Source organism: Pipistrellus hanaki (genome assembly GCF_964339955.1).
Source record: "Pipistrellus hanaki genome assembly, chromosome: 1".
In the NCBI taxonomy this organism is placed as follows: Eukaryota; Metazoa; Chordata; class Mammalia; order Chiroptera; family Vespertilionidae; genus Pipistrellus; species Pipistrellus hanaki.
In genome coordinates, this window is record NC_140503.1 from 4420882 (window position 1) to 4492970 (window position 72089).

Sequence of the window (72089 nt, forward strand, 5' to 3'; positions counted from 1 at the left end):
GGAGCTGGTAGAATTTATTTTCTGTTCTGTCCCCTAGTGGGTAGTGGATGTGTCTGAGTGAAGATGCAGGCAGCTCTAGGTTGCATTCTTGGGAGAGTGTCAGGGCCATGGGAGGGCCTGTGCTGTGAGGCGCAGTGGAGCAGCTCTGAGGAGGGTCTTGGCACCGCCTACATGCTTCTGAGAACAGAACTCACCAAAACCTGATCACTGGTCAAGCCGAGCGCTGGCTGCTGGGTGGAGAAGCAGAGAAAACCGAGCTCTATGCGGCAGGTAACATAGGGAGCTAACAGGTGTGATTGGGACTGCTCATGACCCGGAAAGCAAGCGAAGGTGGGTGGCGTTCACCCCAGGCTGGTGCGTGTAAGTGTCTTGGTCAGAGGACCCAGAGCGAGGCTGGCGTCCAGCTGGGAGGGTGTTCAGTTTGCCTTGTAGAGCGTTGTGAAGAGACAGGGTGCAGACATGAAAGACAGCAGCCGGGGAGGGCAAGGGCTGGTGATGCAGCTGAACAAGAGCCGATGGCCACAGAAGAGCCAATCAGAGCAAATCAGGGACCTCATGCCTGGATGGGGTTCTTATGAGATCAGGAATTTCTGAAGAGCAAGAAGGAGGTCGCACTGAGAGGAGAGCTTGCTTGCTCTGTGCTTGTTCATCGAATGGATGGATAAAGGCGTGGGTGGCTGAGTGACTCTGTGGACCGGTTCACAAAGTGCTTCTCCTTCCTCCCACTTACATCTCCACCAGCAGGGCTCACCTGCTCTTCCCTCTTCCACCTGACCTCCCTCACTGGCGGCCCCATCTTGTCATTTGGCTTCTGCTCAGATAGCCATCAGCTGACCTCAAGGGGCCAGCTCCTCTGCCTGTGACCCCATCGCTTGTCACTCCCCATCACACAGCCCTGACCCCTGTGTTCCAGCCACTCACCCATCGTAGGAACCCGCTGAAGCTGTGTTTGTTGGGTATCGTGTGCTCCCCAGCCTGCCCTGATTGCCAGCTGCCCCAGAGCTCAGGGTGCGGGGATCTGCTCACCTCTATTTTCCCAGAAACAGCGGCTTACCCAAGCCTGATGCTCAATGACTTTTGGTAGAATTTATCAATGACTCTGTACCCACCTTCCTGTAGCTACTGCTTGTAGAGCACAGAGGTCATCCTAGGCCCTGTTCTTCACAGCCATGACTGCAGATCTTCACGCTTCTGTGGAAATAGATTCTGTCAACCGCACTTTATAGATTGGCTTCCTCAGAATGCACATGCACTCACACAGTGGTTCTTTTAGGACGAAGCCCCTGCAGATCTCAGAAAGTAATGGGAAAGGTCCAAACTTTGTGGGCTGGGACCAGCTGGCCAAGAACCGAAGGCACAGGGGGCAAGCAGGGCAAGCATTTAAGAACACCCCCTTCCCGGGCCAGCCGGGGTTTCCCAGGGCCAGGAATGCGCACGGCATGGTGGCTGGCTCCCAGCAGATGGGGCGCCCTCCCTGCAGGGCAGGGCCGGGCTAACTGGAGGCAGATGTTGCAGCTTCAGTAGTCAGGCCGGTCCCTGTATGTTTGGGAGAACTTGAAAGAATTCTGGAAGAGCCATCAATCTTGGCCTGGAGCCTTTTATCAACCTCTAATTTATCACGGTCTCTTAATTACTTTGACTGGAGAAGTCGTAATCCATATGTATTGGAAATTTGGTCGGCACTGGCCTGCTTCTCATGACAAGGGCGGTTCTTGACACATGCGCTTTAACTTAGGGCGATTCCGCTTGGCTGCCACTTGCTTCTCAGTCCCTTTGCTGGCAGGGCTCAGCCACCCCGCCGACATTCTCTGTCCATCCCCGTGGCGCCCAGTCCCGCACTTGTCCGCAAGAGACAAGGGCGAGGAAGAGAGAATCACTCTCAAGAAACCTGATCTCCACTGGAGGAAACAGACAACTAGACACTTCTCCTCGACAGTGATAAATGACACGGGGGCCACAGGGGCTGCTCCGAAGCAGCCAAGGAAAGGCACATGGCTAAGCCAGGGTATCAGGGGCGGCTGCGTGCAGGAGGCAACACCCTATCTGAGCCGTGAAGGCCTTTGCAAACAAGGACCGTGCAAAGGCCTGGAAGAAGCAGGTGACATGGAATGCTGGAGAATTACAATTCGCCAACTGTGGCTGAAACTAGCAGGTGACTGTAGGCACTTTGATGGGGTCTGGCACATGGTAGCGCCTCCTCTCTGAGCTCCAGACAACCCAACGTGTCTACTCGGCATCTCTGGTTGGTTGGCTGTGGGGCCAATTTATTGGTCTGCAAACTCATTAGTCAACAGAGCCAAATATCAACAGTATAACAATTGAAATTACTTTTGAGAGCCAAATTTTTTAAACTTAAACTTCTTCTAATGCCACTTCTTTAAAATAGACTCACCCAGGCCGTGGTATTTTGTGGAAGAGCCACACTCAAGGGGCCAAAGAGCCTCATGTGGCTCTCGAGTCGCAGTTTGCTGATCATGGGGCCATCTCACACGTAATTTGGCAAAAATGTGGCCCTAACTCTTGCTGCCCTCCCCTCCCCTGCTCTCTGCCCCATCTGCATGCTTCCCCGTCTCAATATGTGGTGCCACCATGTAGCCATTTGGTCAGCCCTGACCTGGAAGCCAGACTTGCTTCTTCTTTTTCCTAAACTCCCTCATCCAGTCCATCCAAGAGTTCTGCTGGCTTATCTTCAAAGGGATCCGAGGCTGTTTCTCTGTCTGCCCTTGCTGTCTTTATCCCCCCCCCCCCCCCCGCTACCCCCTGCTCCAATTTCAGCCAAATTGAGGAAGTGAGCTCCTTCTCTACCCTCCTCTGCCTCCCTGGTCATGCCTTTCAAATCTTAGACCAATTGCTGGGTCTTGGCAGCCTCAGATCACTACCTCCTGGCTGTGTGACTGTGGACACGGTGCTTAGGCTCTCTGCCTCCGTGTGTAACTGTCATAGGTGTGAAGAAGTGCCCACTGGGAAAGTCTGTAAGATATTGCAGAATTCTGTGCGTAAATGCTCAAGCCAGTGGATTTCCCACTGCTCCGGCACAGTGATGAGGAGCTAAAGTGGAGCACAGCAGGGCAGATCCACCAGTGACTCCAGAATCCACTCTGAATGTCCCTGCAAAAGACACTGCAGTCTCGGAGCTGGCCTGGTCGCAGGACGAGGAAAGTGGCCCTGTGAGAAGAGTCAGGCCTCAGAGGTGTGACGATCCAGCAATCCGACTTCTTTGGGTTAACGTTTTCTCATCTAAAGAAGTGGGAATTGCCATATTCTCCCCTTGTTGAGGTATTCTGTGAGAACTTGGGCACGCACTGTGACGAATTGTCCACTTTACACCTTTACACACAGGGGAACTGAGGCAGGGTGTCCCAATGAGTAGACTAGGTCACATAGTGGCTACACTTCAGACTAACCATGTCATTCTCCAGAACCTGTGCCCTGGACCACAGGAGGGATGGGGGTGGGGTGGCCTGCAGATCCCTACAAGGCAGTAGGAAGGAACTCTGCACAGGGCACATGGTAGCCATCAGAGAACAGCTGAAGGTGCACTGTGCAATCCGAGGACTGTCCTCTTGATCCCCAGGGAACATGCGCTGAGAACCCAGTGTACACGCTCTCAGTCTTCCCGTGTCTGGGACACACAGTCCCACTGCCATGTATCCACAGGTAGGATCTGTTGAAGGGCCCAAGGGACATTCATTCCTGTGCCTCCTGGAAATACCAGCGAGAAGGCTCAAAAGATCCATCAACAGAGCCAGGAAAGCCTGGGACAGTGCTGGCCATGCTGAGTTTGCCTGTCCCAGAATAGTGCCTGGGGCAGCTTATACTCATTTCCCAGGTCACAGTCTCTCTCTCTTTTTAAAAATATATTTTATTTTATTATTTATTTATTTATTTATTTATTTATTTATTTATTTATTTTAACAGAGAAGGAAGGGAGAGGGATAGAGAGTTAGAAACATTGATCAGCTGCCTCCTGCACACCCACTACTGGGGATGTGCTCAAAACCAAGGTACATGCCCTTGACTGGTATCAAACCTGAGACCCTTGAGTCTGCAAGCCAACACTCTATCCACTGAGCCAAACCAGTTAGGGCTAGCAGTTTCTTTTTTGCACACTGGCCAAGAAGTAATGGGACCTGCCCCCATGCCCTGGGCGGGGCTGTGGGGCGTGGACATGGACCCCTTGGGGAAGCACCCTTTAGAGGTCCCCCCCCTCCCCCCCCCCCGATCCAGTTTTCCTTGTGAGCTTGTTTGTCTTTGGTGAAGGAGCAAGAGCACTGGGACAGTGCTGGGCAGATAGTTTTAGATTCTCATTAAAGTTGCCCCTGACTCCTCGCTCATTAGAGCCATCCTGCTGGCAAAGATTCGATCAGACTCTAACACATGGATTCGGATTCTGTTGCCTACGGAGAGGAGTCAGCGTGAGCTCTATAACTTCCCAGGGCAAGGGGAATTTTGGATCCAAACGGGTCCCATCTGTCTGGCCTGGCCTGTGCTTCTGCCCCCTGCCTGAGGCGACCCTCTCTCATCCTTTATCTATCTGCTACGGGACTCCATGCTCCGGCCTGGCATCAGCGTTTCTTTAGAAACCAAAGATTTCCTTCGGGTTTGGCTCAGACGTGGCCCTCCCCTTCTGTTCTGGTTTGAATAGTGTCCCCCGCATACTCGTACCAACTGGAAGCTCAGAATGCAGCCTTGTTTGGGAAGGGGGTCTTTGAGGCATGATTGAGTTACAGTAAGATCCTGCTGGTTTAAAGAGTGAGTAGGTGAAGAAAGAACTCAAGGAAAACTGTTGTGGTTTCAGTTGCATCCCCCCAGATCTGCTGAAGTCCCAACCCCTGACACCTGAAAATGTGACCTTATTTAGAAATAACTGAGATGACATCACATTCAATTATTGGGTCATAATCCAATGCGCCTGGTGCCCTTTTAAGAAGGGAAAACAGAGTCATGGGGAAAAGAATGTCATGGAGGACGGGGACACCCGGACACAGAAGGAAGGTGCCCTGTGCAGAGAGGGACAGAGACCACAGTAATGCCGCCTCAAGCCACCAAGGCCTGGGGCCACCAGAAACTGGAGGAGGCAAGAAAGGACCTTCCTCTAGAGCAGTGGTTCTCAACCTTTCTAATGCCGTGACCCTCTAATACAGTCCCTCATGTTGTGGTGACCCCCAACCATAACATTATTTTTGTTGCTACTTCATAACTGTAATTTTGCTACTGTCATGAATCGTGATGCAAATATTTGTGTTTTCCGATGATCTTAGGCTCTACAGTAGCGGTTCTCAACCTGTGGGTCACAACTATAGAGCTTAAGACCATCTGAAAACACAGATATTTACATCATGATTCATTAACAGTAGCAAAATTACAGTTATGAAGTAGCAACGAAAATAATTTTATGGTTGGGGGTCACCACAACATGAGGAACTGTATTAAAGGGTCTCGTCATCGGAAAGGTTGAGAAGCACTGCTCTAGAAGCTTTGGAGGGAGCACCACCCTGCCACCAGTCTGATTTGGACTTCTGGCCTCCGGAACTGTGAGGGAATAAATGTCTGTTTAAACAAACAAACAAACAAACAAACAAACAAACAAACAAACAAAGTTCCTACTGGCTTAGGATGGGCCCTGATCCACTGCCTGATGTCCTTATCAAAGACTAAGGGCCCTGGACACAGAGCCACGCACTGGAGGAAGCTGATGTAGAGACACACATGGAGAAGCCCGCGAGGAGACAGAGGCAGACTTTGCAGTGATACGTCTCCGAAGCAAGGACGCCAGTGCTGGTTGAAGGTGTGGGCCATATTCTTGCTCACAGCCAGAAAGAGCCAATCCTGCCAACGTCTGGATTTCAGGCTTCCAGCCTTCGGGACTGTGAGGAAATCAGTTCCTATTGTCTAAAGCCACCCAGTTCATGGTTATTTGTTCTGGCCACCCGCCGAAGGAAAGGAACACTCCATCTCATTAACTGATAGGGGCGCCCTTGTGTCGCTCTTGATCTCCCTGCTGCCCAAGTTTTCCAGGCCTGGGACACTTCCACTGCCATGTCCAGCCCTGCCCTGCAGGCCCGCACTGCACGAGGACCTGTCTCTAGTCCCCTAGATAAACTGAGGCAGGTCAGTTTCAGTCTTGATAACTTGTGTCTCTCTCCTCTCCCATGTGTCTCCTCTGCATCTGTGTCCTTCCTTTTGACTTCTGAACGTGTGATCCAGCTTTCTGTCACTTGCAACTGGAGTCTAGGGGATGCTGAGAGCCCCCAGGACACATCAAGCTCAGGGCAAGGCCTGGAGGAGGTAAAGCTGGCCTCTCAGGTTGGGCAGCACATCCCGGTTTCCTGTCTGATGGTGTCTTTCCTGAGTCAGACTCCCCCTGACTGAGAACTCCACCTGCTTTGGCCCCAGTGTCCCTTACTTCTCAGGGCTTTTGGAGGGGGTACATTGATGGGATAATGTACCTCCACTCCCAATCCATTTGGATGGCGGCCCTTTCCCTCAGAAGAGAGACCACAGCAAGAGAACCCTTGAGTGGCTCAGGTACCCTAATCAGGTGCCTGTCAGAGGAGAAGCGGGGAGGCGGGGGCAGAGGCCAGGTGCAGAGGGTAGATGCAACCACAGCTGGGGTGGTGTTCAGAGGCAGAGCCAGCTGGAGATGAGGAAGGGCTTCTGCTCTGTGGGCAGTGGTGTGTCCGTAAGAAGTGGTGACAGGTGGCACAGACCAGTGATGGGGGGATGGCCGTGGCGGGAAGATACTATCGAATAGGACTTGGTTGCTAGAGAGATCTTGGTGAGGGGAGGCCTGTGAGGGGTCATGGCTGGAGATCTGGGCGAGCATGGGGTGGGGTTGAGGTGGGGGTCTCCAGGCACATGATAGGAGGTAGAGCAGGAAATAATACAGGCAGGAGAGAGGACCCTCAGATGGGAGGATTATGCCCCTGGAAGCACAAGGCCCTACCTAAAGGCCAAAGAACCAGCCTCCCTCATGACTGTAATCACTAACATGGGGGAGCTCCTGTCCAGCACCCAGTGCCAGAGGGAGGGTACAGGACTCCAGAGTAGGACTGGAGATGGTGACACTCTGGGAAAATGCCCAATGGAGCCTCCAAAAGAGCAACAAGAGCCAGCATCCAGGTTGGCTTGGGCGTGGTTTCTGGAGACTCTACCCCGGATGCTTAGGTCATTCCAGATCAGCACCAGGGACCGCCGGGGGAGGTGACAGGGAAAAGAGCACCGTTTGGAGCGAGCAGGTGTGGATGTTCATCCAGGTAGGCCTCCAGCTTCCAGACCCCTTCCTGGGCGCCCATCCCTGGGAATACTCTCCTGTCCACAAGGCTGTCCCCCACGGTCTCAGTGACTTGTGAATGGGACATTGTGAGGAATCAAGATGGCCCAATTTTAGAAGGTGACCATGCAGTGTCCTAAACCATATGGTGTAGTGAGAGGGCTGCATCAAAAATAAACAACAAGAAGTGATGGAGGAAGTAAGTCACAATAACTTGGTCATTTCCAGGATTATATATATATATATATATATATATATATATATATATATATATATATATATATATATACACACACGCACACACACACACACACACATACAGGGAGGGGGAAATGTAAGATTATAGTTATGAATATGTGAAACAGAATTTATTCTTATATTATTATGAATTAATTATTGTATTATTTTCCATACGGGCAACAGTAAACCTACTTTTGCCCATCCCTGTATATTTCTACATGCCTCGCAGAATTTAAGATCAGCTGCAAAGGGGAGGCCATGCAGGATATTAAAAGTTTAACGAGGTGCAATTTCAGAGGTGTTAACATTTGACAACCAGAAACAGCAGTAGCTAAAAACTTATAATCTGAAACAGACGATGAATGATGGGCTTGCTGGTTGCTTGTTCAGAGCACCGTTCTGGCCTACAAGGGTGTCTGAGGAGGAAAGAAACCAACCTGAATTCTACGCTGGCATGTGAGCCAGCAGAACACTTAGCCTGGGTACCTCAACCCTAAAACAAGATAGCCTTGTGGTTTATTGGCCAGATGGAGGTAATGAATGGGAGCTTCCGGCAGAGCCCCGGGACCATGGTGGGTGCCCATAGCAATGCTGATAGTGGGCCTTGGGGCAGGCATTTGCCAGGGTTTACCAGTATTAAAGAATTTCCTACCTTGGGAAGGTACAGAGGGGCTGTCTTCCGCATCGTGCCAATAGTCCTTTGCTATCACCCAGAAAACTTTCCGTAATAACTTAATTTTGCCAAACGTTCACATCTGTTCAAACAGCTCATAGGGAAGTGAACCTGACTCAGCCAGTCCTAATGAAATAATCCATTTATTAAGAGGGTTTCGGCGGCATTACTGGAATGTGTCCAGGTGGCTGATTTCTACAGGAGAACGAAGGAAGGAAGTGGGCTCGGATGTGTCAGAAATTTAAATGAGGCTCTAAGAGAACAGTGGGAGGGGCCTAAGGAGCTCACCTTCCCAGCCAGCTTTCTAGATTCTTCTGTGACACCTTACCTGCCTGGCCTGTGTGGGCATCACCCCTGGTAACTCTTGTTTTTTATTTTTTTATTTTTAATGTGCACATTGGTGCCCCAAAGATTTCAAGGTCCTAGAAGGCAGGCTGTAGCTCTAGCATAATGCAGAATTTTCATGCATTCATTCATTCATTCATTCACTCTTTTATTCATGCTTTTGTTTATTTTTAGTTGTGAGAAACACACACTGTAGTCTTGTTCAAAGGCTGGTCTAAGCTTGAATTCCATCCGATCTCTCACTGCATATCTTAGTATTTTTTTGTTGAAAGAGAAGACATAGATTAAAGTGGCCGCATCTTTCAAGGAGCACAAGCACCAGTGAGAGGAACTGGTTTGGAAAGAACTAGGGATTGAGTATGGATTATGGGTTATTACAGCATGGTGCTAAAACTCACAAGTATATATTGGACATTTTTTCCATTGCCAGAGACTTTCCTATATGCCTCATGTGTATTCACTCATTCATTCCTCACGAAGCCCCAAGAGATCAATCTTCTTTGAAAAATCTCTAGTTGATACTTAAGTCAATGCATTCATAGAACTTTCTTATCAGTGTGTTTTGTCTGAACCCATAATAGTGCCTGATGTCTGCAAAGCCCTTTACAGTTGTCGAATTCTCCCCATTCTTATCCATCGAACCCTCACAAGAACCCTGCACCATGGGGCTGGTTATTTTTCAATACACTTTGCAGATGAACCATTGAGCCATGAGGAGCCTAGGAAACACGTTCAAGGTCACTGGGACTGGAGAAGATTTCCTTCTAAGTTTGGGGGCTTTCTTACCTCCACAGATGTCACAAGTGCACACATTGCTGGGATCTCTGTCAGCACAGGCAGCCAATTCCTCTCTTCGCAGGTACAATGAGCTACACTCTTTCCATCTCCATCGGGGCCCCTGCATTTCTTTCTGGAAACTTCCCACTGCATTGTCTGGTTGTTCCTGACCATTTCTGTCCAGCTAGGTTTGCCTGCATGTTTTTCAAGCTGCATCTCATTTCTCACTCCTCATGCCAGCTCTGATGGGTTCCTTGCCTGAGGTCTCTGCCTTTGATCCCGCTCCTGGGCTGCCGTTAGGATGCAGGATGTCTTCCGTAAACTTCGTTAGCCTGCCTTCCATTCATGAAGGACGCTGCAAAGTCAGACCAGAAACTTCCCACCTTGTACTCCACGGACTAAACCCCTGGCCCACTCGGCATCATCACTTTTATGACCTTTAATCTGTTTCTGAACCCGATGGTTCTCTTTGCTCATCTGCATGACTTTGGGGAATGCCAATTTCCAGAGATGAAAGTTCACGCGTTTTTTCTGGCGCCAAACACAGATACTTAGCCCGCTTCCTTCATCTGGTTTTACAAACCTATCAAAAAGAAAAGATTTCTCCTTCGCAGCACATGTTATTATTTATAGGTACAGACACACTATTATTTTATATTATGATTCTGAATCTTTCAAATGTTTCCTGTAGCCTTTGTTCTGTTGTTTCTCTTATTAGAAGCTGTCCTTTGATTTACTGCCTGGGATTGTTCTTTCTTTTCTTGAACATTTACTAGCTGTCAGGCATCTGGTGCAAAGCCCTGAGCCTGTAAGGACACAGACAAGGGCAAGACCCACGAGAAAGCAATTCCACCCACAAAGAAGGGGGCTGAGCAACCTTGCCTGGTCTGACTGTGTGAGCTGGCAGAGCACTGACCAACACTGCACTGAGGTTGAGTTTCTGTGTAAAGGATCACACTTTGTCTGAGTCACAGCCCAGCAGGCAGCATCTAACAGTCCTCCCCTTGAAGGGAACTGTGAAATAAACTATTGGGACCTCATCACACAGAAAGACTTTAGCATGGAGAAAGCAACAGTCAGCAAAATGAAACCACAGCCGACAGAATGGGGGGAGATATTTGTAAATCATAGACCGGTTCTTTATAATATATAAAGAACCTGCGCAGCTCAATAGCAAAAATGATGCTATTTAAAAGATGAGCAGAGGATCTGAATAGATATTTTTCTAAAGAGGATGTACAAATGGCCAGGAGGTCCATGGGAAGATGCTCACCATCACTAGTCATCGGGAAATGCAAACCAAAACCAAGGGACTTGTGGCCTCGCACCAGTTAGGGTGGCCGCCATGGGAAAGTCAAGAAACAGCAAGTGCTGGTAAGAATGTGTAGAGAAAGGGACCCTTGTGCACTTCTGGTGGGAATGCAAATTGGTGCAACCACTAGGAAAAACAGTGTGGAGATTCCTAAAACATTAAAAATAGGACTGCCTTATGATCCAGCAGTTCCAGTTCTGGATTAATGGCTGAAAAACATAAAATCACTGTCTTAAAGAGATACCTGAACTTCTATAGTCCTTGCAGAATTATTACCATAGCCAAGGCATTTTAATAATTAAAGTGTCCATCAATGAATGAATGGATAAAGAAGTATCTATATAGGACGAAATATCATTCATCCACAAGAAAGAAGGAATTCCTGCCTTTTGTGACAACATGGATGAATCCTGAAGGCACTTTGCTAAGGGAAAAAAGTCAAACAGAGAAAGAGAAAGACTGCATGATCTCACTTACACGTGGAATCTAAGAAAAAACCCATAGAAACAGAAAGTTGGATGGTGGTTACTTGGGGCTGGGGCACAGGGACTGGAGAGAAGTTGGTCACAAACTTCCGCTTATAAGACAATGGAGTTCATGGGACTAATGTACAGCATGGTGATCGGAGTTAATAAATGCTTGAAAGTTGCTCATAGACTTGATCTTAAATGTTCTCACTCCACACTGTAGCTTTTTGAAAATGCTTTTCAAGAATAATGTCTTCTTCCAAGTAAAAATACTTTTCTTCCCTCTCACTTAGGGCTAGTTTAAAAAATATTATATATTAACTCTGATGGCTTGGCTCAGGGGTTGAGCTTTGACCACGGTTCCATTCCCAGCCAGGGCACATGCTCACATTTTGAGCTTGTAGGGGATGTGCAGGAGACAGTTAATCACTGATTATCTCTCATCATTGATGTTTCCATCTCTTTCTCCCTTTCCCTTCATCTCTGAAATCAATAAAAATATAAAATACTAGGGACCAAGAAGTGGTCAGTGCGCTTCATAGTGACTGGTCCAGTAATTGTTCTGGTCATCTTGCCATTAGGGTCAATTTGCATATTACCCTTTTATTATATAGGACGTTATTATCTATTTTATCCTATTTTCCATCACAGAGCAGCTGGATTCTCAGCTGTGAGCCCAGTAGGTGGTTAGTTCCTGATCTGATCTTTGTCTACCCTGTGGGCTGCCTTCTCACACTCAGAGAGGGAGGTGACGTTGTCATTAGTTGCTGCAACAAACTCCTGGAAAACAAGAACTGTGTCCCTCTCTCCCAAGATGTATCCCCAGTGCCGAGGAGGCGGCTGGCGCCCAATAAAAACCCTGTAAATATTTGATGAGCGAGAGGGTGAGTTACTGACTCTCTAATGAAGTTCCTGGCCATTTCAATCCCTGCTGTATATTAAGCATTTACCTCTTTTAAACATTGTTTCCATTTATTCAATACGGGGCTGTTTGCCTCCCTGCATGCTCTGTGCTAAGCACTTAACAGATAAGCATGCATTTATTCTCCTGGACCGCAAATCTGTGTGTTTTATGAGCTCCACGATAGAGCCGAGAACACTGAGACTTAGGAAAGTTAATAGTTTATCTCAAGACCTTACAAGAGAGGTCTAGGCCTCAGCTACTTCCTCCTCCAATATCCAGTCTTTGTGACTTGAGATTTGTCCACATGGCTCTTAAGAACATGTCTCCTGGGAGGGTTCCCAGAGGCTGTTTGTATTAATGAGGAGTCGGTTTGCTTACTGGTTGTGGGCCGCAGTGTGCAGTCTGCATGAGTTTGCTCCAGCTGCTGTAACAAGTACTGGAAATGTCATGGCTTATAACAGGAGAAATGGTTCTCTCATGTTGTCATTTGTCACTGAGCCAATGATTCCACCCGGCAGTGCACCTCTAGCAAACAAGACCTAGGTCCCTTTCTTCTGAGATACAGTTCAGTGGCCACGTCGTCTGTCGCTGGGCTTGTGAGTCTTCATCACCCTGAACAAGGGGAGAGTGACTATCAGCCTAAACTCATCAGCGGGCTCTGATCTCATGGCTTCTTATTTTCCTAGGCCCTGAGCTTCCGCAGCACAGGGCCTGTTAGCCGCCACCCCTCACAACATCCGCTGTGACTGTCCCATCTGAGCCCACCAGGGGCGGTCAGCTCAGCGGTCCTGTCCATAGAGGCCCTGGACCCTGGCCTCCCTCCACGTTCCTGGGGGATCAGAGGGCTCCCTGCAGAGTGAGTAGGCAGAGCATCCTCTCCTTAGTGATAACTCACACCAGAACTGAGCAGGCCTGATGCTGGGGGGCATTCTGGGGCACCAGTCCCCCAGGCTACACCACTTTCCGGGGTTATCAGCATGCCTGACCTGTGTCATGGTCCCGGACACCCTCACTAGAGCTCCTGGTGGGCAAGGACTCTAGTGACCCAACCGCTCAGGGACAGGTAACCTGACGCCAGACATCGGTGACACACAAACCCTTCCTACACCAGCACACACGTCATCTCAGCCTCTGTCCCCTGGGACAGCTGGTCAGGGAAATCCTTAGGGTGAGAGGGCCTTAGGGCTTCTCCTGGAGGGCGAGGGAGGGACCAGCAGATGTGTGAGAAAGGAACACTAAGTTTATTTTTTAGATACCACTGCAGGTAAGGAAACCCAACAGACATCAAATAGCTTGGGGAGGGGCAGGGGAGGAGAAACAAGGGGGCTGGGCCATCAGGCTGGTGGGGACAGAGGAAAAGCCAGATGGGCAAGGGACCCTGGGGACCAAGCAAGAGAGACAATAAGGATAACAATAACAACTGCTATACCTCAAGGAGCACATGCCTGTCCCGGGGCTTGCCCGGTGCTGGTTTCTATCAGATCTGCTTAACTGCAGAAAGCTGATAAGAAAGCGGGGCTCTGAGTTGGTGAGCGACATGCAGGTCGCCCAGTCAGTGCTGTCAGTGGTTCTCAGACCTGGCGCTCTGACCGGGAATAGCTCACGTCACTGTGCGTGTTCGGCAAGGAGCCAGCGCCTGGCATTCAGGTCCTCGGGAAACGCTTGCTCTACTTAGTCCGAGGAAGAGAAGAACCTACTATGAAGCAACATCTAGAGTTCCCCAGGCCCTGGAGAATATTGGTGTGGATCGTGGGCCCTTTGCTGCTTAGGACTCAAACCTATTTTGCTGCTTCCTGTGACCGAGTCGAATTGATTGTCCGCCTGGCTGAAGGGACAGGTGGGCTCCCATGTCAGGCACACCTGGTGAGAATTCCAGCTTGGCCACTTCTTCACTGCAGGGGAGGCGGGCAAAGCCCCCTGACCCTGGCCCCCTCATCTGTAACACAAAGCCTGCGCCGTCTCCCTGGGGGTCGCCCTGCTGACTGCCAACGCGATGCCTGGGAAAGACCTGGCGGCCAGCGGGCCTTTGGGGACAGATGGCAGCTCCTCCTAGGAGTGCCGTGGCCTCCTGGCTGGCTGCTGTCACTTCCCGGTGCCTGAGAGCCGGCGGGAGGGCACGCATTCCCACGTGGATCAAATGACCACTTTGGTTGATTACAGGGTTGGCTGTGTGTGTTCCAAACAGCCTCTCAACACTTGCCCTCTTGGCTGTAACCGAAGTGAGTCAGAGGGGAAGGCGGAGAGGGATCAGGGAGGCCAGACACCCCGGGGGACAGGGCAGCGCCTGGGCCTGTCTCCCCACGCAGGTTCCCAGGTACAGGTGACAGCCCGGCATCTGGCGGCCAGCTGGCAGCCTGTCCTCCGGGTCCTAAGCCTAGTGAGGGAGCGGGGAGCTGGCACGGAGCCTTCGCTAGCGGAGGGTTCCTGGAACCCGAGGAGATGCACTCTGGCTTTGTCAACACCTCTCACTCCGGGCCCTGATGCTCACTAAGGCAAACAAGAAAGCCCAAGTGACAGCCAAGGTCAACAGTGAGTCACTGTGGATGCTGCCTGCTGGCTCCCGACGCCCTCTGCTCGCTCACAGGCCGCCTTCCCACGGCACCCATGTGGGGCACCCATGTGGAGCACCCACGTGGAGCACCATGTGCCACAAGGAGCTGGGCTACAAATTCCAATGATAGCAGGATTGCCTCGACATGTGCCCCTGACTGGAATTGAACTTGGGACCCTTCAGTCCGCAGGCCGATGCTCTATCCACTGAGTCAAACCGGCTAGGACCTCCAACATCAATTTAAAAAGTGGGAAACTGAGCCCCACATAGGAACCTGCCTGGGGATCCAGGGAACAACAGAAGGAGAAGGCCGTGATGTACCTCGGCTCTCGGCTGCTGTGTGATGCCTCTGCGTGCTTTTGGGTGAGGGTCCAAGGCCTGGCACCACAGGAGTGGCTGTCACTGCTGCCTGTTGGTGGGCCTCGGGTCCCCGGGCATCAGAGCCAGAGCCTCAGACTGCCCCCCTGAGAGCTAAGCTGGGCTTTACCCAGGTCTCCCTGCATCTGGAACATGGGATGAAGGCCGCTTTACTCGACATTTCTCCTGAGACTCTGTGAGAAGCACAGGCAAAGGCTCCTGGCCCAGCACAACCCCGGGGGCTACACTCCGCGTCCAGAGGGCGAGGTCCAGCCCTGTGAGTGGATGATGCCGTCGGAAAAAGCCTATGACTGAGTGAGACCTTGGGACATAAGCTACTGAGTTCCAGAAGCCCAGAGCATCTGCATGCCCAGGGCTGGGTTTCACTTGCTTGGTGAAGGGCCCCAGGGATGTGATGAATGAAGAATGAGTGAATGAATGAATGAACGAACGAATGAATGAATAAGACACTGTATCACAGGTTTAGGTCATTGAGTAAATGAGTGGCAGACCTGAGAGTCAGATGCTGTGTCTTGTAGACTGCAGAGTGCAGTCTTTCCAGGGTCCCCCAGCTTCCCCTGTGCAGACCGGCAGGCCATGGGGTCTAGGAGACACCCCGCAGCTGGGAGTGGGGCAGGACAGGCTGGGCGGGCCAGGCAGGGTGCGTGTTGGGTGTTCAGTGAATCTTCGGTTTCCATGCCCTGGTCCACTTCTCCAGATCTGGGAGGACACTCACCGAGACTCCCTCGTCCTCACAGCACTGAGCTCCCAGCTCCCACCCCCTCCCGGGATTACTCAGCAATGGCATTGGACTAGCTTAAGCTCCATCTTTGGAGCAAGGTGAACAGAGGACTATTGCATCATCACCTTCTTCGTAGTGTTTCCCAGAATCACAGACAGTCTTGGAGCTCCGAGCCCCACCCAGGAAGACCACCCAACCCGCTTTCCAGAAAGCAAACCCAGCTTTCTTCTCGGGCCCAAACGCCTGTCTCTTTGCTGCCACCTCTCGCATTTCCTGGGAGCTCGTGACTTCCGAAGCGGGGCGAGCCACGTGGCCCTCGCCTCTCGGCTTCCACCTCGGACGTTCAGCATCGTTTCTTGGAAAGGTGATTAGCGCAGAGATGCTATGAAAAGTGGCATCCGAGGAGGGCGGCTCATTATGCGAAGTGCCCATAGATTCAGTTCCAAGCACCTCGTGCTGCCACCGGTGCCATTATCTCCCCGCATCTCTTCGGCGGGGCTTATTACTTAAATAAAAAATGTTAATTGTTTCTGAGAAGTGTGCCGTGAGGAATGGGGCTGCCAGCGCCAGGAGCCAGGGCTGAGTCCCCAGGCTGCGGCTCCCTTCCTTGCCTAATGCCGGGAGCGCTCGGTCGGCCAAGCATCCATTTGCACGGTCTAAGTCACAAGTGACGTCCCACGCCGTGTTCACGCGGGGTGTTATTTATGGAGCCCGTACCCCTGTGAGGAGGGCGCAGCTCTGGAGTCATTAGAATCCTGTCCTCACTGGGGAGCAACCGTGCCTCCTGCTCTCCCCGCCTTGTAATGCGTTTGCCATGGCGCTCTCTCTGCCTCCATAAATAACGCGCTCCATGTAAATAAGGAGTCATTAAAAATGGGGCCGCGCCAGCATATCACTTCATAAATGTGAGGGAGGCACCGAGGAAGAGGCTCATCAATAAACAGGCCTTTTGTAACTTAATTCATCCCATTAATACCCACTCGGTGCCCAAGGGTGTGGGGATAGGCAGGGTGGTCTGAGCCTGGCCTCAGGGGACAGGTGGCCTGGGTGCAGAGACCCCCAGTGATTTGAAGGATTCGTGAAATCTTGGACAATTTCACAAGTCTTGATCTTCTCCTCCAGACCGTGGAGACAGCAAAGGCTACCTGATTAGTACACCACCATGCATGAATGAGTTGGCTTAAGGTGGGTATGTGCAGAAAGAAACTATTCTCTCACCTCATTCCCTTGCCTTTGTGTTCCATTCCTGCCTTTGCATTGCCAAATGGCTAGCCCAGGCTACTGACATTTCTCGCCTCACTTAACGCTTTGTCCCATCCCTAGCCTGGGCCAGATGGGCTCATGGTGGGCAGTGGAGAAGAATGATTTTTTTTCTTTCAAACCTTCCTCTCCTCCCCATCCTCCCTCTCCTTGGGATGCTGGACTCTTCCAGGGGTGGGCCATGTTAGGAGGTGGGTCCAGGGGGGATGGTGGTGCCTTTTGGGCTTAATTCAGTTGCAGGCATTTGGATCCAAAAGTGATTCTTTCTTCCCAGATGTTTTTGTGGGTTCCTCAAAGGTACCCTCACTGGGAAATCCCTTGGAAGTTCCCTGGTGAGGATGATGCCCCTTTTAGTGGGTCATTTATGAGTTCTCTTAAGGCTGAGATCCTCCTACTCTTAAAAACATTCTTTGGGGCTGAATCTTCTATCAGCACCCCTGGCTGATACCAAGAATTGCTGGAAGCAAAGCTCACCCTGGGGGGTACTCCCTGGCTTTGTTTTGTCACCCAAAGCTAATCCAGGCTTCCACCATAGACTCTTCTAGGTGAGACATACCGCGAGCTATGGCCCCCAATCCAGGGACTGCATGTCAAATTCCCCTACAGGCTCTCTTGACGCTTTCTTCAGTTGCCAAAGGGGATGGAAAAGCCAGCATTCCAGCCACTTGAATCTTCAGAGGCTTTCACTCTCTCATCTCCTTCCCAATGACTTCTCTGCCCGTGGAAGAGGCTGATGGGCTGCTAGAGGCAGAACCAGGCTTCGGACACTTAAGAATGTGAAGACATGTGCCATTGTGTTTCTTGGCCTTTGAGCTCAACTCAACAACAGCCAACAGGAAATGTCCCATATTCTATGGACTGGGATGAGGATCAAATGTGAATAGGTTTTAACTGTTTGGCAATGAATGGCCCATACTAAGATGTCAGCAAGGTTTCCCTCTCAGTGTTGGACATAGTTGAGTACCAGATGAAAAACACAAACACATCACACGTATTGTGGGTAGGTGTGATTCTCAATGCAAGGAGGCATGTTCTACAGCCTATGGGAAAGGTCCTAGCAGTATCCCCCGGACACAGATGAGGATCTGAGGTGTGGAGGGCCTCACAGCCAGTAAGTGGACCTGTGAATGCAACCCCAGAACACAGGCTCTTCTGCACCTTCCTATAGGCCCCAAGAGACGAGTGGGAGGGAATCTTTCATCTCCCAAAAAGGTGGTTTTTCAGGCAAAATTCATTCCTAGGAATTCGTCAGGACTCCATCTAAATCCAAACCCTTTCCTCTGCCCACTTTCTATTGGCAGTAGGCTTCTGCTTCAGAGTTTTACCTACTGTTCTGCTGTGGTCAGACCCACATTCATGTAACTCAGCATCTGAGTTCCCCGGATCAATGTCAAACGGCTCCTTTTCTTGAACTCACACCATCCTGGCACTGACACTCAGCTGATGTTCGTGCATTTTCAGCTGAGTTGTCTGGTCCATCTGGTCTACCGGCTCATCGCACCTCTGAGTTGCCATCTCCTCCTGGTTTCCCTCCTTGTGTTGGTTCTAACATGGCATTGGCACCTCTGACATAGCATTGGGGTCATCTCTTGTCCTGGTGAATAGGCCAAGGAATTCTTTGGGCCTTTCTTGACTGGCCTCAGCTTTGGCCTACACTTCCCTTCCCTTTCCACACAGCAGGTTTGCTCACCACATTGCACTCTCTCATTTGATTTATAACTGCTGCCTCTCCATGAGATCATCTTGTCATTTATCTCCTTCATTCTTTTCGCGACATATGTGGTAAGGTGACTGGAAGCTAGTCCAAAACCACAGGTCCCTGCCCTCAGTTATCTTACAGTCTAAGAAAAGAGCACAAAGGTCGAGGGCGGCACCTTTGCATCTGGCCGATACCAAGTTTGCATCTGCTCGCTGTGTAAGCTGCCCGGGGCGCGGCTCCTTGCTGAGCCTCATGGTTTCCCCCTCTCCCAGGAGAGGCCGGACCAGATGATTAAAGGGGCCATTCCCACTTTAAAGAACTCTGACTCTGGAACTGTGGCTTCCCTTCATTTTCCTGGAAGAGGAGACAAGTCCAATTGGAAATACTTGAGTCTGATTAATGCGGGAACGGTTAGCATTGGGATGAAGGCATTGCCCATCCCCTTCTTCCCTTTCGTCTCCAGGCAGCTTTTATGTTTCTGGGCTTTGATCCCATGATCCCAGCCTGACTTTATTAGTACCACCTGGAGAGAAGCCCGTTCCCCACCAGACACTGGAGGTAATGCGAGAGGCAGCTCCCACTTTCTGTTTGCCTCAGCTCTGCTCACACACGGTCTGGACCATGCTCTGCCCTCCCCCCTGTTTGTTTGGGGAAGACGTGTCTGCCACCAGCCTGGGTCTGAGGGGACAGAATGCTTGAGTGCTTGCTGACACCACATGAAAACGGAACCCAGCTTCTGGGATTGTCCTCGCCCAGTTAGAACCAGGTTAGTTTTCATAATGACTAGTTTATCCAAGGAACACAAACACACAAAATCAATCAATCAAACAAACAAACAAACAAACAGGTCACATGGAAAGGCTGGGGAGGTCTGCTAGTCCTGGTGACGGATCACAGCTTGTTGATGCCCGCTGAGGCCTCCCCATGCCCAGCCACCCCTCTTCTCTCTTCCATTGGACAGGAACCTGGATGCCTTCCTGTCTTCACATATGCTGTTCCTCTTTCTCTCCAGGGTCTTCATACACATCCTCTTTACCTGGAAAACCCTTGGCCAACCATTCCGGTACCAAGTGCAATTCATCCTCTGAAGTCCCATTCTCCAGGCCATTGCTCCTGACCTCTCAAGCTTTGCTGAGGGGTCCAGCTCTGCATTCCTACCTCATTCCATAGTCAAGCTGGATGCTGGGCCCACAGCCATGAAAATCAGCTCTGCATCCCTTACCTTCATAGCCAGTCCTACTCTCTGTGTACAGGGGAAGACATGACAAGGAAGCAGGCAGGTAAAATACAGGGTGTCAAGTGCCATTCTAGATGACACCCAGGGAGTGATGGACACTGAGAGCAAGGGTGCCTTAGCCAGGGACAGGCAAGGGGAAAGGCTGCCCAGAGAAACGCTCTGCAAGCTGGGGAGAGAGGAACTGGAGGGAATATTCTAAGAAAAGTGAGGAGCATGTGCAAAGGCGCTGCAGTGAGAAATGGCCTAAAGTAAGACTGAGAGGAGAGAGACCCTGTCAGTTAGCTTTTGCCGAGTAACAAACCACCCCAACACTTAACAGCTAAGCAAAAACAAACAACCCCCCCCCAAACAAACAAACAAAAAACTATAACAACAAAACACAACAAAAACAAAAAATGCAAATGAACAAACAAGCCAAATTTCTTTGGCTCACAGTATTGGAAGGAGCCATCTGGGATAGACTCAGATGGCCAGTTCTGTGGATTTGAGTGGGGTTCACCTAATCTTGGGGGATCCTCACTCCTAAGTGAAGGCCTCGGTGGGCCATTTGGAGGCTAGCTGCCATAGCTGGGTGTCTTTTATCTTCTCAGATTATGCCAGAATTGTTTTCCTAGTTTTCCAGAATTCAAAAGAGAGATCAGAAGCCCAAAGACTTTCACAGGCCTGGCCTCCGAACCTGCTCAACAATAAGGAAAGCCAGTAGCCCAGACTTCAGTGGGGCATAGACACAGCATCCTGAGGGGAGGGGACCTCAGAGAATTGTGACCCTTTTTTGCCAACTTTGTTTGCATGTAAGCCTGAAGGGATCCAGGGTCACATTATAAAAGGACATTGAAGTTTAGGTTTTTAAGAAGGGGAAGGAGAAAGATACTAACAATTTCTAAGGATAAGGAAGAGACCTTGGTATGGGCTCAGTTGAGAGGGTGTCTCCTGGGGACCCTCTTTGGTGTGGAAGAGACTGCTATTTGGCGAACTGGACTCTGTAGGTACATCTGCCTCCAGACTGCCAGGGCTGCAGCTTGCTTTGTTCTAAAACAGTGACTAAGTGCAGCGGTTCATGGAATAAAATGTGAGCCCAGAAAGAAACCCTTACATTTATGGTCCCTTGATTTTTGATAAGGGCCCCAAGACCCCCTAGGGGGAACTGGATTTTTTGCCCAATAGTGTCAGGCATATCCAGCCACTGGATCTCCGCATGCAGAGAATGAATTTGACACCTACTTTACGCCCTGCACAATATTAATCTAACATGAAGAATAACCGTAAATCTGAGAAGATAAAAGCAGCAAGGAACCCGCCAGATTAGCCAGGCAACTTGCCATCATGACTGCAGTGCCATGGGGCATGTGCTCTGCCCTTGCTCCGTCCCCAGTCCAGCTCCAGGGGCGGATCACACACCACAATGGCTGTTAGACACACACACTCCCTTTAAAATGAGCCACTTCCTCTGCTCTTGATAGAAGTGCACTCACTGCAGGACCAAGACCCGAGCGCAGTTAACCCTGGCACCAGGCCCAACTGTTAATGGGAGGCCAGCTCCATCCTTCCTCCTCCTGTCTGATCCCGCCACCATGAGGCTGACCCGAAACCAAGGGCAGGAGCCTGCTGTGTGACCTCCCACACCCCAACCGCAAGATCAAGTGCTGTGGAGAGAGCGGTAAGCCGTGACTCTTCATCACAGCAAATGCCGCCAGCTCAAGTAAAGCTTAAGTATTTTTGTCTTAATAAATATATATATGCATATATACAATCACTAACTCACATTTTTTGGCACGCCTACTATATTTTGGGCTACGCGTGTGTATGTGTTTACATGTGTGTGCACAGGACCTCTCCGGGACTCATTCCTCACCACCCCTTTAGTACCTGCCCACCTTGGCTCCCCAAACTTTTATGGTGCTACTGGGCCCACTGCCCCATTAAACCAATAAACATACAAACTATCATAGTCCTGGTGTTCACACATGAAAACTTGTCTTGCCCAGCATCGACCTATGAACCGGGAGGTCATGGTTTGATTCCCAGCCAGGGTATACGCCCAGGTTGCAGGCTCAATCCCCAGGGTGGGGTGTGCAGGAGGCAGCCCATCAATGATTCTCTCTCATCATTGATGTTTCTAGCTCTCATTCCCTCTCCCTTCCTCTCTGAAATCAATAAACATGTATTTAAAAAAAGAAAACTTGTCTTCTGCGATGACAGCTTAGAGACTAGGACAAACTCCACAGCTACTCTGACGGAGAGAAGCCGGGCTCCGCAGCCTGACAGACGGATGTTCAGAATCCACCACTTTCTAGCTGGAAGCCTCGGGTGGCCGCTTGGCCTCTCTGGGCATTGATGTTCTTGTCTATAAAATGTGGGGAAGGTGGCACACTGGCAAACATTACATGTTTTTCTGTTGCCCATGTGTCCCCAAACCCAAATCCATGTGATGCTCATCCCACATATGTGATATTTGCAGGTTCAAATCCTATCTCTCCTGTAGATTGAAATCCCCATGAGGGCCATAGGATGTCCTTTTGTCATTATGCCTTTAGGGTCTAGACTATGGCTGTCTGTCGCCTAACAGACACCCAGTAAACAGTCATTGAACAAATGAATGAGTGTCCTTTAACACGAAACCATGGGAAATGTGGCAGCCAGTTAGCCTTCTAGGAAAACCATGTGATCTCCATTTTGTATGCCCAACAATCCACTTCTCCACGTGACAGAATGAATGTGACTGCGGCATATTTTCCAACGACATGTAATTGTATTTACGGAAATTGTAATGTATCTTCGGCAAAGCAAACTTGAGTAATTGTCCACAACTCCAGAGAACAACAGATTTTCTCAGTGGCACCCCACCCCCAGTACTTTGCTACCAAATCAAAAAATGGGGAAAAGAGAAAGTAAGGTTTTCAACAAGGCATGTGGGTGGTCAAGGGTGTTTACCTACCGTGGATTTGTGGCTGAAGAAGAGTCCTATTCCCCAGCGATGCACACTGATGCTGATCACAGACATGGGGTGTCCTGCTTGATGTAAGAAAAGAAGGGACCTTCCTAATGTTCCTGCACCTACAGTGGGGGCAGGGGAGACTGTGTCCCCCTGAGCACATTCTGCGGGAGCAGGAGGCGGGTCAGTGTTGAAGTTGCAGATGCTGGACATTGGTTTGCTTCCTGCCAAGGAAAGCAGGGCTGCTCACTTTTCTTTTCTCTAAGTGGACTCCCAGTGTAGACAGGGCCATGAAATGTGGCTCTTTGGGGACCCCAAGGCCCACTGCCTCTCCTCCCCACCCCCTGCTTGAGGAGGAGGAGGCCGCCCAGTGATGGTCAGAGCCTTCTTCTTCATCGTTTGTGCCACAAAGTTTGAGTCTTGAGGCAAAACCAACATAATCACATTCCCCTCCTGGGAAATGATTAGATCCCTAACGCTGCCTTAGATCAGAAACCCTTTACATAGGAGCAGGGTCATCAGTCTGTTCATCGCATCCCATCAGAGTCTGTGACACATGCTGGGAACACGGGTGTTCCCAACCTGGGCACCCACATGGGGTGTTGCTGGGATTTCTGGAATGGGCTCGGAGGACAGGCAGGGCAGAGTCCGGCAGGCGCTGGCAGGAGGGCTGGGTGTGTCCCCTCCTGGCCAGCTTGTCCTGCATCTTCCTCGCCAGGAACCTCTGTATCCCTGTTGGCAAGAGTCAAGCATATCCATTGAGAGGACTCAGTGTGATTGCACTGGACTGAGAGGGCACTTTTTCAACTGCAAAACTCCAGCCCAAGGAATCCGCAGGGATTGTGGGTAAACGATGATACCACCGAGCTGTGGACCAAGGGGACAGCTGTTTGACAACTGCCAATCAAGGGCTGGCCTGTTTGTAAACTTGGCTTTACTAGTCTGAGGGCCTTGAGGCACATCAGAGAACCTTTCCAATTTAAACTTCTTCATGTCTCAGTCCTTCATTTCCTCATCTCTCCACCATGCTACTTCAAAGGACGTATGTGAGCTCTCCACGCTCAGTGCTTGGGGCACCGCAAGTGCTGGCAAAACAGCCAGGGACCTCAGTCTGAATGTTGGCTCATCTGACAGCTCCTTTCCTGGTGTAAGGTGCCGAGGGTAGACGCAGGCCGGGGCAGGACAGGAGGATGACCGAGGTCTCTCCCGATGACTGCCTTTTAATGAGGCCTTGCCTTTCCACACATTCGCTTAATGAGTCCTCCCCAGTGCCCAGCAAGGGAGGTTGTACAGCTCCACTAATGAGGACACAAAAGAAGAGAAGTTAGAAACCTGACCAAGGCCACCGGCAGGGTGCAGCTGGGCTCGGAGCTCACACTGCTCTCACTGCAAAGCCTGCCCTGGCTACCCAGAGAGCGAATAAGGCAAGCCTGGGTGTCATCTTTACCTCCCCCGCCACCCTGGGACCCAGCGCGCACAGAGTGAGAGTGAGTCAGCCTCCAGGCTGCAGTCTTAGCGTCTGCGTTGACTCCCAGTGACTCAGTTCTTATTTCTAGAGTGGGGATAATAGCACCGTTATGTTTCCTGCCTATTCTGCGGTAGATGCTGCTCTAAGTCAAGTATTGACTCTTTGAATTCGCACAGAGCTCTGGGAGGGAAGGACTGTTAGTATTCCCGGTGCTTGGACAAGGACGCTGAGTCACAGAAGGCCAGCTAGACAGTTGTCTTGGGATCCAATTGTCAGTAGCAGGACTTGATAAACATCCAGGCTCTGACTCCATGTCCAACCTCAACCTCAGGCCAGCTGCCCCCGGAGACTGTCATCACTGTGGCCAGGCTAAAATGGTATGATATTCGCCATTCCATAGAGCAAATGCCTGGCCCTAGAGTCCTTCAATAAACATGAGCAACTACTTATAGTTTTAAATATGTTTTTATTGATTTCATAGAGGAAGGGAAAGAGAGAGAGAGAGAGAGAGAGAGAGAGAGAGAGAGAGAGAGATCAATGATGAGGGAGAATCATTGATCAGCTGTCTCTTGCATGCTCCACACTGGAGATGGAGCCCATAGTCCAGGCATATGCCCTGACCGGGAATCAAACTGTGGCCTCCTGGTTCACAGGTCAATGCTCAACCACTGAGCAACACTGGCTGGGCATATAGCAATTATTTAATACTAGAGGCCCAGTGAACAAAATGCATGCATGGGTGGTGTGTGTGCCCCTCAGCTCAGATTGCACCCTTTCCAATCTGGTACCCCTCGAGGGATGTCTGACTGCCCATTTAGGCCTGATCCCACCAGGACTTCTGGCTCCCAACTGCTTGCCTGCTTGCCTGCCTGATTGCCCCTAACTGCTATTGCCTGCCAGCCTGATCACACCCTAACCACTCCCCTGCCAGCTTGATAGACACCTAACTGCTCCCCTGTTGTCCCAATTGCCCCTAACTGCCCTCCCCTGTCTGCTTGGTGACCCCTAACTGCCCTCCCCTGATGACCTGGTTGTCCCAACTGCCCTCCTCTGCAGGCCTGGTTCCTCCTAATGGCCCTCCTCTGCTGGCCCACTCACCCCTAACTCTTCTCCCTTGCAGGTTTTGTCGCTCCCAACTGCCCTCCCCTGCTGGCCATTTTGTGGCAGCCATCTTGTGTCCACATGGGGGCGGCCAACTTTGACCACATGGGGCAGCTATCTTGTGTGTTGGAGTGAAGGTCAATTTGAATATTACCCCTTTATTATATAGGATTGTTCTTACTATTATGGTTGCTAGGTATGCAATGGCTAACCCTCATGAAGCTCAGAATAACTAACAAAAAAGGAGTTCAAGAAAGCTGGCCCCTGGGATGCTGACTTTCAGCAAAAGAAGGGAGTGTGGGGACCATGGCAACAATAGGGATGCATCCAGGGGTGAGGGGAAGATTCTTTTTCTGAATCTTTAATAGAAGCATTTCAAACATTTCTGGAAAAGGATGTTCATAATTTCACTCAGCCCTTAAGCAGAAGGGAGTGAGGAAAGCAGCTGTGGTTCTAAAAAAAAAAAGAAAAGAAATCTGACTACATAATCCCAGATAATCCCAACAAAAATAAAATGGATCAGTATTTAAGGAAACAAAGGAGCTGCCAAGGCCTCTCTCTTGGAAACTCAGCTATTTATAATAAAATCAAATTAGTCTTTACATCTGCTTATAAAGGCAAAGAATACACAAATTTATGATGAAAAGCAAGAGTCTCCCTGAGCCCTATCCACACGGTCAGCCTAATCCCCCAAGGACATAATTTTTACTTTTTTATTATTAAATCTTGGAAACCATATAGTTGTATACTCTTTCTTCTCATTTTTCTAAGCTCAGATTTCACTTACTGATTCCCTACTCTGATCAAACACAGTTTCATTCACCTGGATTCATTGATATCACTCTACACTAAATTTTTCCTTAATCTAGTTTATTTCATCATTAATTTTAGCTTTCTATTTTTGGCTCATCTAGTGGTTAGCTGTGGGATTTCAATGATATATGATTCCCCTATTCCTTTCTCCATACATTTGGAGATATGTGAGAGTGTGTCTTCCCCTGCCAGCCCTCCTCCTCACCCCCCTTCCATTATGTGCACACCCCCACCTTGACCAGGTGGGATCCCTGGCCTCTGCTCTGCCCCTTCACTTACCTCCTCCACATTTTCTCTTTGGTTGAACTTATAAGTGAAAAAACCAATAAATCACTCTTCCAGTGTCATAAAGCATCTTCAGTGCGGCATTATGGAGGCCCTCCGAACACTCTGGAATTTATCCAGGAGGGCTGCAGTAAGCCTCATCCTAGCTTTCCTTTTCCTTCCACAAACCCATGGGGTGTATCCCTTACTCTCCCCACATCGTCCTCTTTGTTTATGGCCCACTTATTTACCTGGAATCATTGTCCAGAAATTTCTTAGATGTGTGGATTTGGAAGGGGAAAATTTGAGTCTTTGAAAGGAAACTCATCATCAATAACAAAAAATAAAATAAAAAAGACATAGAAGCATGGAACAGACTGCCAAACTTCAAAAGTAAGGCAGAGGAGGGGAGGTGGGAAGAGTTCAACCAATGAACTTGATGCATATATGCATAACCCATGGACACAGACAATTGTGTGGTGAAGGCCTGGGGCTGGGGCAGGCTGGAAGAGGTCAATGAGGAGGAAAGGAGACATAGGTAATACTTTAAACAATAAAAATTTAAAAAGAAAATAAAATAAAACTTTTATTTTATCTTCTCATTTGATTTTTAATTTGGTTAAATATAATATTCTGGTTATAAAATTCATTTTCCCCCAATCTTTGTAAGATCTTGTTTCACTGTCTCCTAGAGTCTATTTGTGATCATCAAAGACTGAAGATATTCAAATCTTGGTTTTGGCAAATTTCCCCCCTGTGTTATATTATAGAATCTTTTCTTTGTCATAGGAGTTGTGAAATTTACAAATTCAGAGAGGTGGACTTGGGGCAGATTGCATTTACACACCCAAGGAATAAGGACTCAAAGAAATATCAACGGAGGCAGACTGCCCTCTTTCATTTTACACCTCCACTTAAATTGGGAGATCTGAGTAAAGACATAAAACTATGAAGACCAAATTTCAGATGCCTAAAGAAAGCATCTGAATGATCACATTGCAGTTCAAAGTATTAAGACAGGTTTGAGTACATTGACTTATCACCAACTAGGGCCGGTGTGAGAAGAAACAGAAATTTGCAAAGCAATTACATCTATGATTTTGTTTTGTTTTTAATAGCCTACCCACACCCATCTCTAAATTTATAACTTCTCATTCTAACGCCTATGAAAATATTCAAGCATGGGCAGGGAGTGTCCTCCATTCCTTTGTTTCATGGCATTTTCTCTTTGATATTTTTTCTCTCCTTCATTGTTAGCAGATTTTGAGCCCCAGTTTCTCCTCTGGTCCTTCCTTCCACCCAGGCACTTCTTGTGGATGAAGAGTGAGCACAACTCATGCCTTCCCCAAGCTCAGAGTTTAACAGGGGATGTAAGTAGGAGAGCCACAGTGGGATTGGGAAGTCTAAGGTACTGGGAGGACATATGCCAGTGCCACCTTCTTTGTGCATGGTGGAATGTGGGCTAGTCTGCCGCTTTGAGTCTGTGAATTTGAATGGAGACAGGACCTGCAAGTTGGATTCACTTATCTTCTCAGACGTTTCCCTGCAGCACTTCCTCCTGTTTAATTTGGAGGGCATCAAAGTTAACATTTCACTACGAAAAATCCCAATTCTCAGAAAAGGCTATCTTAGTGTCAAAAATCCCAGGAACTAGCTTAAGGGCTAGCTCAGGAAATTGTGGTGAATTCTTACATAAAGGTAGCACAAGGTGATGAACATTTATCCCCTATCTAATCCCAAATCCACCTCTCAGAATCCTAGTCTACTGGAGAGTTAACTGAGGCTTAAAATAATCAAGTAGGTCAGGTCACAGCGTGCTTGTCAGTTCCTTTCTCACCACTGTTCCTTCATCTAAGTCCTGAGAGTTATTTTACGTGTCTCACCGCATGCTTGTTTCCATTCCAGGGGTTACTGGACTAACTGAGTTAAATAGATTCAGTACCTGCCATCCTCAAGCTTATAGGCAAGTGTGTAGATAAAACAGAGCTGACGTAGCTCAGTGGTGGTGTGTCAACCTTTGAACCAGGAGGTCAAGGCTCCATTCCTAGTAAAGGCACATACCTGGGTCGTGGGCTCAATCCTTAGTGTGGAGTGTGCAGGTGGCAGCCTATGATTCTCTCTCATCATTTATGTTTCTAATAACATAAATGAGAGAGAATCGTATCTTTCCCTCTCTCCCTCTCCTTTCCTCTTTGGATCAATAAAAATACATTTACTGCCCCCATCCCCCAAAAAAGAAAAACAAACAAACAAACAAAAAAACAAAAAACCTACCCGGTTACTGTGAATGCCAATATAAAGGAGTACCTCCTTTTTAGGAGTTTCTGATAATTACATGAGATTACCCATGGCACATGATAAGCATTGCAATAATGATGGCTGGTTATTATTATTATTAGTGATAGCAATTTTGGTATTTGTTGCATATAAGAGATGTTCTAACTCAATGGTCTGCAAACTCATTAGTCAACAGAGCCTAATATCAATAGTACAAAGACTGAAATTTCTTTTGAGAGCTGAAAACCAACTTCTGCGCATGGGCCACGAAGTTTCAATTGCACTTACGTGCGTGCCTGCAAGTGGTATTTTGTGGAAGAGCCACACTCAAGGGGCCAAAGAGCCGCATTTGGCTAGTGAGCTGGGGTTTGCTGACCACTGTTCTAACTGATGTGGAGAAACAAGGAATGAAGAAGTTGCGTTGAGCCAAAAGGATCAGCTAGGTTGTGAATGAAATAGATGTATAAGGCCTCTCCCTGCAAGACAAAGGCTGATGCTCTAACGAAATACCCTGCTCAGAAGAACAGGGAGCTAGGATCTTTGAAAAAAGCAAACACAGCACCTGACATTTAAAAAACGCCATGACTTGGAAATTTACAACCTCCATGGTGTAATAAGAAAGTGGTTAAGTCAATGATGACACAGCTCTCCAGTGGAATATTATGCAGTCTCTGAAGACTATATTAATTTTAAAATAGGTAATAAGAGCAGATGAATAAAAACATGAAAATTGTGTATGAAAAAAGATTATAACAATGAGCAAAAATAACTAAAGACAAAACACTTGGAAATAGCTATATTAAAACATGGTCTCCTTTAAAATATGACAACAGAAGACATTGTTTTATTTCATTCTTTCTATTTTGCATGTATTTTCTAATTTTACTTAATGAACACATATTGCTTTATAATGGGAAAAATAAGAATATAATTTCAAATATTATTAACAGTGTAGTGCCTGATTAAACTAAACATATCATTGCACCGTGGACTCCCTTACCAGATGAGGTGTTACCTTAAATTTATTTGGGGTGTGTCCCATCCAATTCAACTGACATCCTCCTGAACCCTCACCAAGCTATGTCTCCCATGGAGGAACCTGTGAAACACCTGTTGAGTGAAGCCTGTGAGGGAATGACTGATGGGGTAAAGAAGGAACAAGCACCGTACAACCAGTTGAAGGCATGCCTCCACCTCTAGGTTAGTGGGTGGCAGAGTGTCTGGCAGAATAATCACTAGAGGTTACAAAGAGATGCTGTTTACATGGTTTTGCTTAAAATTCTGGAATGACAGCCTCCGGAAATTCCCTATCCCTCCACCATGCATGAGACTAGATCATCCTGAACTTTATAAGATTGGGAAGAAAACCTCATTAGTGAATAAATGGCCTCAGTAAGAAATAGCGGGGTTGTAACTACAAGGGTTAGATAGAGGGAGATAGTGACGGTGTGAGGAGGAGACAGGGGGACTGGAGTTGAGGAACCACCACAATGTGTAGTGAGTTCCTCTTGAAATGAGTGAAGACTGAAGGAAGTTGCTGGTTCCCTGACTGGGTGTAACCCTAGTGATTTACAGAGAAGCAATTCTTTTATTATTATTTTTCAATTGATTTCAGAAAGGAAGAGAGAGAAACATCAATGCTGAGAGAGAATCATTGACCGGCTGCCTCCTGCATGCCCCTAACTGGAAATCAAGTCCACAAACTGGGCATATGTCATTGACTGGAATCAGACCTGGGACCCTTCAGTCCACAGGCCCATGATCTCTCTATCCACTGACCCAAACCAGCTAGGGCCTAAAAGCATTTCTTGATTGTGCAAGGAGGAGTTGAAGTTTAGAGGTTTAGAATTCACAGTGTTACACATGATTCTTATGTGAAGCCAGGAGAATAGGCTGGAGGAGAGGAACCCTGAGTGCAGAATGTGGGGGTGGGTGGGGTGGAGTGAAGGGTGATCCTGGCCAAACAGCAGACCCCTCATGCCCTGTTCACACATGGGAGCTGATGCTCTTGTCTTAGAAGTCACCCAGAGTGAGATGTCCCGGACTTGAAGGTCTCTTTCTGTTTTGTTTTCTCTCACAAAGCAATGGAAGTTCCAGGTAGCAAGGGGGTTCTGAAGCAGGAAAGGCTGCTCAAAGCTGGACACAGAGCTGAGGGTCTCGTCAGTATGCAGAGTGAACGAAGCCGAGGGCTGGGATGAGATGGTCCAGAAGCTGTAGGTGAGAGATGCATGCTCTGTGGCTGGGACTGAGGCTCTTGGGCCCAAGGCTGGAGCTGAGTTCAGGGGATCCAGCTACATCTGCGTGGCTCCAAGTTAGTTAGGTCAGAGGGGGTGGGGCACCACGGGCCACACCACAGACAGGGTTAAAAGCGAGAGTGTGTTCCAGATGTCAACAGTCTGTTGTAGGCAATTAGGAGGTGGCCTTTTTTCTCTCTCCCAGGACCCCTCACACAAACTGTCTGAACCACAACAGTGGAGTCTGAGCGTATCAAGTAAGGAAAGCAAAGAGCGACCCCACAGAATAACTGTGGTTAGTGGCTTGTGGGGCTGCGGATGGTGTGTGTGTGTGGTGGGGGGAGGGAGGGGTTGCCCAAGAGAGAAATTTGCTTCTAATCAATGAGCTAATCTAGGACAGAAGGTCTCCTTTCTCTCTCGCCCTCATTTAATTTCCCGGGGTTCAGTCCTCGCCTCCCTCACTCTGCCCCCTCCCCATACCAGCTGAATGAAAAGTTGGTCCAGTTTTTTTTTTTTTTTTAATATAGATACATTAAAAAACAGACACTGTTCTTCAAAGAAGCCTGCAATTTCGCTGGCGACGGGATGTTTATAGCCACGATTTGTTTGGTTCTGATAAAAGGCACATGCCCTCTGATTCCATTTGATTTTGTTTCCCAGGCCAGGCTTTCTTCACACACGGGCCTGCAGTCTTTTGGGGCAACAAGGAAGAAAGGAGAGAGAGAGAGAGAGAGAGAGAGAGAGAGAGAGAGAGAGAGAGAGCGAGCGAGCGATCCGGAGAGCTGGAGCTGTAAGTATGTCTGTGTGTGTGTGTGTGTGTGTGTGTGTGTGTGTGTTCCGGCCACAAAGCCACGCTGCTCAGGGGCCAGGATGACTGGCGGGGGAGACATTCCAGGTGCTCCCTTATGTCCTATCAAGACAAGCACCACTCTTTGCAGGTCCAGGGAAAGCTGGGATGTACCCGCCCCAATTTTTCTCAGGAGCTTGTGTGAGGGAGGTAGGCGAGCCTCAGAGGCAGAAAGACGTGGGTTTAAATGTCAGCTTAGTCACTCTCCTGCTGTACGGCCTGGAACAGAGCTCTCTCTGAATCGGTTTCGCCTGTAGGACCGGAACCTCTCCCCTGCAGGACTGCTAGGAGGATGGGGGATTATAGCCAGGCCAAGGAGGCAGAGGGGCAGGGAAGGCCCCGAAAGTGGGGGTTTGTCGGAGGGGCAAGGAGGAGGGCAGCAGCACCCACACAGCATGAGCCAGCAGCATTGCCTGTAGGAAAAGGCGAAGTTTGGGGTGACTGGGTGTGCAGAACAAGGATAGAGCAATAGGCAAGGAGGCAGGCAGATCCAGGGGTCTGGTTGCAAGCCGCGTGGAGGAGGAACCTGAGCTTCTCTCTGCAGGCCGGGGGAGGGCCTCAGGGAGTCTAAGCAGAGGAACGTGTGGGATTAGAGTATGTTCTAGAAAACTGACCATTTGCAGCATGGCGGGGTGAGAGCAATGAGGGAAGGACTCAGGGGAGTTAAAGCAGGATGTTCCTTAGTGCTCCCCAAGTGTTCATGCTGCTTGAGCTCCAGCAAGGGCCCGCCTCCAGCTGATTGAGTGACAGCTCTGCCTTCCAGTGATTGCATGGCAGCTCCGCCTTCCAGGGGTTGAGTGATAGCTCTGCTGTGCTGGGCTGTGAAACCAGGCCGGAGCCTCAGTGGCCCTGTCTGTGAGATGGGGGTGGTAATGCACATCCCTCCCACGGCTATCCTGAGGCCTAAATGAATTTTGAATGCACAGAACATCAAGGAAGCACTTCAAAGAGTGAACATGACATGCCTTTGCTAAATATTGCGACTAGAGAAAATTTCCAATCGGCGCTCCAACTCAGCACTGTGTCTGTCTCATACCAATTCAACTTTACGTTTACCCTGCAAGGCAGTTACTGTTTTTCTTCATTTCCTTTTTCTTTAGGAAAATGAAGGCTCCGAGAAGTGGAGTGATTAGCTGCTCCATGGAAGAGCTGGAGAATAACTCAGGGTCTACTTCCACAACCAGCCCTACACCTTCCCTCCTGAACAGGAGGCCAGGGCTGGCCCGCTGGGAGGAGAGAAAGAGTCCCTGGGGATACCGCTTATAAAAACCTGGCTTTGGGACTTATTTATTTTATTTTTAAAAAATATATATTTTATTGATTTTTTACAGAGAGAAAGGGAGAGAGATAGAGAGCTAGAAACGTCGATGAGAGAGAAACATCGACCAGCTGCCTTCTGCACACTTCCCACAAGAATGTGCCTGCAACCAACGTACATGCCCTTGACTGGAATCGAACCTGGGACCCTTCAGTCCACAGACTGAGCCAAACCAGTTTCGGCGGGACTTTTTAAAGACCTCCCTCTTCTCCACCCCATCCGTGGTGTGTGTGTGTGTGTGTGTGTGTGTGTGTGTGAGGGGGTGGTGGTGGAGAGTGGGGTTGATTGACCAGGGGGCTCTGGCCAGAACTAAGCCCTCCTGGCCCCTGTAAACTGTAAAGGAAGCTTTGCTTTTGGACCTTCCATCCACCAAAGAGCAGATTTCTACACGTTTGCTCTTGGCAAAGGTCTCCGTCTTCTCTTCCTCCCTCCCCTCAGCTATATTTGGTGAGAGTTTAAATCCGATAAAGAGGAGCTCTATTTAAAACCAGTCAGGCTCTATTTCAAAAGATCTGTGCGATTTCATCTGAAAAGTCAATTTGTAATTATAATGTCAAGTTCCTCTGCAAGTGAGGCCCTGGCACCCAGTCCCTGTGCCCAGGGAAGAGGCTTTAGGCTGATGGAACTTTGGGGCTGGAAGAGGCTAGAGACCCAGCACCCGCAGGCCTGAGGGCCCGGCCCATCCCCCGTCCACCTCTGACCATTCCAACACATAGAGCTCTCTGCTCTCCGGACTCTTTCCTCTCCCCCTCCTCCCGGCCCCCAACGTCCCAGCTGTAGGAAGGTTGTTGATAAATGTCATTCTCTAGTGCCCCACTGACCCTCATGGGTCCCCAGAGCGCTGCTCTGTCCCTCGTCCCGGGCGCTCCCTGGAACTGTAGACATCGCCTGGTGCTCTGAGTCTCTTCTTCCTCAGGTTGACATTCTGGGCTCGTTGAGTCATTCCCTAAAAGGGCACCATTTCCATATCCCATTGGGTGACGCTGTGCTCCACAGCCAAGCCAGGTCCCCGCAGATGGCACTTCTGCAATGCAATCGTGAACCGGATCTCGTTCTCAGATGGTTTCCACTATCCTCAGTGCTCTCCGGGGACTTGTGGGAGAGCCGATGCATCACTGACCTCAGTGACCCTCTAACAGGCAGCCATTCATTCAAACTCCTTCTCTTCCCACAGAGCTAGATGGATCAGAGCCCCCACCCTGGCTCCCAGCTCACCTGGCAGGACTGTCCCCTTCCCTGTCTCCCAGCCACACTGGCCTTTGCTTTGCTCCTTGAGGATAACAAGCTTACCCCTTAGGGTCAAGTACTGTTCCCTTCACTAGAAACTCTTACCCCGCACCTGTGCAGGGCGGGCTCCTACTGGTCTTCAGGGATCAGCTCTTTTCTTGACCTTTCTCTCTCCTGTGCTCCCTCCTGCCGCCCTGTCCCCCTCCCCCCACTGTCCAGCCCACCATCTCATTTCATTTCTGCATTTCTGCAAGCCCTTACCAAGATGAAAGCCGCCTTAATTAGTCACTTGTTTTCTCATTGAGTCCACTTTCCCCGAAGATCCTACAGGAGCCAGGAGTGGGGGTGATAGGCTTGTCTTGTTGGCATTTGTGCCCTGTTGACTAGAATCGTGTCTGGCATGTGTCGTCATCCAAGGGGACATTGGCTCAATGAATGCTCCTGTGAGTGAATGAATGTGCTGAGTGTGAGGAGGACGCAGAGTAAGTATGTGGAGTGGTGGCATCATAGACATTGTAAAATATTTCAGAGACTGGTTTTAATCCTCAATGCTTACCCTTCAGATAATGGGTTTTTGACCTGGGAGGGCAGCTGACATCCAATAATTACACTGCAAGTTCTGCAAAAACTGGAACAAGGATTTAGCAACCTAATAGGAATGGCACTTTTTTTTTTTTTTTTTTTTTTTTTTTTTAATGAAAAGCAAGATGCACCAGCACACATTAAACATTAAAAGTTTGAAGTTATAGGGCACCTAGAAGAGAAGACAAGCTCCTCAGAGCAGCTTTCCGAGGGTCCTTGGCTGCAGGGAAGAGCTGCACAGACAGCAGAGAGGCGGAGCACGTGCAGAGACCTGCCTGACCGGGAGCCCAGGCAGCTGAGCAGATGTGGTGCAGGGAGAAGTAGAGAACAGGACCAGACTGGCAGGGAAGCACGGGGCCTTCTGGGAGAGGAGGGCAGGGGAGCTAAGTAGGGGGCTGGCCTTAACTTTAGCTCCTGCATGTGGGTGCTCCTTGAACGGTGAGTGAGATGGAGGGAATTCACATGGCAGGGGTAGACCACACCAACGGGACAAGGAACGGAGCCAATGGACGGAGCCTGACCGGAGGCCTGGCCGTGGTCGCTGTCATTCTATGACAGGAGGTAGAGGAGAGAGGTGAGGCAGTGGGTACATTGATGGGACTGCTCCCCAGCTTCCTGCAGGGTGAGGGTCCAGGGTTCGAGCCATCCCTACTGCTCACCAGCTCTATCCTCAATAATGCTCCCAATGAGCTGAGGAGCCCTGGCCACCTTAGTGGCTACACTCCCCAACAGCACCCTCTACCCCTTGGGGGCCCAGGTTTCCTCCCTGGGCCGGTGACCTCCAGTCCATGAGCCGGTTTTCCAGGCTGCAGTTTCGAGATAGTGGATGCTTTTGTATTCTTCAGCATCCCGGTTTCTCATCTGTGGGAAGGAACCAAAGACGCCTGCCGCGTAGAACTGCTGGAAAGATGAATGGGGGTTGTGTTCGCCCATCCCCGGGTCAGGACGGGTTCAGCCATGTTGCTCCCCGGTGTTCTGCCTGTGCAGGGACCCAGCCTTTCTCTGGACTCCCACTTTTGCATTTATTTAATTGATTAATTTGAGAAGAAATTGATTAATTTTCCCAGCAAAGAGGTTTGAAAGTCCTAGCTTCATAGAATGCGATCACTGGACAGGAATGTAAGTTCATTTAATCTAAAACTTAAAGATGTGTGGCTTATAGATACTTTTATTTTGGGGGGCAGGAGTCAGATTGTAATATGGCTTAAATGTTTGAATCGCTTACCATTTAAAACTTGAAGATGTTGCCGAAACCGGTTTGGCTCAATGGATAGAGCGTCGGCTTGGGGATTGAAAGGTCCCAGGTTCGATTCCTGTCAAGGACATGTATCTTGGTTGCGGGCATATCCCCAGTAGGGGGTGCGCAAGAGGCAGCTGATCGAAGACTCTCTCTCATCGATGTTTCTAACTCTCTATCTCTCTCCCTTCCTCTCTCTCCCTTCCTCTCTGTACAAAATCAATAAAATATATTAAAAATAAATAAAACTCGAAGATGTCACACGTTGGGAGATTCCACACTTGGGGAGAGGTCACATGTTAGAACTCGAGCCTCTCCTGACAAGTGTGGAGGCCCAGGCCAGGGCTGCCCAGGTTGGCCAGAGCCTGAGTCTACGCGGTCCAGCAGTGGTGGTTTCCCAGGGCAGCTGCAACACAGTGCAGCCAGGGTGGGGAGAGATCTGCTGTCTTCCTGCTCTGGAGGCTGGGCGTCTGAGTCTGGTGCGGACAGGGGGGTTCCCCCTGAGGCTGAGGGAGCCTGTCCCAGCCCCGCCCCGAGCTGCTGGGAAGTGTGGGCAGCTCCCCTGTTCCAGGTGTTCCAGCGCGTGTAGGCCCGCACTCTGACCTCTGCCTTTGTCTACACATAGTTCTTGAGTGTTTGTTTCCAGGTCACATCTCCCTGTTTGCTAGGACACCATTCTTGTTGGATTAGGGACAGCTCTGCGGACCTTATCTTGTCAAATGATATGGGCAATGACTCTTTCTCAATAAAGTCACATTCTGAGGTCCTGGGGCTAGGATTTCAACAGAGGAATTTTAAAAAAAACTATATTTTTATGGATTTCAGAGGGGGAAGGAAAAGGAGAGAGAGATTAAACACATCAATGATAAGAGAGAATCATGGATCGGCTGCCTCTTGCACGCCCCACCCTGGGGATCAGACCTGCAATCCGGGCAGGTGCCCTGACCTGGAATCAAACCGTGACCTCCAGTTCCTAGGTCAATACTCAGCCACTGAGCCATGCGGGCTGGATAGGCATTTTTAGAGGCGCAACCTAACCCATGACACCAGCTTACATCACCTCTACCAGCAGGGTCGCTGTACCCATTAGCAAAGTCCGCCTGTGTCATTTCAGTGGGCAGTCATAGTCTCATGGCTAAATGTCCTCTCTCTCCATGAGGACCTGCGGCCAGGCTGCCGGGTGTGAAGGGGATGGTGGGTGGAAATTCACGTGATGTGGCTCTCCCGAGGTGACAGGATGGTGACAGGCAGAGAGAGGATGTGGCCTTTCTTTTAGTCATTCATCCCAGCGTCTCCCCCTCACAGAGCCGTAGGAAATTCTGTTTCAAGCTCAGTGCCTTGCAGATGGGGAGGAGTCAAGAAGTCCAGAGGAGGCATTGGTTAGGTGAGGGGCAGGTGACAAGTAGGGGCTGCGACTGGTGAAGCCCACGTGACATCCTAAGAGAAATACCCAGGAGGCAGTGGGACACGCGGGCTTGAGGTGATGGGATCTGCCCTCTGAACCAGTGCAGTCAGAACCTCTCCCCCTTGGCGAGGCTCTTGTCTGCACAGGCATTGGTTAGAGACCCAGGTGTATTTGTAACTGTCCCCCGAATGTAGGCTGACAGTTAGGACCCATGCCACATAGTCACAGAATAAAGATTTTGAGCTCAAACTCGGTTTCTTTGCGTTTTCTTGTAGATGAAAAAATGTTGCCTTGTGTGTTACTTTTATGAGCAGCAAGTCGGTGTGTTTTTTTTAACCTACCACATTGCCAGATAGATTATATTTTGATAATTCTCTCAATGTGTCAGCTGCCAACAGCACTTTCAATAATAAGAATCCTATCCCTCCTAAATAAGGCCGTGATTCCGTTAAGAAGAGCTGCCGGCCCAGGCTCAGGGGCTAAAGAATTGAAGCACAGGCTTGCTGTGAGGTTTACACAGCCCTGCAAACCCGAGCACAGACTGCTTCCGCTTCACTGGGGACCTGCCACTTCTCCCCGTTCCTCTCACCCCCCACGATCCCAGTGAGGGAGGGACAAAGGCTCGTAGGAGATTGTGAGGAACCGTACATGACTCCTCCTGTTTGGGAATCTCCAGACTCCTGTGTCCAGGTGGGAATGATTGTCTTCACTTATAGAAGCGGAAATGGAGGCTCAGAGAAGAGACTTCACCTGTCACTGCTGCTGCCGCTGCCTCCTCTCTGTAGACTTGCTGATGCTCCAGAGATCTCCAGCTGCAAAGGCCAACCATGAACCCTGCGTCTGGCACCTGTGGGTCAGCTGAGCAGCACTGCCACTGTGGGAGCACACAGACCATCACGGGGCAGCTCCTGCATTGAGCGTCTGCCCTGTGATGGCCAGTGTACATTATAGCAATCGATTGACTGGTTGTTTGGTCCGTCGATCAGTCACTTAGGCTTTTATATATATATAGATTCCCCATGTCTTTGTCTATAACAATTTGTACAATGTTTGTACAATTGCAATTATAGTATACATATATATATATATATATATATATATATATATATATGATTTCAGAGAGGAAGAGAGAGGGAGAGAGGGATAGAAATATTAATGATGAGAGATTTGACCTGCTGCCTCCTACATGTCCCCAACTGGGGATCAAGTACAAAACCCAGGCATGTGCCCTGGACCGAAATCAAACCTGGGACCCTTCAGGCTGCAGGCCAAAGCTCTGTCCATATATATATATATATATATATATATATATATATATAAACTAGAGGCCCAATGCACAAAATTCATGCAATGCAATGCAAGAATAGGCCTTCGCAGTCCTGACTTGGTCTCGAAGGTCATCTGGAAGTAATATGCAAATGGACTGAATGTTTGACCATTCAGTCAATTTGCATATTATGCTTTTATTATTATAAATGATTCCATTTTTTTTAATCTCTGTTTTAAACTCTAAGTGAATTCTCTAATTTCAACCAAACACATTGCAGTACAGGTTAGACTCTAGTTTCCTCCTTTCCACATTTGTCACTCATAACAGTGAGAAATCTGCATCCCATTATCCTTAATAAATTTACTCATCTGGCCTTATCTAGAATACACAGAAAGTAATTTTGGAATTGCTAAACCATCCACTGTGAAAAGCAGACCTAACTAAAGTTCAAAATTTATTTACAACTTTTTACATCCAACTGACATACTTTGAAACAGACAAGTCTTAAGCGCAGTTGGAAGCATTTTGACAAATGAATGCCTCTCTGTAAACCATACCGCTACCACGACACAGAAAATTTCCATTTTCCCAGAAAGATTCTGTGATTCTTCCTTATCAGTTTCCCCTCAGAGGTCACTCATTCTGACTTTTCACTGTGAGCTTGTGTCAGAGCAGCACAGAGCACAGCTGCTCTGAGTTCGGATATTCTTCTGAATTCTGCTAGACTATACCAAGTGTCAGGGCAGGCTCCTTCTCCTTCTTCTTCTTCTTCTTCTTCTTCTTCTTCTTCTTCTTCTTCTTCTTCTTCTTTAATAATTATTACCATTTATAAGTTATGTAACCTTTTTAAAAATACATATTTTATTGATTTTTACAGAGCGGAAGAGAGAGGGATAGAGAGTTAGAAACATTGAGAGAGAAACATCAATCAGCTGCCTCCTGCATACCCCCTACCAGGGATATGCCCCCAACCAAAGTGCATGCCCTTGACTGGAATCGAACCTGGGACTCTTGAGTCCTCAGGCCAATGCTCTATCCACTGAGCCAAACCAGTTATGGCTGGGGAAGGTTCCTTCTTGAACTCTGCTCGCTACACTGACTGTTGGGTCTGAGCCCCTTTGCCAGGAGCTGGACCATCTTGGAGGCTGGGTCCTAGGGGAGAAGCCACTAGACGTTGTGGGTATATAAGAATGAGTCTATTGTAGCAGCCAGTGGCCATATAGCCATCAGTCCTATACAGAGGCCATATAGACAACACAGTTCTTCACAGCAAAGTTCTATACAGGCAGCCACACACGGGCTGGTGAACAGGCTTATCTCTCCCACAAAAGCAGCATTAGCCTCTGCACCCACAGGCAGTTTCTGAGCAGCTGCAAGCTGCCCTGGGCTCACTGCCTCACACAGTAATGGCACCTGGGTGCTCTGCCCTCGTAGCTTCTCTGCCCTCTCCAGCTTTCCCGCACACGCAGTAGCTACAGCCTCTGCGCTTCCCTTTTCTCCCCAGCACACTGGCTGGCGAACATGTATTATGCTCTTAGGTAAAAGAGGCTTCTTTGCAAGCAGTGACCTTGTTGTGCACCTGCACTTGGTCCTTGGGCATTCTGATTAAGATCCCCATGTTCAGCGTGGCCTTGGCCATCTGGCATCCTATCAACAAGTCCTTCACATTCTGAGTTGCCTTGACTATCCAGCAGCTCTGGCATGGTTCCCACCTGTCCGTTTTGCCTGTCCTGGAATTTTATATGAATTAAATACTGGTTTATGATTTACTTGTAACGTTGTTGTCAAGTTTAGGGTTTTGATGACTCATAATACAATTTGAAAACTATTCATATTCATATTTTTAATTGTGTATTATGTCAATTTTGGTAAAGACACCGTCCATTTAATCTAAATTGATCATAGTATTTTCTTAATATTATTTTAAAGGCTGTAGGATCACTCATAATATCCCCCTGACTCATTTTTTTTTTTTAATATTGATATTTTGTTTTTTTCTTCCTTTTATTTTATGGATAGTTTTGTTATGAGTATTGATTACATTAAGTAATTTTGACAAAACAGCTTTGTCTTTTTATATTAATTTTCTAATTAATTAATTAATTAAATAATTCCTGTTTTTATCTATTTTATTTCTTATTTATTTTAAGAAATAAGTTTAATTTGTTCTATTTAAAAAAAATATTTTATTGATTTTTTTTTTACAGAGAGGAGGAGAGAGGGATAGAGAGCTAGAAACATCAATGAGAGAGAAACATCGACCAGCTGCCTCTTGCACACCCCCTACTGGGGATGTGCCTGCAACCAAAGTACATGCCCTTGACCGGAATCCAACCTGGGACCTTTCAGTCCACAGACCGACGCTCTACCACTGAGCCAAACCGGCTTCGGCTAATTTGTTCTTTTTTAACCCTTCTGATGGAGACCTTTTTCATAAATTTAAGACCTTACTTATATAATACAATATAGTATATGTACTACACTGTATAGGGAGGCGACTGGCAGTGGCTGCCAGAGGGCAGAACCGGCTGGTGAGCAGGTGGCACCAGACCAGCCAAGGTGGGTGCCAGTCAGGCCTAGGGATCCTACCCGTGATGAATTTCGTGCACCGGGCCTCTAGTTTAGAACATAAATTCAAAACTAGAGTGTGCACTATAGCAGCGTTTTTCAACCGCTGTTCCGCGGCACACTAGTGTGCCGCGAGATGTTGCCTGGTGTGCCGTAGGTGCAGACAAGACAAGAATTTTATAATTTTTCACTATTTTGTTTACTTAATATTTCATAATAAAGTAATTATAAAATACTTTCTTTGTGTTTATTTGATTCCTATTCAAGAGAATTACTTTATATATAGTCAATATAGGCACAGAGTTAAATTTTTTAACATTTTCTAATGGTGGTGTGCCTCGTGATTTTTTTCATGAAACAAGTGTGCCTTTGCCCAAAAAAGGTTGAAAAACACTGCACTATAGGACCCTGAGAGTGCACCGATATTTAAAGCACTTGCTAGTTAATTCATGTCAGAGATGGTTTATACCAGTGGTCGGCAAACTGCAGCTCGCAAGCTGTGGTTTGCCGCTCTGCTGACTAATGAGTTTGCTGAACAGTGGTTTATACTCACTTCCCTTTGCTGACTGGGGTCCCATTCTCCTGTTGCCCATCTAGTGCTCTTTCACTGCGCCTCAGATACTGTAAGGGATACATTGTCGAGACACTGGATTTAGTGATGTTCCTCTGCGGACCGCTACTTCCTTCTCCGGCAGGCTGCTAACTTGGCTGGAATAGAAGTCCCTGTTCTGTCTCCCCTGTGGTGGGCAGCATCTCAGATGCCCCTTCAGTTCTCCTTGGCTTTTAGCTACAGTTTGACCCAGACCCCATGGTATCTCCCAATTGTGCACAGCTCAGCAGGCAGCTAAGGATTTAGTCAGGTGCACTGATGATGCATAGCTCCCACCTCCTGCTTTTCAGTATCTTTCCCCTTATGATCAGCCATGCTGGCAGTGCCAAAGTCCTCCCTCTTCAGCGTGAAGCCAGGAGGACAAGGGTTTTGTCCTGGCCATGCTGCCCGGGCTGCAGAGTGCTCTCAGGAAAAAAAGTCACAAGCCCAGAAATCTCACCCAGTCTCCTTTGTGTCCTTCAACAGTGGACTTCCTTTCAGTTTTTGCTGCTTTTATTTGCTCTCCAGTAGCTACAGGTGGTTGATTTTAAAACATTTTATTTTCATTTTTCAGGTCTGATAATTGTTACTGTGAGACAGTTAGTTTAATCAAACTATTCTACTGTTAATAAAAGCCAAAATGCAACATTCAGGTTTTCGTTTCCACAACTAGAATTTTTACTTATACAAGTCCTATAGGGTAACTTTCCTAATCTTACCATTCTTTAATCACACATCTTATTTCTTGTTACAGTTTTATTCTCATGATTGTACCTTTAATTCTTTTAAATAAACATGTCATAAAGGATTGTTTTTTGGGGGAATTTTCCTCTAAAGCTTATCATCTGATCCCTTGCCCGGATAAGGGCATTACGTTTTTAGCCATTAAAACCTACATGCACATCCCACCCCTGTAGACCACCAAAATGTTCTCTTTTTTTATTTCTAAATTCTTGGAAGTTCTCTTTTCTAGAATTCATATGTGCATATTTATCTTTTATTTGTTACTAGAGGCCCAGTGCACAAAACTCATGCACGGGTAGGGTCCCTAGGCCTGGCTGGCGATCAGGGCCAATCTGTGGGGCAACCAGTGAGGTGATCAGGGGCCCCCACTGGCACCCATCTTGGCCAGCCTGGTGCTGCTGACCCCACCCCCTGTTGCTGCCAGTGGTTACCTCCCTCTGTGGAGCGACCGGCAGGGCAATCAGGAGCTCCCCTGGCACCCACCTGTGCTGGCCTGGGCCCTGCGGGCTGGGGGCAGCTCCTGCATTGAGCATCTGCCCCCTGATGGTCAGTGCGCATCATAGCAACCGGTTGTTCTGCTTGTCATTCTGTGGGTCAGTCAATTTGCATACTAAGCTTTTCTTATATAGGATAGGTGGTCTTATGGTTTTGTTTTCTTGTTAGTAGGATAATGATGGCTCCTCCTATCTTGGAGATAAGTTTTTCCATGTGTGTACTTCTGAGCACAAAACAGAAATTAAATATAATGATCAACTACCATATACTCACACCATCACATTTCAGGGAATTTGTAACATAGTAAGTTACAAAGGCCGACTCTTAAAAGGCAAACAGTGTCCACTTTGTTTGTCCCACAAAACTCTCCATCTGCGGTATTATAGCCATGCATGGATTTCCCTAGCTGCGGGTGTGTCTGCAGCGGAAACCCAGTGAGTGTCATAGACCCCACTGCCTGGGACTCCCGCGGCCCAGGGTGACAAAGCGTCTGCGGTCCGTTCTGTAAGTGACTTCCCCGATGTCCTGTGGCAGCCACCGTGGGAATGACAGTTACGCCAGGTCCAGTCCCAGCGCTTCGGGGAATCTTCACCAGCGCCCTCCCGACATTCCAGTCCTCTGCGATTCCATGTTTTCAATTTCTCTGATTTCCTTGGACGACTGGGCTAGCGGAATGTTGAAGTTTCCAGTAACCCAAAACCTCCACAGCCTGTCGCACTTCAAACCCGGAGCTGTGCATCCAACCGAGAATCCAAAACGCTCTTTTCACACTTCACTTCTGACCAAAGGAAATGTGGTATGCTGGCTTCAGCTTTGAATTTCAATCGATATAATTCAAAATATATGAAATCAAAGCTTGTTTCCAGACCCTCTGACAGAGTCACCGAGGGCCCGGCTTCTGCTCCCCTGGGCTGGCCAAGCTGGTTCTTATTTCGCGTGTTTTAAGTCCCCGTTTGAAGTGCATCCATCCGTGGGGCTCGCGTTGTGGCTCGACTTTCATGCCATGCCACGTTTTTACACTCGCTTTTCATTTCACATGAAAACCAGGGCCAGGAGGGGAGATGGGGACTGTGGTGAAATCAAAGGCAGAGTGTTCGCTTCATGCCTCCACCCGCGCCGCCCCCCCACCCAAAAAGAAAAAGATATTGATTGGCAGAAACATCATTAATTGAGCATCTACTGTGTGATCCCTATGAGGGCCTCCCGTCAGAGGAAAAATAAATTACAGGTTCTGTGTCTGAGCAAGAGCCAGCCAAGTAACCAGTCGTTGGGATAAAATGTGCTGAATCAGGAATTTTGGGAGGATAGCCACGCAGAGGGCCAGGGAGGAGGACGCGAGGAAAGGCCAGGCACTTTAATTGGATTCTGAATCGCGAGCGAGATGTTTCCTGGTGAGGTAAACAGCGAGGCCAAAGGTCTCAGGGTGATGACGTGGACTGGGCCCCCCAGTCTGACCACAGCTGGCCTCCATTTCCCTCTTCTCTTCTATTTGTCTCCAGCGGTAGAAAACCCTACCGGGGCTGGTCTGTTCCCTTGAGGGTCGGTTCTCAGATTGTGTCCTTTCTGATCCTGAGAACCAAGTGCCATGACCTGTGAGGGTTCGAGGTGCGGAGCTCAGCGGCACAGAGGGCTGTGACTAAGCACCTACTGTGTGACGGGCTCCTAGAGACACCTGCTCCCAGTCACCAGCGGAGTGACCTCTGACCCGGTATTATCAGCCTAGTCTTCCGGGAGAGGAAACAGAGAGCAAACATAATCAATAGGCCCAGCATCAAAGTGCTGCGGCGCCGTGCTCCCTCTTCCTAGAATCCAGTCTTACTCAGAAATGGACCTTCCTCCGTGTGCTTCTGATGGGTCTTCCTTCACCCCTCACCGCTGCAGCCACCACTGCCACCTTCATCTCCTCCGTCACCACCACACACTGGCTGCTCGGCCAACCTTTCCACACGCAGGTCTCCTTGCTCCTCACCCCTGATTCCCTAGCATGCCCATATTACAGAGCAGCAAACGGAGGTGAGGAGAGGGGACTGGAGAAGCTGGTCATGTGTCAGCCATGCGAAGCTCAGCGGTCCAGTCCAGTGGCCATTCCAAGTCATTCTGAGTGGGTCTGTGTGACATCCTTTCTTCTGCTGTTTTGGGTCATGCTGTTTGAAAACAGCAATGCCTCACACTATAAAGTTTCCATTAAAAATGTGCCCAGTGAGAATGATGCTTCTACCAGTTCCTCAGCGTCCCCGCCCGGGGAAGCAGGAGAGCCAGTTTCTTTATAACCTTCAGGAGGTGTCTAATGCCAAGGCAGCTGGGAAATGTAGTCCTCTCGTTGGCCCAGGGGAGGAAGCTAAGGCATAGCTTTAGCTCCATCACATTCCCCACCGCAGAGGGGCTAACGGAGGGTTTTTAGGGGAAGACCTATGTGCCCATGCCTTCCCGGGCTCCTGGGAGCCCCCAAAGGTGCCTTCTCAGCAGACGGTGTTCTTGGGCAATGCCACCTTTCACGTGAGCTCGCCTTCTGATCCCGCTGATGGTTATGGATGAGGGAGATTGCCCAGGGAACCCAAGCAGCTCTTTTGATGAATGTGGCCAGTTAGGCTGAACAAAGAGATGGGCCACTGTGGGGTAAAATCAGTCACTCCAGAAGCCCCAGAGGGACCAGTTCCTGGGCGCACGGCAACTTCTGTCCAAATCACTTCCTGTGGTTGGAGGGGCTGGACAGAGAAACACGTGACCTGCCCTCTGCTGTGGGAGTACATGTATGGATCTCATCCTGGGAAGGGAAATTGGCAAGGTTTACCATGAACACTAATCACGTCTCCCTACCGTCTGCATCAAGACCCCGCCTCTCTTCCGAGCCCTTCCCTAGGCTTCCTGCCAACAGGGGAGGAGAATAGGGATGCGTGGACAGAGCCCTCACACCTGCACGGAGGTAGGGAGAGGGAGAGGTGAGGACCCCAGAGCTGCACCCAGGAGGTGCTGAGTTGAATACATTGCAGGTCAGGCAAGTCATGGAAGACTATTCGAAAACATTTTTACAAAGATCTTGTATTACCAAGATGTTCCAGTGATAATGAGAAATGCTCTTGATATAATAATGAGTGAAAAACTATACTTACAATGTATTTACAGAGTATGGTGACAGTCGTGCCATATGTAACACTGTAGAAATGAGAATATCACAATAGTGGTAACACTCCCTGAACATATGTCTTCCAGGACTTCATCTCACCCAGACCTAGGAAGTAGGTGGCAATACCCCTCCTTTGATGGCCGAGAGAATGGAGGCTCAGACAGGGATGGCCATTGCTCTGGTCCCCCAGCTGTTGAACTGAGATTGACATTTAGGTCTGCCCCAAAACCCACCTCCAAGGGAACCGGTTCATCTATGCAAATGCATTAATATTAAACAATACAAAGGGCAAGGATGCGTATCAGAACATTAACATAATTAACATCGGTGGTTAACTGGATGATAGAAATGGCAACAGTTTGGGAGTTTTCTTCATTATACTCTTCCTTATTTTCTCCAATTTCCTCATCAGTCAATATATGTATTGATTTTACAATGGCACCTTACCGTTTACACAAATGAGCTCATTCACCATCGTAAACCGGTGACCCCAGGCAGGAGGGAAAGGCTGGGCCAGGGCATTCACGGAGGGAAAGTGTCATTGGGTCATGAGGCCTGTTTGTTTTTTCCTCTGCTTATTCATGTTCCGTATTTCCTTGCATGCAACTTATAAAATAGGAACAAAAAGGCAGAGCAGAGCAGGCATGTTGGCAGGCCTATTTTAGTTGATCTATTTTTTAAATAGATTTTTATTGATTTCAGAGCGAGAAAGGGAGAGGGAGAGGGAGATAGAAACATCATTGATAAGAGAGAATCATTGATCAGCTGCCTACTGCACGCCCCCTATTGGGGATGGAGCCCACAACCTGGGCATGTGCCCTGACCAGGAATAGAACCATGACCTCCTGGTTCATAGGTCTCCACTCAACTACTCATAGCCCGGCCCACTTTATTTTTAGTTCTCCAGATGACAAACACTTCTCTCTACATGGGACAGGCAAACGCTGAGCCGGGCCATGCCACTAAACGAAAGAATTTCTTGACTCACTGGGAAGGTGCCATCCACTGTGACATTGATCGCTTGAGTCCTGGGGCTACGGTGAGGTTTGTGTGTCTGGACAGTAGCCAGTAACACACCGTGTCCTGCTGCTGTGAGGGCAATGTCAGAGCTAGTGTCAGGCCACTGCGGATATAGACGGGGACTGATGGGTCGAAGGAATGGGACTCCTGGAAATTGTGCCCTGCAGTGTCTTGTACCACCATAATCAGGTCTCCGCTTGCTAGGGAGTTTTAGGAAACAGAGAGAACATCAAAGAGGCTGAGGGATATGACAAGATTATAATGAACGTGCCGGGTTGAGCCTGCTGCCGCATCTTCTCTTCAGGAGAATGTCTACTTGGGCTCATTAGGATGAAAAGTCAGGACACATGGGCTGAGCAGACAATGTTGTCTGCACTGGGGCTCCTGGGCTGCTGGAGTGGGACTATGGGGACATTGGTCTCTGCCCAGGTTCCTGTTGTGTCCTAATACCACTGGGGGATGGGACCTGGTTCATCTTTCTTTACTTGTTATTTATGTTTTATTTTTTGAACACGATTTTTAGAGTAGGTAGAAGAGGATAAATAGCCACTCTCACTGGCCTCCCTCTTTTAGTTTATAAATCATACACCTCATGGCGAGGCTGGTTTTGCCAGTTATCTCTGCTCAGCATGCCCAGAGTCTTGTCTTACGCCCCCCCTTGTTTCAGACTGAGCCAAGCATCCGGGGAAGCTGGAACCCCTAAGGGGGTGCCCTCAGGGAACCCGCGGCCTAGATCTAGGGGAGACACTGCAAGGGGCACAGGTGGCAGCCAGTTCTTCCTTGGGGGTCCCCCTGGAGAGCAGGGGCTCAAGGTTCAGATACTTCATTGTTCTATCCCCTTGTCCAGATGCCACCAGTGTGGCAGGAGGTGGCCTCTTCCTAACATCCTGTGGCGAGTTGCTTCCACTCAGAGGCGAGGCCCAGCCCCTCTCGGCCGATGACTTTGGGTCAGTCACGCAGCCGACTCACTGATGAAGCGGAGGCTGAGTGGCAGGACGTTTTTGAGGGGTCCTAAAGCAGAGAGGGTTAGCGCCCCTCCTTCCCTGCCTCCGGCTTAGAGTTCTCAGTGCCTGGAATCCGGTGAAGTTCCCCTGGAGAGAATCTTTGTGGTCTCCCTCTTAACTTAGGTGGCACTAAAGTGAGTCTAGCTGGTCCAATTTCCCGCATCCTTCCTCTCATCTCTATCCAACAAAGCTCATTTGGTGATTACAGAGGCTGTGGTGAAATGCTTTTATGCCCGGGAGTGAGAATGTGGTGGAGAGAGAAGACACCTGACCTGAGGGGGAAAGCCTTGGTTTCTTGGACGTGATGCCCCCGGATAAATTCGTGCCCCCTCTGGGTCTCAGTGTCTGTGTCTAGATTCTAGACTCTAGAAAGTGGGGGGAGGGTATCTCGAATGATAAAACAAAGTCCTGTGTGTGAGTGCACTTGGCAATCTGTAGAATGTTCTAATCTGTATGTTTGGGAGTCTTTTAGGATAATGATTGCTATGTCTTAGCAATTTTTAAAGGAAAAAGCATTGACTGTTTTCCTTCACTCCATTTTCTGGATATTGTCTCAAATAACTGAAGTGCTTTGCCGGAGCTTCTGGGCCACTTCTCTTTGTGGGGCTTTGAGGCCAGCTGCTGCCCTCTCCACGGCCCCCTCTCTCTATCCATAGCACCGGGACCAAATCCTGACCACGTCACAGACGTTTCTAGGGTGCCCCTGGAGGACTCACGTAGGACGTCTGACCAACCCCGAAGCTCGCAGCAATGAGTAGGCAATGAGTGTGGAATGCTGTGCTTGGGAGGACACGGGTTTGACGCGCAGGGAATTCCCATGAGCATCTACGGGGTTTCTGCCTGGAACTCAGGGGCTCTGTGAACAGGTGGGGGCAGGGAAGAGCTCTCCTAGTGCCAGCACGTGGCAGGCTTTCAAGCAGTCGGCATTTGTAAAATGTACGCTTGGAATGGGACTTACCTGGCAGCCTGATGCGCTAGTCCTTCTAACTGGTCATGTTTGATGTCAGCTTTCACAGTGGGCCTTGCTCTCACGCGAACATAACAAGTCAGCCCCAGTCTTTTATGTACCTCCAGGCAGCTTGGCCACCACCCGCTGAGGTTTTCATCTCGCTTGAAGCTATTTCCCAGTGTGTGTGAAGAATAGAGATGTGACTCCTGACCCGCTAAGCAACGGGGTTCCTTCCCCCCGGGCCAGGGCCAGGCACTGTCAACTCCAGATGCTGAGAGGTGTGGGGCTCAGTCTAGAGCTGAAGAGTTACCTGTACAGGTGCCGCCTCCACCACCACTTCCCTTGTTTTATCTCTAGCTTTTAGTCCCAAGATCATTCCCAGAATTTGTCTTGGTAAAAAATATGTACATAATAAACACGCTAGTTCCCGTTTCATGACTATTTGAGAAAAATCCCCAAGTGGACAGTGACATAAACCAGATGTGGGGTGTGTGTGTGTGTGTGTGTATGTGTGCATACACACATATGTGTACAAAGGACATCACTCTCCAGTAGGCCTCACAGCAGGAACCAGCTTCTGGTGGTTTTTAATCTCCCTGTGCCCATGCCCTGGTCCTACTGGTGACTGGCTGCATGATTTAGACATTTTACCATAGCTTATCTATTCTAAGGCAATATTTTAAGAAATATTTTAACCCTCGACATGGAGCATACCTTACAACTGATGGCATCGACAATTAAAATTGTCAGCACAGTTCTCGCTCACCTCACTCCTGAAGTGATGATGTGTTCTACAATGGGGCGGCCCTGAAATTCAGCGACACCTAGGCCTTCCCTTCCCAAGGTTTGATTCCAGCCTCAGCCACATTGCTGGTGCGGCGGCATCTGAAACCCTCAGTGGACTCGGTCCACCTCCCCGCCTGGGCACTCAGGAGAAGACACTGTCATCACTGCCACACTAACTCACTACAAACGGCTTCCCAGCCAGCTGGCCATGCCTGCGCCCAGTGCACAGATGAGAAAACCGAGGCTCCGAAGAGCGGGGTTACTTACCTGGGGCCCGGGCTCCGTGCCAGCAGAGCGTCTGTCTGCCTCCTGCATTTGTGCCCACCTCCACTCAGGTGCCTCCTTGGCTATAAACACCCTTTCCTGTCCTAGGTTCTCCACCCACAAAGTGGAACCCATTGTTTTCAAAGCACAGATCTGTCTGCTTCTGGGCACGAGAGGGAGGCAGGGAGGTCAGAGACAGCAGAGATGGGAGGACAAAGCAGAGGGTGAAATGCAGAGCCCCCGATACTCCAAGGATGCCGCCTGCCTGCCTTCCCAGCGACTCGGCACCGTCCAGAGTGCGGCTGTGTATTTCCAGGTGCCTCCAATGCCGTGATGATTTAATCACCTCTGATTCCTCCGTAATCACTCCAGGTTGCTCTGTGCAAGTCAGCGAATTCCGTTCCTTTAATATACATGAGGAAGAGGGAGGGATATTTCTCACTGAAGGTTTTATGGAAAAGTCTGCATTTATTGATTTTCTTCCTTAAATCTTATTCTTGAAATCCTCCCTCTGCCCCTACACACACACACACACACACACACACACACACACACACACGCACACACACGTGATAAAAATGATGGCCGTGGCCATGTTTGCTCAGACTCACAAACCTACCGCACATGCCAACATTATCTGTCACACCCACATTGCACCTGGAGAAGGAAACGGTTTGATCTCCAAAGGCTGTGGACGATGATGATGATGCCTGTTCACAAGAATGTATGTTATCCACCTTGCAGGGGGCTGTAAGGGTTCCTGCAACTCGGAAAGCAATAGGTGAAACTCACCCTGACATTTGCTTACACAGGCATCAGCTCTCCTGCATGTCCCTGATCCCTTACATGTTCCGTGGTCAGCACACATCCACGGGCCTGCTGCGCTGGCAATGCCTTAGGAGGTCGGCACGTTCCCAGGGAGAAAGCCAAAGGTCCGATCATGCGGGGCTGCTTGTAGGGTCACGGTTGCCTTCCCTACAAGACAAGACTAGAGCACACTGCATCCGCTTTGTGGTTCTCAGCCTAAATTCAGGTCCCCTGAGGGCTGGGGCAACCCTGGAGGAAACACTTGGTCTCTAGGCGTCTGCTTCCTCTCCTAGACAATGGGGACAGCAGCACTTGCCGCACCCGGTCACGGCAAGGACTCCAGGAGCTAACCCCCTGTGCACGCGATCAAAGAGCTGGGCATGGTCCAGCCACCTGTCTGCTCCGTGTCAACATCTTCGTTTCCTGAGTCCCCAGCTGCAGGAATGGTAGCAAAGATGAGGTGCTGTTAGGTGTCAGGTTGCTTCATGAACCATGAAATCCCAGGCTGCCTTTCCCGGCTCTTTTTCATTCCACAGGATTCCCAGGTGGCCGTCCAGGGACATCTCATCTTCAGCAAGCATGGAAGCCAAAGGCTGAACCTGCTCAGCCCATTGGGACGCGGCGGACTATGGTATATCCCTGAGAAGGTGGCCCCATCCTCATCTCCAGGCCCCGAGGCTGCCCCCTGACATGGGAAGGGGACTGTGCAGATGTGACCAGTGAAGGGGCTCCCGGTGGTCCTGGTGAGGACTGGCTGAAATCATGCCCTTGTGAGGAGGAGGCAGGGAGGTCAGAGACAGCAGAGATGGGAGGACAAAGCAGAGGGTGAAATGCTTTTTAAGAAAATGGAAGCTGGGGCCGCAAACCCAGGAGCACCTGCCGCCACTGGGAGCTAGCAAAGGCCATCACCGAGGTCTCCCCTACAGACTCCGAAGGACCCCCAGCCCTCGCCCACCTTGATGGGGACCTCGAGCCGCCAGGATTCTAGGACATGCCCCTCTGTTGTCGGAAGGCACCAAGATTGTGGTCATTTGGGACAGCAGCCACAGGGCGTCTAGAGGAAGGACAGCGTCCAGCAAAGTCCTGTCCCCTCTGGTCGTGCTGCTCCTGGGACGTGCCATTTACTTGGGGCCAGGCAGGTCCTGAACCTGGGCTCAGAGCAGGAGGGGCGCCCTCAGAGCCCAGCCAGCCTTGGGCGGTGGGGAGGGAGGCACAGCTGTGGGCATCTGTGCCAGAGCTGTTTCCATCCACTGTGGACAGACAGCCCACCCATACAGCATGACCTTCTTGTCTATGAGGCTCAGAGAGGTGAAGCAAGAAGCCCGGAGTCACACAGCAAGCCAGGAGTCTGGAGAGGGGGGTCTAGGTCCAGACCCTGAGCCCTTGTCCCAGCAGCACCCCAATAAGACACCCCTTCTCCCAAGCCCGTTTTAGCTGCCAACTCCCCACCGAGTGTGTCTGATTCCTCTGGGCCTGCAGCGTCCACAGCCCTTGTATAAGGATGGCTGCCACGGGAACAGAATGAGCCCCCGACCTGGCTCCAGGAGCAGCGCCCCCATGCGTTTCCACGCCTCGAGAACCTCACGCAGGACGGAGCTTGGGGCCTTGGCCTTCAGGAAGAATGCTTTTTGATGTAGCCTTGACCCCGTGCCCAGGAGCCAGGCAGCTGGTCCAGCTGCCAGACTCGGCTTTTCCTCCCCGAATAAAGGGGTCATTGTTCCCCGGCCGCCGACCAGAAAGGCCACCCTGGACGTGTGCTGAGCCTCAGCTGCTAATCAGAACCAGCCTGGCCAGGCAGGAGGGGGTGACACGGCTGCTCTGACTTAGAGAAGCATTTTAACTGCACATTTGCCATGTTAGAGAGAAGGGCTCAGGCGCTGGTCCCCAAGACCCTCCTGCCAAGCCCGCCCGCCCGTCACTGTCTTCAATCCAGTTTTTATTGGGAATGTCCAGGGAACCCGACCCGGGCCACCTGCTGAGTGCCATTGGCTTCAGGCTCAACCCACAGAGCACTTGGCTGCTCGGGAGAAATGCTGGCTTCAGAGGCGGGTGGCTGAGGTTGTCTGCATCCCCACGGGCTGGCCACGGGCAGCTCAGCCCCTGCTGGGCCCAGTCCCGCTGACTCACCTCCTTCCCATGGGGAGACCAGTGCTTCCATGTGGGTCTGGAGAGAAGACAGGAGAGAGCGGGAATATGGCAAAGCTGGCGGACCTGTCATTGCCTCCCGCCTCCCGCCTCCCCAGCTTTCACGGTGCTCTGAGCTTTCTTTCCTCTTTGCCCGGTAGCTCTCCTGAGTCCTCCTGGCTCAGCATAGATATCACTGCTGATGCTTGGAGTTGTGGACCCACTGTGTGAAAGCTGCTCCGGATCCAGGTTCTTGGAGCCCTTCCCACTGACACCTGACGGGCCATGTGTCTGGCTTTGGTGGATGGAATGATCCTATGTATGATGCAAACTGAGACCCGATTATAAGACCAGAGTGCTTGGCGTTCAGGCTTCGCCCTTGGAAACTGACCAGCATGCAAACAGGCGTGGACTGACCTGCTGGAGGAGAAGAAATACAACACGGAGAGAGGCTCCTGCCACCCAAACAAGGTCATCATAAGCCAACCATGGCCCCAAACCCATGAGTAGGTAAGCCGGCCCAGGCTGGGAGAAGTGCCAGTTATGCCAGCCCAAACTGCCAACCTCAAGTCCTGTGGGCCAGGTGGCTATCATTTCAGGTCCAGCATTCGGGGTTGGATTGTTACACAGCAAGTCTAACCGATACACTTAGTCTAGGGAGCGTACAAGGACTTGGCAGGACGTTCATGCTCCCCATCTCTGTACACAGGTGTGTGTGTACACTTCTTCACACTCCTATTTGCCTCTCCAACTAAACTGCAAGATCCACCAAAACATGCATCATGCATGCTCTGGTGACAGCTGAAGCTCCGTGGTCTCCCATAGGGCATGGCACTCAGTAGACGTTTGGTAAACAGTGGTAAAGTCAATCAATGAAGAAATAAGGGAATCAGACACATCTGCTTCCGAGGTTTGACTCTGGCAGTGTTGCTTTCTAACCTTGATTCCTGCTACTTCATTGTTCTGGGCCTCGATTTACCTGTCTATGAAACAGAACTGAAAACAGCTGTGTTGTTATTGGGAGGGCTGAGTGGATGTGTGTGTAGCTGACCTAGGACCCCCAAGGTCAGTACTCAACAATGGCATTGAACTTGTCTATCCAATGACAAGCCTGCTGATGTGATACAATTCTCACCTCAGCGGGCTGCGGCCACACTCCTTCCCAGCGATGGTGTGTTCCACGTGGGAAGTTTGACACCGAGATGGACCCTGTGTGTGAGGTGCCTTTTGCTCTTCTTTGGCCTTAAACCTCAGAAGCCCACAGGCAAACACATGGTCTATGCTGCTTTTTGATATTCCCTGTACAGAGAAAAGCATCAAATCGGTAAGAGAAAAGAATGAGGAGGAAATTATCTTCAAGCACATGTTTGCTTCTTCTTTTTTCCAGAAAGAGGTCCTGGGCACACAAAGACCACAAAGCGGGAGGAGCCCGCCTTAGAAAGAGGCAGAAATCAACCTGAAATGGATCTTCAACACCCTCTGGGATCTGAAGCCAGAGGACCCGGCAGGGGACAGACCTCTCAGGCTTGTTAGGTCATTTAAATGCTTCTTCCTTTCCCCATAGAGCGGTGGAAAAGATACTAACAGGTGGTAGAAAGATCTGTTTTAGTCCATGGTTACGTATTGGCTGGTCACAGAGCCAGTGGCCAGGACTGCTAAGGAAGCTGCCCTGAAGTCTCGGGTGACTGAGGTGTCCCCACTTGCTGGAGGCTGCTGGCCACTTGTACCATCTTCTGTTGTTTGCAGACTACATGCTCCTCAGTGACTCATTGGAACCTCAACTACTGTCTGTCGTGTAGGGATGTGAATGATAGAGTCAGCTCTACAGCCAGGACCCGCCCTGTGAGTGTGAGATCACTCCTTTAAGGGTTTGTCAGTATCACCCCTGAATCCATCTGGCAGACCCTCAGAGCGTCTGCACGTGTGCTGAGCTCTGTTCCCACAGAGGCAGGCCTAAGAACTCCTTTACTTTCAATGCAACCCAGGGAGTTATTCACATTGAACATCCTCATTCCATGGATTTAGGGTCGCACATTGCAATGCTGAGGTCTGGCTCTGAGTGTTGTGCCTCAGAAGGCTGTGTCAGGGTTCCCAGGAGCAGCTGAGTAGGAGGTAACGCGTCCACTCCCAGGCGCATAGACGGTCACGTGAGGTGCAAACACAGGCCCCACAGTGGTGCCTGCTGGTGCTGAAGTTTGAGCCCAGGGAGGTTGAAACTATTGGTCACCCCCATACACACTGCGTTCCTCATCAGCATTCACACAGACATACAGAGGGAGGAAGTGTCCAAGAAGTCTGAGTACGCAGTGGGCGTTAGATGATGTCCCCCTGGGGCCTTCCTGGGGACTCAATAGTGGGAACCTCATCACTAGTTGGCTGCAATGAGCCGCCACTGATACTGGGGCCTGAGCGGAAGGTGCCACTATTTGGTGCTCCTTCCAAATCCCAGCCTGAGAGGATCCAGAGTGGGCACGCAGCTCCATTCCAAGGGCCCACCCCTCAGTTTCTTGTGGAGGGAGGCAAAGAGAAATGGTGCTTTGCAGGTTGGAGTTTTCATAGCTGGAGTAAACACTCTGGAATGATCTACAGATCAGGGCAGCAGGAAGACGAGGCGAGATGGTTAGGCCATGGTGGGTGGGTGTGTTCAGGTGCAGCTCCCTGGCTTTCTCAGGAGGCCCCCAGCTGACCTTGGGGGAGCTGGAGTTCTATAGGATTTTGCAGGTTAACCCTGGATCGTTGAGGGGGTCTTCACTGGACTCCAAACCAGGCAGGACCCAAGGATGGAAGCACAGAATGAACCACGCGTGGCTCCTGTCTCTAGCAATGTAGGCAGAACCGGGGAGACTGGCATGGAGGGAGGAGAGGGCCGCACCCCCACCTGCCCCAGCACCTGGGGGCAACCTGGAGCCAGGGGTGAGCGTTTGAGGATCAAGCACCCAGAGCCACACACGTATCCCTGGGGGTCATGGGAAGGCCTTGCTGGTCTCCGTCCCACAGAGGGCAGCGGGGACTGGCCTCGGGATCCAGAGAGGCCTCACAGGCTATCATCTTGGGGGGTGGGGGACTACAAAGCTGCCATTTGGGAACCGGCTTCTCGCTCTGCAGGGGCCCTGGCTGTGGGATGGACAGGGCCTCGCTCTGCAGACAGGGCCGCCAGGTGGAAGGAGCAGAGGAGGAGTCCTCCTGGAAACCCGGAGAGAGGACAGTGTGATCTCCATCCCATCCTGTCGGTCCCCGGGAGAGGCCTCCACATAGAAGTGGGGTGTCACTGGCCTGAGTGGTACAGAACCTCTCTCCCTCCCCCCTCCCCCAGGAAAGGGCTCAGCAGGCTCCAGGAGCACCACATCCCCCACCCCCGCCCCAGAGTGTGGTCCTTTGTGTGTGCAGCCCCTTCTCTCCGCCATGCTCTGCACCCGGACCCCACCAGGGCACAGGTGCCCGCAGCCGGGGCTTCCTGCGTGGGCCTGGGCTGCCTGGCTCAGCAGAACCACCCCTTCCTGCCCCGCTGGTTTCTGGGTCTCTCCCCAGCACGGCCAGCGCAGTCTGGCCTACTTTGGAGGTGAGCAGCCCCACAGCCCCGAGATGGGAGGAAGTGATAACCAGCTGCGTCCCCAGCCCCTGGCTCCCTCCTCCGCAGACACACAGTTCTCACGGTGCCTCCAAGGCCAGCAGCCCGCTGGAGTTCTGCCCTGACAGTTAGTCACCAACGGGTGGGGTCCCTCTCCCCGGGAGCTCTAGAGGAGGCGCAGATACAATGGAAGGCAGCGGAGGACCAAGGATGGGCTGCTGGGCTGGCTTCCTACAGGGCCCTGTGTGGCCAGGATGCAGGGATGGGCTGGAACGGCCACATCCACAGAAATTGTCCTTCCAGATTTCTAACAACTATGGCGGCTCTCCATCCAGTCTGCCTGCTTTCCACCTGGGAGGGCAGAGCCTGCACATCAGACTCCCCCTTGGTGGGATGTGGACAGAGATGATGCTGCCCAGGGGAATACAGGCCCAGATTGTTCTAGTGCTTTCTCCAGAATTTTCAAGTGTGAATCCAAAATATGTTCCACACCATACATACCGGACTCAGCCACTACTTAGGAATGAGCTATGAGCCTTAGGGCAGGTACCATATGTCATTAAATGCTTCATGTATGTTCTTAAAATAAGGGCATGAAGGATTTTTTTAATGAGGGCTAGGCAGACAGGGAGCTTCTTTATCCCTTCTTCTTTTCTTTTCTCCTCCTCCTTCTCCTCCTCTTCCTCCTCCTCCTCCTCCTCCTTCTTCTTCTTTCTTCTTTATTTTTTCTTCTTCTTCTTCCTCTTCTCCTCCACCTACCCTCTCACCCATCCCTCCACCTCCTTTTCCTTCACTCCTCCTCCTCCTCCTTTTTCCTGTTTATTTCTTTAATATTCATTTACTTCTTTTGTGTCATCCAATCAGAAACACAAGAATAAAAGCTGCTGTTTATATCAGCAACCAGTCCTGCCCGCTGCCCTTGAATGCCTGAGCACTGACAGGTCACTAGCATATTATAGAATGCATTTGAGTCATTCAGTATTATGCCTCTTCTACCTGGTAATAAAAGTGTGTTTCTGTATCTTTAAATACTTCTTGAAGGCATAATTTTGATATCTGTATATCAGTTATTCTACATCTGTTTCTCTATCACAATGCATTTCCTCAAATTTCCTTTTGTTGATCATCTACATTATTCTCATTTTTAAATTTGTATTTATTGACTAGAGGCCAGGCGCACGAAATTCATGCACTGGGGATGGGGAGGTGCCTCAGCCAGGCCTGTGCCCTCTTACAGTCCTCCTGCTGGCAGGTGGACATCCTTCCCACAGTCCAAGACCCCTCACTCCTTACTGTCTGCCTGCTTGCTGCTTCCTACCACTGGGCTCCTTGCTCCTTAATGCTGCCACAGATGCTCCTGCCACCACCGCTGCACTCACCGGCCATGAGCCCAGCTTCTGGCTGAGTGGCGCTCCCCTTGTGGGAGCACACTGACCACTGAGGGCAGCTCCTGCATTGAGCGCCTGCCCCCTGGTGGTCAGTTCATAGGGACCAGTCATTCCATCATTTGGTTGATTTGCATATTAAGGTTTTATTGTATAGGAATGATTTAAGAGAGAGAAGAAGGAAGAGAGAGGGAGGGTGAGATAGACAGAGAGAAACATTGACTTGTTGTTCCACTCATTCATTGCTTGACTTGTATGTGCCCTGAATGATTATGGAACTTGCAACCTTGAGAACAATACTCCTGCCAACTTATTGGCAGGGCAATACACCCAGCCAGAGCTATTGCTCCCATATTAGGAAGGAGATGTGGAGGATGAAGCAGAAGGAAGCATCCTTGAAGCATATCTAACTACTCTTTCCTCAGGAAGCATTTCTAGAGGTGAAATTATCAGGAGAACATCCGGCCTTGGTGGCATCCAGTGTCATGGTGATTACAAATTGCTTCCTATAAAAAGAACACACACATTTAGAAGCTCTCCCCTCAGTGTGAGGGTCTGAGTCACCATCCTCAGTCACCCTGATTAATATAATTCAAAACTGACTATTTCATCACTAAAAATAGAACTTTGATTTTGTTCAAACCTCCTCAGTTGGATTTTCAGTGGAGATAAATATTCTCACGTGTGTATTAGTTACTGTTCGCACACCTTGATGCTTGTGCAGGTTTGTGTGAGTGGAGCGTGCGAGACCTCTTTATATATCGCAGATATTATTATCTTGTCTTTACGGGACACGCATGACTTCCCAGTTTGTTTATACCTTTTCATGTTTGTGTGCTTTAGACAATGTTTATTGTTTCTTTTCACTCTGACATTTAAGAGAAAAATATACTCCTGGGGAGACTTTATAAAAACCAAGATTGAAATGTAATCTGTAAAACAAAATGCGTTATGAGTTCTACCAGAAATAATCACCATTATACGTTTGGTGCTGCTCCAGCTACTGACCAGGTACAACTTTCTAAAAATCTTTATTGCAAAACTGTAATGAAATAGACTACATCCTACCATAATCTGCTTTCCTGGGCATGTTCTTTGTTTGCTCAATAGTCCTATAAGGTGTGATACTTAACACCTACAAACTCTCGCAGCATAGGATGAAATATATAATTTTAAACAGTTACCAGTTGTTGAGCATTCTAAAACATGTTTTTCCCCCATTGATCTCAAGGAAGAGGGAGAGATAAAAACCCTCATGATGAGAGAGAATTATTGATCGCCTGCCTCCTGCATACCCGCTACTGGGGGTGGAGCCTATAACCCAGGCATGTACACTGACTGGGAACTGAACCGTGACCTCCTGGTTCATAGGTAGATATTCAACCACTGAGCCACGCTGGCCAGGCAGAGCTTTCTAGATACTTCCAAATGTTACCCAGAATGAACACTGGCCCTGACCCAAGATAAGTTTCTTTATTCTTTCAACAAATATTTATGGAGCACGTGATATAGCTGTGATATAAGCCACCATTTCTTGAGCATCTACTTTGTTCCAAGCACCCTGGCAACAACCACGAGGTGTGTGCTTCTTTTTTTCCCTTTTTTTTTCTTTTACATTTTTTATTAAATTATTATCTGTGTACATATTTTAACATTGCCCCCCCCCCATACATACCCTCCCTCCCCAGAGTTTTGTGTCCATTGGTTGTACTTATATGCATGTATACAAGTCCTTCGGTTGGAGGTGTGTGCTTTTTACCTCTGTTCTCTGGCTGAAGAAATTAAAACACAAAGCAGCTGTAACAGGTTTGGTTCAGGGGATAGAGCATAAGCCTGCACAATGAAAGGTCCCAGGTTCGATTCTGGTCAAGGGCATGTACCTTGGTTGCAGGCCCATCCCCAGTAGGAGGTGTGCAGGAGGCAGCTGATCAATGTTTTTCTCTCATTGATGTTTCTAACTCTCTATCCCTCTCCATTCCTCTCTGGAAAAAAATAAATAAAATATATTTTTAAAAAATAAAATAAAATAAAACACAAAGCAGTTAAGCGGCTGGTCCAAGTCACGTGGCCCTGGCTGTTTGGCGCGATGGGTGTTTGGGGCTGGATTTGAATCCAGGTGGTCTAGCTGCCGGGTGGAGGTCCCCTGGACACAACTTTCACTGCTGGTCCTGTGACAGGCAGGGCTCCAGGGCCCACAAACAGGCAGAGCTGTAGCCACAGCCAGGACTGGCCTAGGGGGAGAGACACATGGGAAACACCAACACAGGATAAAAACAGCGGTGTATAGATTGCAAGCGGACGGCATATGCACCTCACTTTCCTCACCTGGAAAGGGGATGTGAAGAGCTCATGCGGAGCCTGGTGTGGCCTAGAAGGACAATCTGGGAGATGCATGTGGAGTGGGACCAGCGACTGGTGAGCCCGCAACCCATATCTCCTCCTCTCAGGCCCGGAAGTGTTTGCCTGGATGGATCTGAAGCTCGAAGAATACAGAGCATTCATCGCAAGTGACCTTGGCATGTCCCATTTAAGGATGGGGTTAGCCTGGTTGGTGTGGCTCAGTGGTCGAGTATTGACCTATGAACCAGGAGGTCATGGCTCCATTCCTGGTCAGGGGGTCAGGGCATGTGCCTGGGTTGCAGGCTCGATTCCCAGTAGGAGCTGTGCAGGAGGCTGCTGATCAATGATTCTCTCCCATCATTGATGTTTCTATCTCTCTCTCCTCTCTGAAATCAATAAAAATGTATATTAACAAAACGAATGGATTTGAACATTCCTGCCCTTGTGAAGCCTCCAGAAGATGCCATGTTTTCTGGAGAGCAAGGGCACAGGTCCCCAAGCCTCCTGGCTCTCTCTCAGCCTCTGGGATAGCTACCGGGGGCAGGGTGGCCGGCCCATCCCTGTTCCACAAGCCTGTGCCACACAGTCACTGTGGCTGGAAAGGTGCTGACCTCATCATGTGTGTGATCCAGTCAGGGGGTGGGATCCTCCATCAGAGGTGGTCGTTTGGGTACCAGCTGCTCCATAGCAAATATATCTCTAATGCAATCAAAGTCCCGGGGATTCATTGATGGAGAACAATTGCTTTTAAATACAGTCTAGTAGCTGGGACCATTAACATTCTTTCTCGTTCAATTAGTTAAGTTGGTTTGAATTAGAGACACTTGGCTATTAGCTAAGAAAAACAAATGCTGTTGTCATTCAGCATCAAAATCCCCCGCCTCCTTCCCCAAAGATAATGCTGGGCAGAGCCCAGCAACAGGAGGTTCTGGGGGACCCCAAAGGTCTGCGGGGAAGGGAGTCCTGCAGGAAAGCAAAGTCCAGCAGCTCCACCTTGGAAGCACAGCTCAACCACAGCCTTCAGTAAGGGGCAGGGGAGGGAGACTCATCCGATTTTCTCTCTAAGAGTCCTGGCGCCCCAGGCTGGATGGCGCTTCCAAACCCAGAGTTCACTGCGGGGTCGCAGGCCTTGGGCAAAAAGGGACAGCAGAGCTGCCCAGAGAGGGGGAAAGAGAGAGAGAGAGAGAGAGAGAGAGAGAGAGAGAGAGAGAGAGAGAGAGAGAATTTTGTTTTTCTCCTCATTTATGCATTCATTGGTTAACTTGTATGTGCTCTGAATGGTTATGGAGCCCCCAACCTTGGTGATCTATCACACAGGGTCTCAGTTACACAGGGTCTCAGTCACACAAGCGCCACCCAGGCTGGAGCCCAAACCTGTGGCTCTCCTGGGAGACAGAAACACACACAGGGAACTCCTTCTCTTCAATTCCTGCTCCGAAGTTCTTCAAAGCTTGTCACAGACTCACCTCCATGAATTGGGATTGGTGAGGAAGCTCTCCCTTCGAATTAAAGGGAGGTCTAGGCACAGGCGGCCTCCGGGTTGGCGCAGTGCATTCAGCTGTCAACACCCAGACCAACTGCTCAGCCCCGCCCCACCAAGCAGAGCTCCGCCCCCCGCAACCTCTCCCACTGTTGCACCTGAGCCACGCTACCCCTCTCCCCTCCCTTCCCCTAGTGCCACCTGCTGTCCCACTGCCAGGCCAGGAGGGGCCCCCAGCTCTGAGCTGTGTCTTCCACGGGCTGTTTTCTCTTTGTTTGGTTGCAAACCTCCTTCTTTGTCCTGTCTTCCTGGGCCTCTCCCCACCCTTTCTCACAGCTGGGCCCCTGCAGCATTTTCTCTGGGGGCCCAAGCTGACCCTTTGAGGCCAGCCCTGCTCAGCCTCATCACTCCCAGCCCTGCCCTGCCCCCCAGCCCCAGTTCTGCTCTGCTCCTTAGGCCCCAGTTCTATTCCTATTCCCCCCAACCCCCTCCTTATGCCCCAGCCCTGCCCTGCCTCCCAGCCAATGTCCAGGCTGCTGCTGCCTGCCCCTGGAATCCATTTCCCTTCAGCCTGTCCACCTGCTTCAAAAACCCACACCCCTCCAAACCTTAGAGACCTCCCAATATTGATCCTTCTTTAAGAGCCTCCAGGGCTCCCGGGCAGAAGGAATATTTGCCCTCTGTGCACATAGGTGTTTGCCCCCTGATTCCACAGACCACACCCCTCTCATCCTGTCTCTTCTTTTCTGGGTGTGAAACCCCATCTCCCAGCAGAATAGGAATTCCCCAAACACAGGGACCCTTTCTTAAAATATTTTATTGATTTCAGAGAAGAAGGGTGGGAGAAAGAGATAGAAACATCAGTCATGAGAGAGAATCATGGATCAGCTGCCTCCTGCACACCCCATACTTGGCATTGAGCCTGCAACCAGGGCATGTGCCCTGACCAGAAATTGAACCTAACCGTGACCTCCTGGCTCCTAGATCCATGCTCAGCCACTGAGCCACGCCAGCCAGGCACTTAGGAACCCCTTTTTATTGTCACGTATCCTCCCAGCCCTTCACCCCAGGCTCTGTGGGGCCCCTATGTGGGTTCTGGCATTCCTTTCCCAGGCCACCCCAGGTCCAGAGAAGAGCTACCTGCTGGCCCGGTGGGTCCTGCCACTCAGTCGTGGGTGACCTCAGCAGATCATGTATTTACTTACGCTCTCGAAAGCGCCCTCTGTATCTGCTATGAAGCCTCACCATGCACATTCCGTGTGTTTTTGTGTGGAATCTGTGATGCCACATTACAAACATCACGTACATGAGCAAGTGACCAGCCTGGGGGGGCTTTCAGAGGGGTGGTCCCTCTCGCAAGGCCACACCCATCCTAGTGACCTGGCCCTGGGCTTCTCTGGTCTCTCACCCAAGCCATTGTCTAATCATTTTAGCCGGTGAGCTTTTGATAACAATTTTTGGGGCCTCTTTTTGTTTGCCTTTCCTGTTCTATGTCACCTAGACTTGAACATGTTCTTTGGGAGAATATATTAGGAGAAAACAACAACAACAACAATGGTTAATGGTCTGAGATGCCTTTTAAATTGTTTTTAATTGTGGTAAAATACACATCACTTAAAACTTAGTGTCCTAACCGTGGTAAGCGGCATGAAGCATATTCACTCACACGATTGCCGTCTTCCCCGCCACTGGTCTCCCGCCCTCTTAGCATCTTGCAGAACATTCAGCCGCATTGAACACTATCCGCCCCCACCTCTGTACTGCCCCCAGACCTTGGCAGCCCCCATTCTACTTCCTGTCTGTAGAAACTCGTCTGTTCCATGTTCCTGTCTAAGTAGATTCATACAATACTTGTCCTTTGGTCACTGGCTTATTTCACTCAGCATCTCGTCCTCAAGGCTCACCCTTGTTGGCACATGTGTGAGGGTTTTAGTTGCTTTTAAGGGGAATGGTGTTCCCTAATATGTGTGTGCACTGCATGGTGTTCTCCCGCACCTGTCCACAAGCACGGCTCACTCCCCGGGAAATGACTGCTCTTGGTGGACACAGACTCCGGGAAGTCAGTTTCAGGACTCCCCTCCCTCCTCCTTGTTAAGAAAGCCATCAGATTGACCTTGGCGTGGCCTTCATACCCTGTCTTTGTGAGAACCGTGTCTGGCTTTGGGTGACAGGGTCTCACCACTCTGAATCTCAGCCCTGTCCTTTCTGTCTGGGGTGATAACACCTCCTGACCACGTGGCTGCTGGAGATGGGAAGTTGCCCCATGGCTGTGGCCCCAGCACCCTAAGTAGGAGGTGTCTGCTGACCTCAGTTTATGGTGACCGTGGCTTCACTAGATGCCCAGTGCTCCCGACTCTCCAGAGCAGCCATCTGTCCTCCATCCTCCCTGAGGTCTGCAGGCCCTTTGGACCATGTGCTCTGGGAGGCATGTGAGTTAGGGACTTCCTTCCGTGGCTCCACACTGTTTTCTGCGCTTCAAAATGGAAACTGAAAGCGTTTTGAGACATGCGTGACGAGACTGTCTTCTCCCCTATTTTCACTCTGAGATGTCTCCTGGCCCCTCAGTGCCTCTGAACTGAGCCAGTCCTCCCTGAGCCTGTGCTCCATTAGATGGGGTGCTCCTGGGGGCAGGGACTTGGCCCGTCCATCACCCGTCATCATCCACATTCAGTATCGCCTGTTGGATTTTCTGAACATTGACAACTGGCCCCCTTGATGCAAGACATCATTTCTGTGAGTGTATGTGTTACGAGTCCCACCAGAAGAGTGAGCCTTTTTGCCTTTTCCAGTGGAACCATTTCCAGATGGTGGGACGGGCTCTCGGGGATGCCGGGTGCCGTATGGAGGCAGCTCTGACTGGGTCCCAGGCCTCCTGACTTCAGATCTGGGACTGGCCTGCTGGGCATGGGGGTGTGGAGAGACCTGCCTTCCTGGTCTGCACTGCAGCTAGGAAGAGCTCCCAGGCAAAGGCTCCTGAGGAAGAACCTGGATTCGTGCTCAGACACTGTGGCGTGGTCCGGCATTGGTAGGTTTTCCCCAGTGACCACCTGGTGGTCTATGTCTAAGGTCTCATAAACACCCTTCTGGATAGCTCAGTCAGTTAGAACATCATTCCAATACACCAAGGTTGCAGGTTCACTCCCCGGTCAGGGCACATATGAGAATCTTCCTCTCCCTTCCTCTCTCTCTAAAATCACTTAAAAAAAAAATAAAAAATCGCCGGGACCAGTTTGGCTCAATGAATAGAGCGTCGGCTTGGGGACTGAGGGGTCCCAGGTTCGATTCCAGTCAAGGGCATGTACCTTGGTTGCGGGCATATCCCCAGTAGGGGGTGTGCAAAAGGCAGCTGATCGATGACTCTCTCTCATCAATGTTTCTAACTCTCTATCTCTCTCCCTTTCTCTCTGTATAAAAATCAATAAAAATATATTTTAAAATCACTTAAAAAATCAAATTCTTATAAATGAATTTTCCTTTTGACTTAGAAATGTTAATTATGAATGTTTCTTAAAAATTAATCATACATAGGCAAAGATCTATATACAAGCCACTCCCTTATCTGATTTCTGCTGCTAGGATTCTGGAAACATTAACTACCCACCAGTAACGAAGTAGTTAACCAGTCTATGAAGCAGCCAACAAACGGCATGCTAAGCAGCAATTAACAATCATGTTTTAGAAGGCTACTTAATGACACTTAACATGTTCATAGCACTTCCAAAGAGGAAAAGCAGAATTAAAGTAAAATTACACAAATGTGCTTATTGAAAAAATAAGACCCGAATCAAATACACGAATAAAATAAAATACATGAGAAAGTTTATATCTCTACAAGGTAAAAGGACTGTGGACAATTTTATTTTATTTCTGGCTTGTTGCTTTTCTAGTTATTACATATACAGGTGTATGTGTGTGTGCGTGTATTTACATATATATCTATATACACACATATAAACACACATAAAAACAAACACATGCACACACACATATATGATGGTTTTTCTATTGTATATCAGATCTACTCACATAATGACTTTGTTTCCCCACACACAGTGGACCCCATGGCTATTTGCCTTTTCCCATGTAACCTCTACGCAAAAACAACATCGGGTGGAGCCAGTGGTGGGTGGGAGCTCTGGACATCAGATGTATACCAGAGTTACCGCCATGCCTGGCTCAGGGTAGGCACTTGACAAATAATGTGCTGCATGACCTTATGGATGAATGGATGCCCATCCCTGTGCTCAGTGCTAGGTATGCAGTTCCTGCCCCTGGCACCAGTGCAGGAACTTCCAAACCTGTGGACCTGAAAAGAGGCCACCTGATCTTCTCTCCAGCACTCCTAGGCCAGGGGATTCCATCAGCAGGCGGGGACTCTCACTTCTGCACCACTCAGGTTGCCTGGAGCATCCACTGAGCCAAACTCCATGGTTTCTGCCTCTTGGGGCCACAGCATTAGGCTCCTGTATAAATGACAGCCTTTCCAATGTGGGAAGACAGACCACGTGTCTCCTGAGCCATCCCTTCCCCAGACAGCTGTGTAAAAAAAGAGTGTATGTGTGTGGGGGGGAGAGAAGAGGGGCTTTAGTCACTATCGGCTAGCAGCAAGGGCCTCTGGCACAACTCACCTGTGAGGGGGTTTCCTCCTGGGGAGCCCCCCCCCCCACCAGTGCACATTGTACAGTAGGCCTCTAGTACTTAATATTATCCTTCGCTATGAAAATGCAAATCAAAACCACAGTGAGTAGCACTTCACACCCAGTAGGATGGAGAATAGCAAGGGCTGGGGATGATGTGGAATAACTGGGGCCCTCTGGCACTGCTGGTGGGAATGTAAAATGACACAGCTACTTGGAAAAACAGTGAGGCAGTCCCTTAAACACGTAAGCATAGGCTTACCGTGTGACCCAGAGATTTCACTCTGAGCTATATACTCAAGGAGAATAGAAACGTATCCACATAAAAATATTGCGCCTGAATGTTCACAGCGGAATTATTTGTAATAGCCCCAAAGTGGAAGCAACTCAATATCTATCAACAGATGAATGGGCAAATACATTGTATGGTCTACCCATACAATGAAATGTTATTCAACCATAAAAATAAATACTATGTGTGGTACAATGCAGTTGAACCCTTGATTATATTAATGCTGCATGAAAGAAGCCAGCCACAAAGGCAACAGATTTTAAGGATCTGTTTATATAAGATGCCCAGAATTGGCAAACCCATAGAGACAAAAAGTAGATTACTTGTTGCCAGAGACACACAGGGTGGGGAATGGGGCGTGATTACTAATGAGTACAGAGCTCCTTTTTGGAGTGATGAGAATATTCTGGAATTAGATATCGGTGATGGTTGCACAACCTTATGAATATACTAAAAACCAGTGAATGGTATACTTCAAAAGGGTGGGTTTTATGGTGTGTGAATCATATGTCAATAAGCTTTTATTAAATAAAGAATACAAAGACGTGTGAAAAGAGTAGTTACTACTTAGGAAAGAGAGCCAAAAGCTCTTTCTAAACCTGTTGGCCAAACCAGTGGTCGGCAAACTCATTAGTCAACAGAGCCAAATATCAATAGTATAATGATTGAAATTTCTTTTGAGAGCCAAATTTTTTTAAACTTAAACCTCTTCTAACACCACTTCTTCAAAATTGACTCGCCCAGGCCATGGTATTTTGTGGAAGAGCCACACTCAAGGGGCCAAAGAGCTGCATGTGGCTGGAGAGCCACAGTTTGTTGACCACGGGACTAAACTATGGGGTTATTTGTAATAATCATCCTAAATTAAAAGTTCTTAAATAAGAGGCTATATTCTCTATATTACTCATAATAGCAGGATCAATCTACATAATAATCTGTCATTACTCAGTTTGTAAGGTTATTGTGGATATTTTTTTCTATGGCATAAAATAGCAGTCCACCATGTAATATCATCTAGCAGGTAGTATTCCATGTAGGAACACGACGCGCCTTTTATCTAGCGATGGCTACGTATGTGGCCTGCAGATCTACATTTTATGTATAATGTTATGTAATTGTCCTAACAATTTTCTCAGCTTCCATCCAAATTGGACTTCTTCAGAGGAAGGCTCCATATAGGTTTGTAGGCAATGTATTGGCGGATTCTTCTTCTCCCAGGCCACGCCAGGTTTTCTTGTCCCACAAGCAGAGCATGGAACTGACGCCCATGCCCGTTTGCGTACCTTGGTGTGTGATTTGCTGGGTTGAACAGGCCCTTGTATAGCTGGGGGACAGGGACAATTAGAACGAAGGAAGTCTTGGTTCTCACTTCTTGCTGGACCAGTCCCTGCCTGTACTATGACCATCGAGGTCTCAGCTGAAGAACGAGAAAGGAAAAGGTCACCGATGCTGACACGTTAGGCACTCGGAGGTGCTAAGGATGCCAGCCCTGAGTCCTCCTGGGCTCCCAGGTGGGCACATGACATGGTCAAAATGACACTCAATCTCTCCTTCACTAATTGAGGATCCATAAAAACAGGGTATTTGACAAGATTTTCTGCAGTTAGCATATTAACACGGTGACCCTTGCAGGTGAGCTGCTGGATTTATGTGGGGGCGATGAGCATGGACCCAGAGCTGGGAGGGAGGCAGATCCAGTGCAGGGAGGCATCTGAGCTCCGTCATCCCATGGACAGGCTACTTTGCTCCAAGACAAGGATCAGTGCTAATCATTTCTCCCCAGGGAAGCACTGTCTGAATCCGGGTTTTCTGCAGGGGTTGTGCGTGCGGCCAGCATCCTGTGGGGAGCAGGGAGGGAAGACACACATAAGGTCACTCCCAGGGCTTTTGTTCACCAACAATACCAGGGGACATCAAAGCTCTGTGTCACTTAGGTGACTGTGCTGTCTGTATTGGCCAGGTAAGCAAGACGCCCCGGAGGGAGGTGGTTGCCAGCACCGGAAACCCTTTTGTTGTCATGTGAGGTAACACATTCGCCTATTCCAGGGACTAGGATGAGGACATATCTGCGGGGCCATTGCTCAGTCCCCCTTCCCCTCCCCCACTCCCATAGCTCCTAGCTGTACTGGACTATACCTCAGGGGCATTTATTTATCATTTATGAAATGCCCACAGCACCTGAGAGACACCACCCGCAGAAGGCTACAGGTTGGGAGATGAAAGAGAGAGCTTTTATATCCCCCCTTCTTAGACTCCGGCCCCAAACTGTTCTACTGCTTTCAATTATTAAAAGATGATTTTTTTTCTGGACCTAAGTCTCAGCCCACTTTATGAAATAGAAACCTTCCCTCTGGCAATGTGTTCCTGGGGTGGAAAGCAGCATTGTTCATTTTGCCCAAGTTTGGATTGTCTAACAGCCAACTGCCTTCTTTGTGTCAAATTATCCTGCAGACAGCACGGGGACGCTCTGATTCCGGGAAAATTAAAGGATCCCGGCCTCAGGGAAGCCATCTCACGGCCACTTCCCCAGGTGCAGTAGGTCTTTTTCATTAGCCCGACCACATGCTGGCAAACAAGGGGTCCTCCCTGGGCCCACTGCCCTGGAAGGTTCTTGTTCCTGGAGCCTATGTGTGCCTAGTCCTCAGTCAACTAACTCAGGGGTCCACTGCAGGGGTTCCAGGGACCCAGTCTCCAGGTCCAGGGGTGACTCCAACCTGCCTTCAGCTGATTTCCAGGCAATCCTCATGCCAAGCTATATATATATAAGCCTAAGTGACTGAATGACCCAATGAGCAAATGACCAGTCCACACAGTCACAATGACATGCAGTGACCACCAGGAGGCATACGCTCAATGCAGGAGCTGCCCCCTGATGGTCAGTGTTCTCCCACAGTGGGAGCACTGCTCACCTGACCGTTGGGCACCAGCCGCAGGGCTCATGGCAGCGGAGTGGCAGCGAGCCTACCGCCTGACAGGCAGGTGCAGTGGGGCCAGGATGAGCAGGAGCAGCAGGCAGGAGCAACAGGTGGAGTTGGATTACCAGTTTTGGCCCAGTCCCCACAGGCCATGCTGAGGGACCCCAAGGATTCATGCACCGAGCCTCTAGTCAATATATGTTTTTCGAAAGTAAGGGCAGAGGCAGGGTGTCCTGTTCTGTGAAGGAGGAATGCTATAGAATATTGAAAGTTAAAAGATGCTCATGGTCCCTCCACCATGTCAGGTCCCTGTCTCTTTTCCTGATTGCTGTCATTTCTCCTTACTGATAGTGGGCAAGAGCCGCACTGTCCCCTCCCCAGCTCCCACTTAGCGCCGGCAGCGCGCTCTGTATCTGTATGCCCGCTCCCTGGAGACATCTGAGAGTGATTTCAGAGGCTGAGCACTCACATTAGACACGAAAAGCCACGGAGATAAAACCGAAGATGGATTTATCCTGTCTAAACTCAGAGGACAACTGATGAGACTTTTTTTTCTCTTATCCTTAGCCCCCAGAGGGGGTCCTCACCCGGATTGTCATTTGTCTGGCATCTTGGTATGCAAGTCAAGAAACTGTAGGTTGGAGCACCCATCGGTAAGTGTTGGTGTTGCCAAGTATCTATTTTGGTTCGCCTTCTGAACCCAACATATGAATTTGGCAAGTTCACCTTGGAACAGTGAGGCTGGATGGGTCACCTGGCTTCTGGAACCTCAGCTTTGCACAACTCGGACTCAGTTTCATATCAGGCCAGCCATTCTATTTCCCTTGCATAGGCTGGTCATGAACAGTTGATTGTGTGCAAGTTTGGGAATCTTATTGGGTGTAATTCAGCGAGATGCCTCCTTTCAAACTAAATATTTTATTTAAAAACATATTTATAGACTTGTACATTAGAAACCAAAAATATTCTAGTAAAATGTGTGCAGGAAAACATTCCGGCCCGGAGACAAGGCTGGATCTGAAATACAATGAAGCCAATGAGAATTAAAGGTGGAGTCTCTTCAGATAGCCCCATCCTTTCCCGTGACTTTATTTCCTTCTGTTCTAGTCTATGGATCAGACACATGCAGGACACAGCTCCTCTCTGGAGCACTCCACTGTCCTAGATATTTCACTCTTGGATCTGAAAATAATTGTAAATTGCAGCATTGGTCTGAGAGGGTGGAGCCTTCCTGCGGAACCTGGCAGACCTCACAGACATGGCATGGGCTTTCTGATGTGAGTAAAACCTTCACGTTCTGAGGCAGAGGCATGCGCCATGGGGAGGCGGAGGGGGTTCACGTTCTGCCTCAGTCTTTGGACTCCCAAAGGAGACTTCAGTGGAATTAGTTGGACCTTCTGAGTTGGAATTGCTGGGTCCTATGGTGACCTTATTTATTTATTTACTTATTTTTATTTTTTAATCCTCATTTGAGGGTATTTGTCCACTGATTTTTTTTTTTAAGGGAGAGTAGAAGAAAGAGGGAAAGACAGAGAGACATATCGATGTGAGAAACACATCGATTGGTTGCCTACTGTAGGATCCCTGACCAAAGCCCAGGCCCAGGAGAAGCCTGCAACTGAGGTACATGCCCTTGACCAGAATCAACCCCAGGATTCTTCAGTTCTCAGGCTGATGCTCTATCCACTGAGCCAAACTGGCTAGGGCTATGGTAACCCTATTTAAACCTTCCTAAGGAATTATCACTTTTTTTTTTTTAAACCTGGTTTCCCAAAAGTGGTTGTACTAGTTTATTTTTGCACCAGAGACATAGACAGAATTCAACGTCTCCACGCCCTCGCCAACACTTGCTGTTTCTGGTTTCAGGGTGTAGCAGCCATTACAGTGTGAAGCTGCCCTGTGGCTTTGGCTCCCATTTCCCTGTGGCTGCCGGTGCTGAGCATCTTCCAGATGCTTCCCTGGCTCTCCTAATATGGCTATGTGGGCATCGCCTTCTTTCTCCCCTTCTTGGGCTGACCCTCATTCCTGAATCTTCATTCCCATTGTGATGTCTGATCCCCGAGAACAGTGATCGGCACCCAGTAGGTCCTGATAACTTCTAATAAATTTGATGAAATGGGAGAATTCTTCATCATCTAATGCTTCTAAAAGACACCCCAACTTACTGATACGTTTCTACAAGTTGA